This window comes from Nuphar pumila, chromosome 9 (genome assembly GCF_984573655.1).
Source record: "Nuphar pumila chromosome 9, dmNupPumi1.hap1.1, whole genome shotgun sequence".
Taxonomy (NCBI): domain Eukaryota; kingdom Viridiplantae; phylum Streptophyta; class Magnoliopsida; order Nymphaeales; family Nymphaeaceae; genus Nuphar; species Nuphar pumila.
The window spans coordinates 11,989,454-12,061,542 of NC_143257.1; the positions used below are offsets into that span (position 1 = coordinate 11,989,454).

General features: G+C 36.8%; 1 protein-coding gene across 1 annotated transcript; it reads left to right on the forward strand.

The window, feature by feature from the left end:
• Nucleotides 1-26,844: 26,844 nt before the first annotated feature.
• Nucleotides 26,845-58,646, forward strand: LOC149828420 (AT-hook motif nuclear-localized protein 1-like). Its single transcript, XM_090016840.1, has 5 exons — nt 26,845-27,466; nt 42,350-42,417; nt 55,928-56,059; nt 57,185-57,346; nt 58,034-58,646. The coding sequence occupies exons 1-5, from the start codon at nt 27,124-27,126 to the stop codon at nt 58,334-58,336; spliced, it is 1,008 nt and encodes a 335-aa protein (XP_089872966.1). The 5' UTR covers nt 26,845-27,123; the 3' UTR covers nt 58,337-58,646.
• Nucleotides 58,647-72,089: the final 13,443 nt, after the last annotated feature.

Below are 72,089 nucleotides of genomic sequence, written 5' to 3' on the forward strand. Positions count from 1 at the left end.
ACTGCCTTTAGACTCACCCAATACCTCCTTAGCCACCTTTCTCATGCCACCCGCTATCTTATTCCACATAGATTCTGAATCCTCCTCGAGACACCAATCAACTTCCTTAACTACCCGCTCTACAAACATTCCTTGTTTAGCTTCTTTCAGTGCCCACCACTTAATTCTAGGATCTATCATATGTCTATCCCTTTTGCGGTATTGTCTAATTCTAAGATCTAAAATTAAGACTCTATGTTGTGTAACTACACTTTCTCCCAGTATAACCTTACAATCGATGCAACAACCCCTATCTCTCTTTCTAAGTAGGAAAAAATCTATCTGACTCATATTAACCCCACTTTTAAATGTTACTAGGTGAGACTCCCTCTTCCTAAACCAAGTGTTTTCTAAGATCATATCATAGGACAAACCAAAATCTAAAATCCTTTCTCCACTTTTGTTTCTTTCTCCTATACCATAGCCTCCATGGATACTCTCAAATCCATCCCTACTAATGCCTACATGCCCATTAAGGTCACCGCCGATGAAAAGCCTTTCTCCATAAGATATCCCTTGTACTACTCCATCTAAATCTTCCCAAAATTGACGCTTAATGGAATCATCTAAACCTACTTGAGGTGCATAAACACTAATAATATTAATAATATTCATACCTAATACTAATTTAATAAGTAAAATCCTATCACCCTTCCTACGGACCTCAACTACATTATCTATAAACTCACGACTCATAACAATCCCTACTCCATTCCTATTCCTATTTATTCCTGTATACCAAATCTTATATCCCCAAGGTTCTATCACTTTTGCTTTCTCACCTACCCATTTGGTCTCTTGTAGACATAAAATATCAATCTTTCTCCTACACATAACATCTACAAACTCTACCAACTTACCAGTTAAAGATCCTATGTTCCAAGTGGCTAACCTAATTTTATGGTCTTGGACTAACTTCTTTACCCCCACCCATCCAACAAAGTGAGGGAACCCTTGCCTATTTGACACCACACCTGAGCGCCGGTGTGACGCGTTGCTTCCGGGCGACGACCTAGCAACCCTTGCCCATTTATCACTGCCTCTGAGCCTATAGAGTACAATGTGTCGCTCAGTAGGGAACGCTCCAACGAAATTATCATATTGGTTCATATTCATAGGGTATGACTAAGTTTTTATGTTGGCTGTCACAGGCCTACCGCAACCCTCCTCCTTTATCCGGGCTTGGGACCGGCAGTGTATAACTAAACAGTTATACACAGGCGGAGTTTAAGAAAAATCACATATAATAAAAATTTTGTAAATATTTAAGTAGCATATTTGCAATTTTGTTGGTTTCCTTTAAGTGAAGTTTCGCACATAAATTTATGCAATTTCAAAATATATGCAAAATAATATGATATTTGCAAGAGGTGTTCCACGAATATATTTATGCAAAAAAATTTATTATATGCGAAATAGTAAGATATTTGCGATTTTGGTGGTTTCAGTTTCACCTAAATTTTGCAAATGAATTTATGTGAGTTTGTGAGGACTAAATTCACATAAAAAGACATGCGATTCTGGATTTGAGTGGGTGTTGAACATAACCAACGAGTGGTACAATTTTATTGCAAAAATGCCTAAATTCGCAGTTGCGAAGGGTAAAAAGGGTCCTAACGATAATGGATATTTGCGATTTTGGACATCGAAAGAATATCGAAAATTATAGAGTTTTAAGATAATCAAATCAAATTACCCATACAGTACCATCATTTTCTGTTTATTTAATCATACACCTTTTTCTTTTCAATGATCGCAAGTCCATATAGAAAATTCTGATGGTTCTAGCTTTAGCCAAACAATAATCTACAATATGCTCTAAAGAAAAACGTCCCTTTCTCTCATTTTTTGGACAGGCCAGTCTGATTAAGCTACAAATTTGGCTACATTGGAAGAAAATTGAAAAAAAACTAAAATAGTGCAAGGTGGTAAAGTGGGCTTGTCCCCTATCATAGTTTTAGGGACGTTTGAATCCATTAGATCTGATATCCTTAAGATATAAAGTAGCTTCGGTCGTGTAGAAATAATGTGGGCCTCACATCAAGATCTAGCATTTGATCTTATGTTAGGATTTAAGATCACTGATATAAAGTGGGTGAGGGAGAGATTTGAGGATGTCGGATGGGAGATCCTTGGATCTCAAATTCTTGGATTTTTTTATTCAAATGAAGCCTTTTAGGGGGTGAAGACAATGTCAAATGAAATGACTTGATTGCATATATGGACATTTTACAGGGGCAATTTTCATTTCTCTTAAAACAAAAGGCCATATGGTGCATAAAATCTTTGGATAAGCCTATGGCCTAGCTCATGGGCCTCCAACGTTTTGTTGAACAATATTCATGAACTTCTGCAGGGCCCTTGGGTTCATTATAAAGTTGGGCTCGTGAGCAACAATATTTCCATCTGAGTTGGATGTAGGATCTTATGGGCTGCACTTAACCATACCATATTATATTTAATTTGGTTTGTTTTATACTTATAATAGATATAACCACCCTTTGTTTTAAAAAATAAATCCAAATGTTTTGTATTAAGATTTATGTCTTATTTGGAGTATTTATAATTTGAGAACAAACATGGGGTCCTTACAGAATAGTTTAATATTTGGTGTTATTGAAGCCACAAAATTATTGAGCTAGAAATCGTAGGTTCAAGCTTTGTTCGGAATCTGACCACATAGATATATTTTGTTTGCTAAGGATCACACCTTAGATCATGATGTTCCAATATAAAAATATGATTTTTTTGAGTCGTGAGGTTTTAATGCCTGGTAATTGTTGATTTTCGAAGCTCTTAAAAAACCTGCTTACATTTCACAATCACATCATTCAAAACTCATTTTCTACAGAGACCTTGTAGATTACATCATAAGGTCTGATCTAAAAAAAATCTAAAAAATATGAAAAGATGGTGATTTATACTCAGTAGTTCATGCCTTCAATAGCACTAAATATTAACCTTTACAGAATTCAGCTAAACATTATGGGTGATCATATAGATTTCACCTAAAGCATTTGTATAAACAAAAAAGAAATTTTGAACTGTCTTGTTTATTTGACAATTTGAACTTCTGTGTGTGTGTGTGTGTGTGTGTGTGTGTGTGTGCGCGCATGCTTGTGGTGAGGTTTCTATAGCCCTAACGAGACAAGGGGAAGAAGAACAAGAAACCATGCACACCCACCTTCTACTGACACTCGCAAACATTTATTATCATTATCTATGTTTTTCTTTTGTTCTTAAAGGATCCAGAGTTCCTGGTGAAATAAGAAAGGAATAAGTAACTTTAAGAATTTAACGTGGTTTGGCTATGAGCTTACATCCGCACAAGTGTTTTTCTCTTATTCATCTTCAAGTAGGGTGAACATCTATTTATACAAGAATTGCAACACTTAGGTAGGTGGCTTCAATACAATTGATCAAGAAAGACAGCTACAAGGTAGGTTACATGTCCTACTAGAATAGAGACATTAGGTAGCTTTTTTCATTCTTTGTAACCCATGGCAGGTGTGCCTGGGTATGCCTTTTTTTAGAAAGGTGGCTGATTGTGTGCATAGAGTGGCATATTAATTGCTTGAACTACCATTTCAATTCACTAGTGTTGCAGCAACCTTAACATTTCTCCCCCACAAGTTGGTACACCAATATCAACAACACCCAACTTGTCGAGAATGGATGACAACTTTATATTTCCAACAACCTTGGTAAAGATGTCTGCAAGTTTTTTTTTTTAAGATGTCTTGCAAATTGGTCTTCACTTTATACAAATGGAGTAGTAACGGTCTTTACCTTGACAAAGTTGCAATCAACATCAATATGTTTGATGTGTTCATGAAAGTCAGGATTTACAACAATATATATGGTGGTTTGATTGTCACACTTCATCTCACTACAAGGATGCAGATCAATAGCGGTAAGATATCTCGCCACTATTGCTTTATTTTTTGCCGATAAATCGTCAAAAAAATGGCCTGTGTTGAGTAATAACGGCAACATTTATAGCTCGCAGTTAAAGGGTGAACCAACACCAATGAAGAATCTCGCCGAAACTGAGAACACCAAAAATGGCGAGATAAGATATAATGGCGATGTCCCTGGCTTGCAGTTATAGGCTATTTATAAGTTATAACAGATTATTCATGTTGTTATTGGCTATCATGGGAAGAATTAAATCAACATTGTAGGCTATAACGGTGAGTCAGAGTGTAACGCTCCAAAATTTTCATCTTTAAAAATATAGAATTTTAAACATTTTTTTTTAAATAGCATAGTGGATATAATTGGGTTTTAAAAAGTCGGACAATCCCAGCAGGTTACAGAAATGAAATGATTGCTTGAAATATAGATTCATCATCAACTCACAATTTGAAAGAAATGATTTTCATTCCATGTGTCTCACAGAGTTTGAAGTATTAAATTATAAATCTCCAAATATCATCAAACATCTCATTTATAATGAGACACCCAAAAGCTTGTCCAAGATCGTCAGGATTGTTAGGAAATGATGGTTCATGGCCTCGCCGCATACATCATATTTGCTCTGCATCATCATTCATCACATGCACCCCATGAAACGGGGTCAGAACTCTTGCGAGCTGATAAATAAATTCACATAATATGTATTATGATATTTAATCAAACATTTGTCATGGATATCATAGCATGCTTCATGAGTCATATAATTTTAGATAATCCATCATGTAAATCATAACATCATTAACATCATATTATCATAACATGGAATCATAAATAAATAAACATCATTGATAATCATAAGGAAGCAGTAACTATGTTAATCTGTTAGCAATGTTAGTAACTTTAGTTTCGATAGGCTTACACACCTCTGGGTACGCACAAGTAATTATTATCATGTCAGCTAGAGTATACTACGGTGTTCATTATGCAAATTGTATATTTGTCATAGTACCTACTAACTGGATAAACATACCCAGCCTACAGTCCATAACCGAGAGATTTTTGGCACAAGGGCAAACCAGATTGTAATTCCCTACTACTGTATCAGCTGAGGTATACCATTTTTGGACAACCTCGACCTCCCTAACTCTGAGTGACTGAAAATCCAAGAATGCCTTTGCTTCTTATTTCAAGTCGGTATGACGTGTAGCTCAAACCTACATGAGACATCGTCACTTAGGGAAGTACCGTTCCACCATCTCTAAGGTGGTCCATGGTGTGAAAAGGTTACATAGGTGGTTTCATCTTTATTAGGGTAGTTAGTATTTCATGCCCTCACTTCATGAGGCAAACACGCTCAATAGCCTCCATGCTTTCCTCAAGGTAGTATACATGTCATGACATGGTTTTGCTCAACCCAATTCATATGCTTTGGCGCCTTTAGCTCATATAAGCACCTCGTCGGTGAAGGCGACAACAAAAATCTTTAATGTGTTGATGTTTGCATGCGAAGTGAGACTTTTTTCACAATGTGGGGTCACAACTCACCCAAACTCATAATAGAGCATTAATCCAACAATGCATTTCAACAGTTAGTTCATTTTACAAACAATATCTACACTCAAGTCCAATAATGTTCTTACATGCCTCAATGTGTCATGTCATAGTATAATAAAGCATAATATTAAAATGCAAATATATGTATCTCTATAATATGCTATGTATATCATTTATGTGCAGGCTTCATAGCCAATTTGAGAGGCAATAATTTATGTTAAAAACATGAACATCATTATTGCATGCTTCTATGCATCATATGCTACTTATACAAGCCTATACAAGTTCTTTGAATTAAGTATAACCTTCATGTCATATGCATCTTTCACTTTTTGTATTTTTCACATAGCCTTAGAATTTCATAGGCAATTTGCATTTAGCATAACATGAACAATTGTTATCATATGGCACTCGGCCCGAGCATAGACATTCCCTATGCATTTTATGATATTTCGTGTCAAGCATAAGCATAAGCCTAGTTATTCCATGTACATACAAGTCACGAGCCAACGCAGGATGCAGGGTCTTCTCAATCTGACACAAGAAGACTCATTCAAATAGTGTATATCGATAATCGATCGTAAGTATTTCATTTTCACTTATTACTTATCTTATAAATATTGTATATTGATAGTTAATGTGTACCAATTCATGTGCAGTGCGCACTTCGAGCTACAACAAGTAATACGAGATATTAGGAATTCACTACTTCAACATCTATCAGGAGCAGTCGCTCAATGGAAAGAGTACCTGAAGGAAGTGTTGGACAGATTGTGGTCCTCATTCATGGTATGCAATCGTTTCTTATAGTTAATGTGTTTCATATTTAATTTTTTGTTATAGTCATGTCTACTAACTTTGTGAAAATATTTGTAGGCTTCGAATTGCTTCGCGACTACGATGGAGGAGCAGGATGCAAGAAAAGTGTTAGAAGGTGGTTGTCAATCGATTTGCAAACATGCTACATAATATGAAGACTGCAGCAAGAAAAATATCTGGCGAGATAAATGATCCACTGCAATGGAAGGGCCATGAACCTCCTACTATCAGGTCAGATGTTTGGGATGCAATGTGCAACAAGTGGGCAGGGCATGAATTTCGAAACCGCTCAGCGAAGGTTACACAAAACCGAGCAAAAATGCCTGATGCCCATCTATATACAGGTGGATCTAGGACTTTTAGAAGCCATCTGAAGAAAATGGTAACTCATCAATATATATATATATATTGTCAATTTTATAAGTATTGTTGCAAACCTGTTAAATAATTCTTTTATCATTTAACTTCGTAGGAAGCAGAAAAAGGAGGCATTGTGCCATACAATGATGTATTTGTTGAAACACATAAACGTAAGACCACGAGAGAGTTCGTATCAGAGAAGGTGAGAACAACAACGATATGTATTTATTATATTAATAATCATTGTAATATACAAGTTATCATAAACATTATAATTCTTAATTATTATGTCATACTGTAATCATTACTTTGTAGGAGTCATATGAGGAACATATGGTAGAGCGATATGGAGATGACTCCACTCAGCCTCCACCTTTTGATCATGTAGCATGGGTGACTCAACAGGTGAACCCAAAAAGGGTTGTGTGTTCGGGTTAAAGAGTAATATGAACACCTCACCAGTCGTTGATTTCTCCAGTAATGGCTCACAGAGTTCTTCCGTTAACATCAGTTCCAAGCATCCGACTGACCCGCCTAATTCTTGGGATGGTGTACGCCAGCTCGTTAAGGACAAAATGTGTGACTACTTACATGAAGCAATTTTCGGCGTTGTTCGTAATGAGTTGAGCAGTTTTTTTCAGAACAGGGGAACTTCGTCTGCAGGTGAATCTCAGGTATGAAAGTTTCATGTTATGTATTGTATGTCGTTAGATTTCATGTCACTTTGATTGCCTTAACTTAGGTGCATTGCATATAATTTACTTCAGTATATTTTTTTTATCAATACTAACCTTTCCTTTCTTGTGTAGGTTGTTGGCGCTAATCAGCGTAGTGGAGCTGAAGGTGCAGATCGAGACAATGAAGAAGAGGATGCACAGAATCTTGGTGATGATTAGATTCATGTGTTGCATTTGGTGTACCTTCTTTTTGTTTAAAAAATTTAAATGTTCAATTATAAATAATTATAACTTGCGAATTTTGTAGTGGATCGATTAATTGTTTTAGTTTCCTTTTATATATGTTTTTATAGGAAATATAAATTGTACAGGAAATGCAAATTGTATTATGAGAAATTTTTTCTCGATATTTATGTTTTAAACATTTTTTTATTTTTTTTCCCTTTTTTGCGACGGATTAGGGACGGATTTTAATTTGTCGCTATTTACTAGCTGGTCATTGTTTTTTCAAGGGATCTTAATTCGTCGTTGGGTTCATCGCTATATTAGCGACGGATATTAATCCATCGCAAAACCAAAATCTTTGTATAGTAACGACGGCTTTGCGACGGAACTTGTCGTTCGCTAATTCATCGCAAATTAGCGATGGAACTGGCGACATATAGTTTTTGTCGCTAATTAGCGACTATAATTTTATGATGAAAGCCATTTGTCATTACTCTGACGCTAATCCGTCACTAGACACATTAGCGACGGATTGGTGACGGAGTAGGGTCGTCGCTAATTCACTGATTTCTTGTAGTGATAATCATGTGAAGACTTTCACCAATTTGTAAACCCACAAAAATGCTATAGTTTATCACTATATCAAGACTGCCATGTCCATTGTCTGGAATTGTGGCCTTCAACGCAGTGATATCTGACCATTGGATCTCAATTTTGCTCTTAAGACCACCATCAAGAACTAAGAATTTTTAACAGCTACCAATGATGATATATGAGCAAACTAGGAAAGAACAACAAGAAACCAAGATATTTACGAGGGATTTAAGATCACAAACAGCTTGTCATGATTTTCTTCAATTGAAAGGGTTCACATTTACATTCAAACTTGTAGCTTCATCGTGGTTATCTAAAAAAGAGACCAGAAAATTGTTTCAAAGCCTCATTTAAAAGGAAAAACAATTTAAACAAATGCAACCACTTTTATTTGGCATCAGATGAATGATTGACACTAGTAGATATCAACAAAGCCAGATGATGTTATAGTTCAACACTTTCTACATATTCCTACAATGCACAATTACCTAAACTTTTTGAAAGAAAGCAAATAATAGGCTTTGGTGAAAAACACTTAAGGCTAGATTTCAGATATTTTCACCTTCAAGCATAAGAAAACCTGTTATGCCATGCAGCATGCTCATGTCATTCTGAAAAAAATGTGCTAGATTAATTTGAAAGTATCCATCTTGATTTACAGTAACAAGAGTGGCAAATTCAACAAGACTAGATGAACTACCTTTACACAAACAACTCATGGTTTAGTTCTAACAAATTTGAAAAAAAACAAAGAGGAAGACATGCTGCTTAAATAACAAAAGTATAAAGAAATTTATCATAATACATGTCATATGCAATAAGTACAAAGACAAACAGAAGAAAACCACCATAAATTTCAACTGCATTGAAAAAAATATTCAGTTCTCCATCATCTTACTAAACCAAATAGCAAAGCCATTTTTTTTACATTTTCTCATGGTGTATTCTTCTGAAAAGTACTGGACAATGAACAAAACCCAACATAAAAATCCTGCTTAGGACATTTATGCAGAGTTAATGGAGTCCAAAAAAAGAAACAAACTATGACTTTAAAAAACCATCTATACTTTTCCATTTTTTTTCACAAATATTTAGCTGCAGCTACTCCACAACTGAGAAGACACACGATTTGTCCATAGTAGCTATCATAAGGATTTTAACAGCACATTTCTACTTAAAAAGAAACATGAAATGAGAAAGACAAATAGACAAAAAGAAATGAAGTGCTAAGTTACAAACCTCGCTAACCCACACACAAATTTTGAACCTTAAAGAGAAGAACCAATCCCACTTCACATATATAATCCATTAACAAATAACAGCAACTTGAAACCCTGAACCACCAGTGTCACAATCATTGCACTTAAATAACATCAAACTGGAGTAAGGTGGACCTTTCTCTATGGTCACCAATGTGATTTGATTACCTCAAGAGCATTAAATTGAAAATTAAGAATATTAAAATGGTAGGCTGGTTTGTTCGTAAGAGGAAATGAACAAAATCTATTTTGCCTCTTGATATTGCATAAGGATGATTTGTTGTCATGACGATGACAATGACAATGAGGCAAATTGTAGTATTAAGGTTCTAAAACACTCACCTGATTCAAGATTGGCTGCATCTGTCAATTTATCTTATATTGTACATAACCGATTAATGAAAAAAATTCTTTCAGGGCATCCAAAAATGATTAATAGAGGGTACCAAATATGGAAAGGCATATGTTTGTCAAATCCATCATCTATTGCAAGAATAAGAGAGCAGTGTATCTAGCCGAGCAGTGCAAGAATAAGAATAAATCATACGCTCTTGCTGCCTTCTCTTCCTTATTCGTAAGAGGCAATCAACAATTTTGCTTACCAAGATAAACTGCAGATATTTGAATGATACCTGTGTTGCAAAATATGCAAAAGAGAGAGAAAACATGATCAAGAACAAAAGCAGAAGTCACAAAGCCAATGAAAAGCCATAGACATGAGCCCAAAAATACAGAAGTATTAAGAACACAACTCAATGCATCTTTATGATGACCAAAAAAATAGGGAAACACTACAAGAAATATGCATATTAGCGACAGACGATATTTGTCACTATGCCGTCGCTAATCCATTGCTAAATATGTTAGTGACGGCCTTTGCGATGAATTAGCGACGGATAGCGTCTGTCGCATAACCCTAGTCGCCAAACTACGGCAGAATTTATCTGTCGCCAATCTGTCACTAAGTAGCATCAGATTGAAGGAGGATCATGCCCATCGTTAATCCGTCGCTAAATAGAGACTGAATTTGGTTATGCAATGGAATTTAATCCATCGCTAATCAGTCGCTACTATTTAACGAGAGATATGTATCCGCCGCTAATGGTCGTCGCCAAATTGGCGACGGCCATTAGCGACGGCTTAAATTCCATCGCAAACCGATGACTGCCTCAAATTGGCGACGGATAATATCCATCGCCAATCCATCATTAATTTAAAAAAAAAAATTCTGAAACTCGAGAAAAAATTCTCGTTATACAATTCATATAACTTGCTTATAAAAAAGAAAACACACATAAAAAATACATATACAGGTGGAATAAATTTAACACAAGTTCTAAATTAGGCAAACTTTAACAATCAAATACAGTTCTTGCCAAGTTATAATTAGTTACAAGTATGTCAAAGAAATTAAACAAATGAATCTAATCCTTGTCAAGATTTTGGGCATCATTCTCTTTATTTTGTCGATCTGCGCCTCCCTTCATGCCTCCATCAGTTCCTCTACTGTGATCATCTCCAGCATCCTACAAGAGAAAAAATTTGTTAGTATTTATAAACAAAATTTAATAAAATAAATTATATGCAATGCACCTAATCTAATGCAACAAAGTAAATGGCTGAATGACACAGAGAATAGCAATAAACTGAAGGATATTAACAAAATTTAAATATGTGTTCTAAGACTGAAAAAAAAAATGTATAGTGACTCAATCATGCAGATATGTATTTTAAGTTTGTCAAAGAATTTCACAGTGATTCACGCATGCATATATAGTATATAAGGTTGTCGAATAAATGTGTTATGTATCACAATCATGCATATATGTATTGCAAGACAGTAAAAAAACTTCTATAGTGATGAAATCATGCTTATATGTGTTCCAAGGCAGTCAAAAAACTTTATATGTGATTCAATTGTGCCTATCATGTTCTAAAGCAGATAAAAAAAATTATAGTTATTCAATCATGCATATATGTGTCATAAGGCATTAAAAAACTTTCATATATGTTAATATCAGGCTCATATGTGTTATAAGGCATTAAAAAACTTTCATATATGCTAATATCAGGCTCATATATGTTTTAAGGCAATAAAAAACTTTCATATATGCTAATATCAGGCTCATATGTGTTCTAAGGTTGTCATAGTGATGAAAGCATGCTTGTATGTATTCTAAGGTTTTTCAAAAACTTTTATAGTGATTAAATCATGCATATATGTGTTATAAGGTTGTAAAAAAACTTTCATAGTGATTCAATCATGCGTATATGTATTATAAGGGTGTCAAAAAAAATTATAGTGAATCAATCATGCATATATGTGTTATAAGATGTCAAAAAAAATCATAGTGAGGCAATCATGCATATATGTATTCAATCATGCATATACTAGCTTGAAATCTAACGACATAAAACAAATGACATGAATTTTTATACCTGACGGGCACCGAAGCTCATGTTGAATGCAGATGAAGTTCTCTTGTCCTGAAAAAAGTTGCACAACTCATTACGGACAATGTTGGGAATGATTTCATTTAAAAAGTTTTGCATCTTTTTCATAAGACACTGACATACACCATCCCAAGACATAGCAGGGTCATTCGGATGTTGGGAGTTGATGCTGGCAGGAGAACTCTGAGAGTCGTAACTGCAGAAGACAACGACTGGTATGGTGTTCCTGTTACTCCCAAACCCGAACACACGACCATTTTTGGGTTCACCAGTTGTAGTCACCCATATTGCAGGATCAAAAGATGGATGCTGAGTGGAGTCATCGCCATATCGTTGTACCATTTGCTGCTTGTATGACTCCTACAAAGTAATAATTAGAATATGAATTAATAATTTAAAATTATAATGTTTATGATAACGTAATTCAAAGTAACTTTTATATTACAATATTTATTAATACAATAAATACATACTGATGTCGCTCTCACCTTCTCTGATATTAAATCTTTCGTGCTCTTACGTTTATGTGTTTCAACAAACACATCCTTGTAAGGCACAATGTCTTCTTTTTCTGCTTCCTGCAGTGTTAAATGATAAAAAAATTGATTAATAAGTATGTTGAAATATTTACAAACTTGACAATATATATTCATGAGTTACCATTCTCTTGTGGTGGATCTCAAAAGTCCTAGATTCACCTGTGTGTAGATGGGCATCGGGCATCTTCGCTCGATTTTATGTAGCATTTGCTGAGCGATTTCGAAATTCATTGCCTGCCCACTTGTCGCACATGCTCTCCCAATAATCTCTCTTGATAGTAGAAGGCACATGGCCCTTCCACTGCAGTGGATCATTTATCCCACCAGCTGCTTTTTTTTGCTGCAATCTTCATATTGTGCAGCATGTCAGCAAATCGATTGGCAGCCACCTTCTGCCACACTACCCTCACGTATTTCTCCTTGTTTGCAGCCGCGAAGTGATGAAAAGCCTACAAATACTTTCAGAAAGTTAGCACACATAAATATGAAACACTTTTTGTTATGATAAATGATTGCATACCATGAATGAGGATATTAAATTGTCCAACACCTCTCTCGGGTACTCATTCCATTGCGCTACCGGTCCTGGAAGATGATGTAGTAATGACTTCGTAATTTCTCGTATTACACTATAAGAAATCTGTGGATTAGCGACGACCTAAATCCAATGCTAATCCATCGCTAAACGGTTTAGAGATGGATTAGCGTCAGATTAGCGATGAATAACTTTCATCACAAATTTTTCGATGCTAAGTAGTGACATAACTTATCCGTCGCTACTTTCGTCGCTAATTTGCGACGGATTAGCGACGAACATGATCCATCGCAAGTCCTTCGCTATTTTAAATTAGCGATGGATAATATCCATCGCTAATCCGTCGTTAAATTTTTAAAAAAAAATTGCTCTCTACTGGCGCGTTCTCCGGCAGAGAGCAAATTTTTTTGCACAGAACTGACGCGTTACGGCGTCAGGACGCTCTTCCGCAACGAGCCAATCACGGTGGGAGAAGGGACGCGGGCAGCTGCAGGCGACTGATCGGGTGGTGGAGACCGGCGAGGGGCACCACCGGGAGGAGGAGGACGGCGCGTGGGAGAGGTAGCGGGAGGAGGAGGACAGTCCGGGGGCCGACGCCAATCACGCTCTGAGGGCCTTAGGTGAGGGAGAGGCAGGACGGGCGGTGGAGACCGACGAGGGGCACCGTCGGGAGGAGGAGGATGGCACGGGGGAGAGGTAGCGAGAGGAGGAGGAGACCGGCGAGGGGCACCATCGGGAGGAGAAAGACGGTGCGGGGGAGAGGTAGCGGGAGGAGGAGGACGGTCTGAGGGCCGACGCCAGTCACGCTCGAAAGGCCTCAGGCGAGGGAGAGGCAAGACGGGTGGTGAAGACCAGCGAAGGGCACCGCCGAGAGGAGGAGGAGGACGGCACGGGGGAGAGGTAGCGGGAGGAGGAGGACGCTCGGAGGACCGATGCCAGTGTCACGGCTCGGGGGGCCGTTGCGCGTCGTCAGAGGAAGGGCGATTTAAATCAAACGGGGGGTGGAAAAAACAAAGGGAGGGAAAATTTTGTGCCTCAAGTGTGATGGTTTAAATAAAAAATTAGCGACGGAATTAACGAGAGAATTTTTCCGTCGCTATTTAGCGACGGATTAGCGATGAAAAAATTTCTTCGCTAATTCTGTCGCTAATTAGTATTTTTTGTAGGGTTTTGGGGACAGAAAAAAATTGTCGCTAATCTATCACTAAGTAGCGATGGATTTAGCGAGGGAAATATTTTCGTCGCTACTTTTGCAAATATTTCGAATGTTAGCGACAAATAGTTTTCTCTCGCTAATCCGTCGCAACTTTGCGACGGAAAAAATCTGTCGCAAATATCCGTCGCTAATTAGCATTTTTCTTGTAGTGTTACTTCTTGTTGTGCAAACCTCACACTGCATATGAATTGATACACATTAACAATCGACTGTCGATATACACTTTTTACAAGTTAAGTATTGGACAAGTGACAATGAAATATTTACGGTCGACTATCGATATATACTATTTGAATTACTCATCGTGTGTCACACTGAGAAGACCCTACATCCGGCATAGGTAGGTCATGTGTAGGCGAAATAGCACCTACAAAAAAATGAGTTAGAAGTTCACACAATGCACATTTAAACTAATCAAGTATATAATTATTTAAATGATATACCTGTCGAAGCAGCTCGTGAAGATGAAGGCTCAGACTGGCTACCACTGGGTGCTCGACGACTGTGACCTCCATGAATCGTATTCTAACAAATAAAAAATGTCATGAAATACATTCAAATATTTCAATATATTTTGATACATTAGATCAATTACACAACTTTATATCTTCATGAATACATAATCAAATTGAAAAAAACTTCATGCAAGACATTCAAATATCTGTTATTTCATTCAAATCATTCTAACACGTTACAATACCTTCAATTCATAATTCTATACCTATCGAAGAGTTATAATATATTCAAAACATTGCAATACCTTCAAAACATTCAAATCATTACAATACATTTTAATACATTCAAATCAATCTAATCATTCAGATCAAATACAGGTATGTATTACAAGATGTATTTCACTAGCTCGAGAATGATTCCTCATCACTTGTTCGACTTTCATACTCTTCTTCATTCTCCTCATCTTCGTCAACATCATCTTCTTCTTCATTTAGCACCCATCCACTTGGTATATCATTTGGATCACATTCTTTCATGCACGTGCCATCGAACAATGGTGATATGGCATGCATACGATGTGAGACATCGTGACCATAAGAGAAGTCATACATATCATCTAATTGATAGTAATCACCTTCTTTAACAATCTTGTCTTCCTGTAACTGAGCATACTCGCTGTATAGTTTAGATTTCGCTGCCCACCATTCATTTATATCTGACTTTCTTGTAGTCAGATATGACGTATAGTAAATTTGTTAAGCTTGCGAGGCTAATATGAAAGGTTCATATGTTCCAAACCTTGATTTATGATTCACCTCCACAATGCCTGAGGCTTTGTCGACTCTTGTTGTTGTGGGATCAAACGAATGACACTTGAATAAAGTTAATCTATTATTTGTGTCTAAGTAAGTCAACTCCATTATTTCTTATATAACACCATAGTAGTCATGTTCATTTTCACCGTAGATGCTACCCTTGACGTACACACTACTATTCATCATTGACTTGTTGACACCGTTGTCTTTTGTATGAAATCGATAATCATTTGCAAGGAAGTCACTGATTGTCCATAGAACAACAACCTTCATATTAAAGTTTTATTTTTTATGGGCATCGTACGTGAGAACACCGTCATCCCACAGTATTTTCAGTTCATCAATCAATGGCCTTAAATATAAATCAAGATTTTGGCTCGAAGACGTCGGACCAGGGATCAATAGAGACAAGAAAAGATTTTGACGCTTCATACACAAGCTTGGAGGAAGGTTGTATAGGGTGACAAATACCGGCCAACAAGAGTATGGGGTTGATCTACCCCCAAATGGATTAAATTCATCTGTACATAAACCTAGTCTAACATTTCTCACTTCCAAAGCGAAGTTCTGATGAGTATGATCAAAGTGCCTCCAAGCTTCTACGTCTACAGGATGTGTGATCTTGTCTTCATCATGTCGAACTTTATTTGCATGCCATATCATTTGTTTAGTTGTCTTTAAAGACATATAAAGTTGTTGCAATCTAGGGGTGAGAGGAAACTAGCGGAGTAACTTAAATGACACTTATTTTGACCTTGTGCTATTATTTTCCTTTGTCTTTCACTTGAATCGAGGATGTCCACATGATGGACATGATCTGCTATTTTCTTGATCTTTGAAATACACATGCAGTGATTGAGACATACATCTATCTTTTGATACCACATACCTAGAGCATTGATCATAACCTTCGCACGATAGAGATTTTGTGACAATTTCTCATCTTTGGGCAACATACTCTTCACAATAGAGCCCAGACGATCAAAATATGATTGGCTCAAATTATACTCTGACTTCAAATTCAGTAGTTGAAGAACTGCAGACAAGATAGTGTGACTCTCGCAACCATTCCACAGTGGCTCATCAACATCTCTAAGTAAGTCATAAAATATACTAGCTGCATCATTTGTAGCTTCTTCCTCTACCCCGGTTGGTGCATCACTATGTCCTATAACAGAACCCATTTCTAGTCTTACAACATCAAATATCAAATTCACATATGGATTATCGTGCACCACATTTACCCATGCGTCAAAATTATTCCAAAATTCTTCACTATGGGGCATCCAATTCTGATAATCACTAACAAAACCCTTCCTATATAGGCGATGTCTAACGCCATGAGGTTCTACAAATTGATTGTTCTTACACATCGTGCAAAGGCATTTGATTCAACCGGTGGGATCCACTGTACTGACACTTGCCGTTGCGAATTCAATAAAATTGTCAACACCATCTATATATTCATGCGACACCTCATTATCAACTATCCTACGGTACATTCATTCACAGTTTGCAGTCATTTTGTCCTATAATATTACAGATATTATCATCACCAGTTAAAAGAGAATCTTAATAATGCTATGATGAAACAAATATTTAACTTATCTATTAATTCTTATTTGGTGATTGTTTGTGAGCAATTTTTTGTTTAAAGTAATACATAGATTTTCATGTGTAACACCATCATATCATATTTATACACATCACGAGGATATTTAAAAATTTAAAATCACATTACATAAAACGATACATTCATTTGAACAAAAAATTCATGATACAATTTCACATAGAATACATAATCAAATGGAAAATAAGTTTATGCAAGCATGGAAACAAACACATCAAACATTCCAATATATTCAAATCATTCATATTAAAACAATATCATACATGTACCTGTAGCAAACACACTTCAATATCCCACTAACTACTATCATGCCTAGCATGAAATCCGTACTCTAAAAAATAAGAACACTTTTATTCTCATACATTAAAATCATGCCCAGCATGATCTCCAAACTCCATCAAAGCAGTCCTAGATATCCACAACTAAGTGAGTGTGTGAACAGAAAAGTGTTGCATCTAATAAATTAAATAACATGTGATGTGCTTGCATCACTTACTCACCACGGGTATTTACCCGATTTGAATTGCTTTTGCCTTTGCAATTTTTTTATTTCTTTTTGCATTGCATTTTTAGTCACATGTGATGCTTAGCACTAAGCATCGTGCAATTAGCTCAGCAATGTACCTGCGAAACACATATATACAAAACAAAACAGGGAGGGGGCTCAAACCCTCCCTGGCGAAAAAAAAAGAGAGGGGGCTCGGCCCCTCCCTCTCATCCCGTAAGACAGGGGGTGAAAAAAAAAACAAAGAGGGGGCTCGACCACTCTCTGGCGAAAAAAAGGCAAAAAAAAAAGGGGGAGGGGGCCTAGCCACTCCCGGGCATCCCATAAGACAGGGAGGGGGTTCGGCTTCTCCCTGGCGAAAAAAAAAGGGAGGGGGCCGAGGCCCTCCCGCGACTCCCGTAAGACAGGGAGGGGGCTCGGCCCCTCCCTGATAAAAAAAACTCTATGAAACTCTGTCACCAATTTACGACAGATTTTGTTCGTCACAAATGTCCATTGCTAATTAACATTTTTCTTGTAGTGAAATATGGATCTATCAGATGCCAAGCCCATGTGGATGGGCAAGGCTTTGATGATGATGATGATGATATGGATTTGTAGTAAGTATGACACTGAAATGTAAACCTTATAACCTCTATGAAACATCAAATCATAGAGGCACCTAAAACCAAATCATAGAGGGAAAACAAGATTAGATGCATGGGTGTCTTCGATAAAGAAGGTGTCCTCGATAGGGAGTTCAAAAGGGTTTTGGCACCCTTAATGCAGAAAGAGATTCCAGTGAATAGAAACCCTAGCAAGAAAAAAGAGAAAGAAAAGACAAGAAGAGGAAGAAGAGGCATGCATCAGCTAAGACAACCATAGTCTGACAAGAAATCTGGTGAGCAAACAAAATCTTCATCGTGAGGGATTCTGTAGGTGTTGTGGGAAGGTGGGGCAGAAGGAGGAGGGCATCCAATCCGGAGTAGGCCCTTTTTATAGACGTCACTCTATTAGAGTGACATAATTATTATCGTTATAAAGTAAACCTCTATAACAACGAGAGCCATATCTCATCATTATTAATCTATAATAATGAGATCTTATGGTTGTTAATGAGTGATACTAAAGTATTTTAACAGTAATATCTAACGGCCAGAAAATCTCATCATTTTATATATGTCTTTAACGGTGAGATGTGTGCAAGGACAAGGCATTCTTGAGGATATCCAACTCGCCGTTATTAATAAAACTAATAGCGGCAAGATTCATGGCCATAGTAGAGTAATAATGGTGACATTTTTCACTGTAATTAGTTATTACTTAGCAGAGATAAAAATTTCACTGCTATTGATAAATTATTGCTTTATCAAAAGCGGCGAGATTTTTTTTGCTAAAAAAGAGTCACCGCTATTGACCCTTATCCTTGTAGTGTCTTCATGGTTGCAATGACATGCATCCATATGTCAGTTAATAGGGTTTTCAACCAAATAGGTTGACAAGTGATAGAGGCCATAACACAATATTCAACTTCCTTACTAAAGCGAGCTAAAATATTTTGTTTTTTGTTTTTTCAAGTTACAAGGTTTCCTCCAACTAAAGTACAATACCTAGTGGTAGATCTTTTATCTAGTGGGTCCCCAACCTAGTCTGCATCTATGTATCCATCAATTTTTATAACTTGATAAATAAGAAGAATGTCTTCACATTTGAAATCTTGAGAAGAAAGCATTATAACTTTATTTCACACAATGGATTCTTTGAGGTAGCCTTGTAATTTTTCTTTCTCCTTTTGAAAAGGGTTTTTTAAGTAACTCGGTGTGTTCTTTTTTCATTCACTTTTGTTATGCTTTATTATTTGTATTGCAATGAATGTTTATGTTGGTGTTGGTGGTTGCATAAGATTTAGTGTAGTTCGGGGTTTATGCGTGTATGCCTACCAAGCATTCATTGAATTTTCTAAGAGATTCACATAGAGGAAAAGTGCTTTCACTATGCTTGGCTTATCCCCAACACATATCATGTTTTCTAGGCAATAAATGTCAGAAATCTTACTTATGCACAGATCAATCACAATCTTCACTCTTACTGCTTTGTGAACCGAAACCTCCCAAAGGGACCAAAAGACAAATCAACCCTAATTCTATGGAAGAAAAATGAAGTAATGAACTGCACCACCATCATAGACCTCCCTCGTCATCTGCACCAATCGTCATTCCATGACAATGAATCAATACACAGAAAATAGGAGAAAATATGTCATTTAAGAAAAAATGCTAGTATTAATTAATTTTTAGACTAGATGACACTATGAGCTTTTTGCAACAATATTTAATGCATCTACTGCTAAATACTTAAAAAATAATGTATAACTTTTTGTAGTGGAGTCGTCGAGCTTGAAATGTCCTAGCTTGGCTCATTCTTATAGCGAGTAGAGCCAAGATTGAGCTTATAATAAGAACTAGCCAACTTGTTTACAAAAAAAATGCATTGTTATAAAATTTCAAGTAATAAAATTATATAATAAATATTTTAGAGCTACAAGCAATGTAACACCTGAGATTTTTTTCCTACTTTTTTGAGAAATAAAGATGAAATTTGTGTTTTAAACTTTGTTGAATTTTAGTTTGACTTTGGATATTTCAATTCAAATATTTGGATCTTAAATTGGATACTTTTAGTGATAGTATCTGGATTTAGAAATAGACCCTGGTTATGAAATTAAGACCCATGAGGTGAGACACCCCTTTTGATATGGATCCTCTTGGAATGAGAGCCTAAGATATGAAATCAATCATGGTCCAAACAAGGTAGGACTACCTTACCTACTTTCCTATTTTTTCCTATTTATCCTAATTAGCATAGTCAAATCATTTAATTGTTTTCTTAATTAAGTAGGGAACCTAATTAGCAAAGAATTCTAGATGGTTTCTTAATTGGTTGAAATCCTAGTTAGCTAAGTTGTATGGAGTTTTCTTTTTCAATTAGGGAACTCATGGGGGAAACTATTTAAAGAATCGCCTCTTTCTCTCTACCACGCATTTTTTGCTATTCTCTTATTTCTCTATCCCACGCCCCTCCCAAATTCTTTCACTTTTCTTATCTCTCTTCTCCCTCTATCATGCCCTTCTTGGAAGACAACATCCATTGACATTTTTGGTGTGGCTGATCTCTCTTGGTGGTGCAGTTGTGGGGAAGAAGCTGATCTTCGTAGAATCTAGCATTGTTTAGGCAAGTGTTTTTCTCTGTGGTTTTTTGGTGATCGATCGTATTATCCTATCGTATTCACTTTTTGTTTGTTTTTGTGTGTTGGGGTTGATACAAGGTTTGTACCGTGGCCATGGACAACAATCATGTGTGTTGAGAAAGGGATTTATGATCTTTTTCGTGTTTCAAAGGTGTTTTGAAATAGCTGTGTTGTGATTTAAACTTCATTTTCATGTGCAGTGTTTTATTAGAGCCAAAACCACATTAAGGTATATGATTTTTACATTTTCCAACATGTATGAGGATTAACATAGGTCGATCAAGCATTGAACCTTGTTTTTATGGATTGTGTACATAGGATCTAGGTTGGATTAATTTTAAAACTCAAAAATTTACTTTCATAATAAAATATTTTGATTTTTTTATCATAGTATAGAGAAAAACATGTTCTCCTTGAAAAACATGTGATTTGGGATGTTAGATTTATGTAAGTGTTATATTTCTGTATTTACAACATGATTTTATAGTTGTATTAATAAATCTATGTATTTTTTATGGATTTAAATTCGTTGGATGATTTTCTTTATTATTCTTGTTGAAAATCATGAAGTTCTTCGTAGATTCTTGAAAACTATATTATATTCTGTATATTTTAATCTGACCAGTCTGAAAAATAAATTCAGTTCTCCTAAACCGTGAACCCATAAATTCTAAAAAATTATGAAGATGTTTTTAGACATATGTAAGTAATCTCAGTTTAAAATCCAAATTCAGATGAGTCATGGATTAGGAGATATGCTCTTTGCAAGTCGACACATGAATCCTATTCTGCCAATGAGCCTGTGGAGACAACATATTTTTGTAAAAATTATATCTCTCAGAATACTCAGGATCTGTGGATGATATTTTAAGGTATGTTAGTCTAAATATGAAAGAACACAGTTAAAATCTTGGAGGATGATTCTTCATGGTTTGGAAATGAAAATACATGAAAGTCAGTCTATATTCTATAAAATTCAGAAATATGTTTTATCAAATAACAGAAACAATAGATATTATGGGATTTTTAGTTTTTGATGAAAATGAATTTAATTATAGGTTTTTATGGCCTTAAATCAGACATGTTAAGATACACACAATAAAAAATTTAGCATCTAATTTGTTTTATATGATTTATAATTGATTTTTCATTAAAAAGACAGAATTGGACAAGATTGTTTTCTGAACTTAAAATAGTCTGTGTTATAGGAATTTTAATTTTTGATCTATAATGAGTTAAGGTCTGAGTTTTTTAATGTATGCATTTAACATATGTAAGAATCTTCTATTAAAATTCAAGAGCCTAAATCATTGTGTATGATTTATGACAAAAATTTACAATAACAGGTAAATTTTATGTTATTAGTCTCGAATTGGGAAAATTGTTTTGTTGAATGATGTGATGTTTTCAAAAGTGAACCCGATGAACTTTATGGCATGTTGTTGAGTAACATGTGGGTCTATTGAAGCTATGTGCTAGTACAATATTTTGTGAAAATTTATATTAAATGCAAAGTTTGAATTCTATTATGATGCATATGATGAATGACACATATTTGGACATATTGACACATGATTGGTATATTGTTGTGTTTGAACTAGAAAATAGCTCAATCAGATGTTGCATGAGATGATATGCATGTTTTAGTTGAATATAGAGATTATGTGGCATGAGTGCATGCTATAGATATTGGGGATCCAAAACTGTTCTATGTAAAAAGAACGTATAAAAATTTAACATGTAAAATGATACACAAAAAGTATGCTAATAAGTTTCTCCTTGATTGCCCTCCAAGAAGGTGAGATCCTTGGATGGCTGTCCCATAGGACAGGGTAGTACTAAATTCTATGGTGTGATTTTCTTCGAGAGCCCGATATTGAGGCTCGTGTCCTCAGTTATGGTAGTAGAGGATCTTTTCTATCATTGAAACCCAAGAATGGTGTAGTTGTGCTTCAATTGTTAGCGTTATTGGTATACCAAGTAATGGCCACGGTAAGGATGCTCGATGACACCATGTAATGGCCTTCTAAGGTAAAAAGATTCTCGATATCGCCTAGAGAAATATGTGCATACCAGGTTAATTAAATACAATTGTGTGTGTGAAAAGTATACCGTGATACTACATTGAACTTCGATTTTTGCCTATGAACAATACCCACAGATAGGTCAGGATAAATCTTAAACTAATCGCAAGTAACATGTTCATGCATTCAAAAGTAAGTGGCCATAAGAGAGATAAAAGCTACCTTATGCATTATGCATAGGTTTATGCATTGCAAGTGTTGGCAAGCATATCTGAATTGTATATATCTGAATTATTTTATGTGCTTTAACATTTTTTAAGATTGATATTGTTTGATTTATGATTTATGTTATATTGTTGTATTATGTAATAATTTCATATGAGAACTGTGGTTCTCACCCATTATTTCGCAACTCTCAAGTAGTGGAACTCAAACTTAGTTGAGTGGCATGATGGCAAGACTAGTGCTGTAGAGAACGATTTCTATGGATTGTGATTTTTTTTTTCAGTATTTGGGTAGAATGAAAGAATTGTGGGCTTGATTTGAAATTATTATATTTTTATTAATGGTTTATACCATTTATTTTTATTAATGATTTGAAATGAATGGTTGGTTTTATGGTGAAATGTGGTTTCAAATCTATGATGTGCCTCAGATTCTTGGGATGCATTTTTATTCTTACATGATTTTTTATTTTTTGTAAGAAGGGTTATTGTCCTTGGTTGGCTCATTCTCGAATTTAGTTATAATGGGTTAATATATGCTTGTGTTTGCATATAGTGCTTAGTATGGTTGGAGCATTATCATTGATAAGGCCTTACATCATTCTCTTCAAAAACAAACTTTAAAAAAATTTGAGATGGTTTTTGAGGTTGTTACAAGCAACATGATTTTATCTCCAAACCTTTTGCTTGAAACCCAAATACTTCAATCATTTTGCTCTATAGTATATTACTCTATATGCTATGATGTAAAATATATTTCATTACTTTTTAACGAGCTTATTCAAGTTGAACTGAACTGGGCCAAGCCGAACACCTGCTGTTTATATTTAGCTTGCCGTGCTATTTTACAATTTCTAATGAATTTTGTAAGATCTAAACAAGAGCTAAGCCACCAAGCTTAGCAACAGAGGCTGACCATGCCTATCTACTTCTAAGAATAATCATCATCTTTTAGGAGTGTTTTTTTTCCTAAATGTAGATTTTGTTGTGGTAATAAGCGAATAAATTTGTTCTTTCCCTTTCCTTGTGAGTTTAAGAAGTCTAGCCCAAATAACTTTTGCATGATTGATGTTCTCTTTTTCTTTAATTTTTAGGGTTTCTTTGTTGTGATTGATATGTATATTGGTTGAATGTTACTGTAGCTGACTCTATTTGGCTTAGATTTGGACTAATTTTAGGGCTTTAATATAGTTTTTTTTATGTTTTTTGTTGTTGTGATTGATATGTTTATTGGACGGTGGTCATTTCAAAAAGTTTTGTTGTGGGCATTTGTAGGTATTTCAAGGTGACCGCCACCTTCATAAGTGAAAACGCATCACTTTTCAAAAAAAAAAAGAAATTATTTATGATTAACCAATACAGTTACTTTTTGTTTTCTACTAAAAAGCTGGGGTTAGGCAGACTAGGGTTTCAACGGGCCTGGTTTACCAGGACCAAACCCTATATGGTTAGGGTATGGTGACAAATAAGAAAACCCCATTAATACCCGACTTAATATAGTTTGTGAAATTTCATACCAGACCCAGGCCCTACCCGAGTTTCGATTAAGACACAATTTTTCAATGTAAAAATGATTAAAAAATATTATTTTATCGGGTTTGGTTTATGTAGTTCTTATTAAGTCCGGGTATGGTTTGACGTATAATAAACCCGATTAAACCCTCGTTTAGACCCGATATCATATCCGAAAATCTGATCCAAGTCGGGTTTCACCTGAGTCCAAACCAAACCCAACCAATTGACACCCCTAAGGCAGACCCCCGCTAGTTATACCATCATACCACTTGGGTTCGAACGTGGGTGCACTAACTGCTCCTACCAAACAAGCGGAGCCCCCGTTGGTAACCAGTCCAGTTACTTCTTCAAAGCCCACTAGGACTAGGGATGGCAATGGACCGGGGCGGGGGACAGGGTCTCCACCCCCACCCAGTCTCAAGATTAGAACCTCCGTCACGGTGATGGATTTTAACCTCCACCCCCGCCTTCATCCCCGTTTCATGTCCTCCATTCCAGGTTCAAACGGGGATGAGGTGGGCAGGCCCCCGTTTCCCTGTAGTCTATTGCCATCCTTTAGAAGGACTGAGGATGGGGCGGGGCGGGGCGGGGCTAGGCAGGGAAAAGTGTAAGTCCATCCCTGCCTCAATCCCCGGGGATGGATTTTAACCTTCTTCACCGCCTCCATCCCAGTTTCATATCTTTCATCCCCGGTCCAAACGGGGCGAGGCAGGGCGGGGGCCCGCTTTCCCCCGGTCCACTGCCATCCCTAACTAGGACGAGGTCGGATCATCAAAACACAATTTTTTTTGTCGTGAAATCATCACCGTCTTATAATTTTTTATCACTTTACAATAAGTAAAAAACAGTATAAAAGCCGATGTCATTATTATAAAAGATAAAGCTTACTGTTACAATTCCAAAAACACAAATTTTTTTTGTGTTTTGACATATCACATGATCTCATCAGCAAAGCACTTTCCCTCTCAGACGGGATGTGAATCGGTCAGGTTTGGTTGGGATCCAGGCGGAACTAGACTTAGACTCAATTTTTGGGTATGGTGAGTTCAGACTTGGGTTTAATGGGGTTGGCTATAAGAAAAACCATACACAGACCTGATAAGAACTACATGAACCAGACTCGAACCATACCCGATAAAATAATATTTTTTATCATTTTTACATTGAAAAATTGTGAGTCTTAACTCAGGTCCAGCCCTGATTTAGTATAAAATTTCACAAACTATTTTCAGATCCATGTATTAATCAGAGTTTCGACCCGGGTCTTAATCAGGTCTTCTTATTTATCACCATACCTAAACCCGGTTTGGTCCAAGTCGGGTTCAGGAATACCCCTAGAAACAATCATAACCCTTGCCGATGATATTGAGGGCTTGTTTGGAATCTGGTAGCTGAGATGGGCGTTTATGCATTTGGTGTTCCGGAGGTAAAATCTTGGTCAAACTACCTTTGTAGTCCCGTTTGGAATTTGGTAGCTGTTTCCGTCCCAGCTACCAGATTGCAAACATGGCCTGAAGCTAGTTTGTATTCTGAAGTCCACGAAATAGTGTGAATGCCCATCCGTGCGCATGGATAGAACAGCGTAGCTTGTTCTGTACTGTTCATGTACAGAACAGGACTTCCTGTCCTGCCCTGTTCAAGTGCCCTAAAAAACAAATCTAACGTTCAGGTTTGTCCCGTCCTCAGCAACAGTGGTGGACAGCTATTTGGCATCAGCGCGTCTTGCATTTGCGGTGGCGTCAGGACACGCGTGGGGCCCACACACTGAGAGCTTGTTGGGGGGACGTCGGTGATGTTCATCCCACGCCGCGAGAAGATCAGAAATAACGAGGGGCGGGCTGAAAATTACAGAATTAAAACCTTTAAAAAATGGGGAAATTCCGAGGGACAAAAATTAAACAAAGAAAAAATAGCGAACAGTAAAAAAAAAAGGAAAAAAGAATTGCCTAGCCCGAGGCTCCGAGGCTTCAACGTTAGCCTGTCAGCTTTAGCCTGAAAAAAAAAAAAAAAAGGTCAGCTTTAGCCTGAAAAAAAAAAAAAGGTCTCCTTCTTCCCTCTTTTTCTTTTTTCATTTATTTATTATTTTCTTTTTTTAATCTCTATCTTTAGTTCAATTTGATCTCGTTAATTTTTAATTTAATTTATGTGTCGGGCATGAAATTTTTTATTTCAGAAACGTATTTTTGGGGTTTTGGTGCTCTCCCGATTAAAATAATCCCTAATTTCACGATATTTTCCTCCCTCAGGCGGTATCCAGGCGTCTGAAAACTCGGTCGCAGACACCACGACCCTCCCCGGCTTTCCTGTTCTCTCTCTCCGTACCGAGAACGCCACGCCTCTGCTAATAATGGCTGTTTCTCCGAGAGACTTCCACTTCGTGCCGGTGGAGATCGTATTGGTCTAGAAGGGTTTCAATCTGAGAGCGATCCGGCTTCTCTGACACATCTAATATCCCTCATCTTCCTCTTCTTGATTCTTTCTCCTACGCCCATTCTCTTCGCTTTGCTCTCTCTCTCTGTGTGTGGGAGAATTTCTATTCATGGAAGGGAGAGAAGGGATGAGCCCTGGTACGCCGGATCCCACCGGGAGCCATGGGGCGGCGGCACCGGTCGTGAATGGAAGCGGAGGGGTTTATAGCGCATCTGCAGCGGCGGCGAAGAGCGAGAACTCCACCGGCGATGGTGCTGGCACTGGGATGATGAACTTTGCAACGACGACCTTCGGCAAGCAGCGTGGGAGGCCCAGGAAGTACGATCGGGACGGGGGCATGGCACTGGCGTTGACTCCCATCTCGGCCTCGTCGCCGCCAGCACCCTTCTCACCTAAACGGGGTAGAGGGCGGCCACGTGGCTCAGGCAACAAACAGCGCCTGGCAGCTTTGGGTAACACATCTCTCTCTTAGTTTTTTCTTGCGAAACCCTATCGAGGAATTCTCTCTCTCTCTAGATTCTATAGGTTTTCTTGCGAAACCCTATCGAGGAATTCTCTTTCCCTTGACTAAAGGGAGTTTGGCGTAGTGGGATTGGGGCCTAGACTGTTAAACGGGCAGTCTAAGTTCAAATCTCATGGGCGTCAGTCTACGTAGAATTGACAGACTCAGCATCAGGGATGGCAGTGGACCGGGGGAAAGCGGGGCTCCGCCCCGCCTTGCCCCGTTTGGACCGGGGATGAAGGGTATGAAATGGGGATGGAGGCGGGGAGGAAGGTTAAAATCCATCCCCGTCAGGGGGTGGAGGCGGGGATGGACGTGCACTTTTTCCCGCCCCGACCACTTTTCCCCGCAATATCCCCGCCCCACCTCATCCCCGTTTGAACCGGGGATGGAGGACATGAAACAGAGATGAAGGCGGAGATGGAGGATAAAATCCATTCCCGGCCGGGGATGGAGGATAAAATTTTGAGGCGGGGCGGGGCGGGGCGGGGCTGGAGACCTTGTCCCCCGCCCCACCCCACTGCCATCCCTACTCAGCAGATGGGGCTTGTCAGAGTTGCATCGTTTTGTAAGGCGACCAGGATCTCTTGCAGTACGGTTTAGTTACTTTTGTGTTAAGGTTCAGATCTGAGGGCGACAGGGCCAAGAGAAAGTAGGAAGTTGTCCCGATGTTGGCCTCTTGTCTTGCCTACTCTTGGTCTTTGGAAAAGAGCCAAGAGTGGGTGTACACTTACCAAACACTCGTAGGGATGGCAGTGGACGGGGACGGGGGCAGAGGACAAGGTCTACACCCTTGCCCCGTTTTAAAATCCGAACTTTTATTTTTGCACGGGGATGAATTTTAACCTCTACCCCTCATCCATCTCCGATTCGTGTCCTCCATCCTCGGTCCAAACGGGGGCGAGGTAGGGTGGGGCCTGTTTTTTTTCGGTCTATTGTCATCCCTGGGAAGGATTGGGGTTGGGGATGGGATGGGGCGGGGCAAAGCAGGAATCGGGGCGGGGCAGGAGAAAGTGTAAGTCTATTCTCGCTTTCATTCCTGCACGGGGATGGATTTTAACCTTTATCCCCGGTCCAAACAGGACAACGTGGGGGCGGGGCCCATTTTCCCCTGGTCCACTTCTCGATACTTTCTGTCTTTACAGATGAGAGAGGAGAGGAACTAAGCCAAGTCATAATAAATGATGACATTCAAATTTACAACATTGGCAATTTCAGTAAGTGTAGTGAAGAAGGTTATCTGCCTCTTTTTAGGTTTTGATTATTATGTTTTCCTGTTTGGTGTGGATTCAAGCGTAGGCTAGCTGTTGTAATATTGTAGACCCAATACTGAAGTTGTTGGGCGGTGTGACCGTAGAGCAGCAGTGATGCCTGCAACTTGAAAGGATGGCACAATACGATCAATGAAAGGATGCACATCACTGTATCGTGTGGCCAACGATTCAAGTGAATCGGTCAATACCGATACTCTTTTTGATGAGAAGAGGAAAATCCCATGTAGGGCCCCACGACGACCCTGCAAAGATACGGACATACCCTTGTGCCATTAGAGTTTGATCTGGTGCCTTCATCTCAGCACCTTCACAACCACCCCCAACCATCGCGGTGGTGTTGATACCAATACTCGAGTGAATAATTTTGAATCGGCCAAAAAATAATTATGTTTTGGTCAAAATAATATTAAATTAATATTAAAAGTTTTAGTCTTTTTATATTTATTAAAAGTAGACTAACATCATATATATATATATATATAGAGAGAGAGAGAGAGAGAGAGAGTAATGGGTACGTGCTATATGAGTTTTTCAAGTGTTTTTTGTTTTATTTTTAAATTCTGACCAAAACAGATGTAATCTATGTAGTTGATTTTACAGGGATCAACTTTTGAAGTGTTGATTCCTATACATGGGTGAGTTTTCATAACGTTCAAAATTCAAAAAATCAACTAGGCTCCAAATATTATTTTTTTCATAAAAAACACATGATCCGGGTATGGATTTTTCTTAAATCAACCATGCCCAACACATTTATGGAATCGACACCGTTAAAAAAAACCCACCAAAAGAGCAGAAAAACCCATTTAGCATGTTTCATTTAACATATTTCATATATGATAGTGAAATGGGTTGGTACCTAACAGTATGGATGCGTGCTTAGTGTCCATCGCCCACAATGCTTAGTGTGCGTTCACATTAAAAAAATGACCTTTAGCCACATTGCTAAAGACTATTTTTTTGCCCAGACCTTAAGCGCCACTAAAGGTCTTTTAGCACAAGTGCAAATCACTTTTTTAACGATGCTTTTGAAGCACTGCTAAAAGTGTATTTTTTGCCCAGACTTTTAGCAGCATTTAAAAAACGTAGCTAAAAGGTTTTTTTTTAACTTGAACTATATATACGTATCATTAAACTAATTGTATTTAGCATTAGATGGATTCAACTGATATGACTTAAATACTTTAAAATAATGATACTTTTGAAAATACAATGTTATTTTTTAGGTAAAAAATGTAACTTTGATAGCTTTGTAAAGTTACTCTTTTGGATCTTAAGTTCAAAAGGCCTATAATGCCTAGAAAAATAATCATGCATTTTAAAAATATCATTGTTTTAAGGGTATTTTATTTATTTTAATAAAAATGAATTCATCTAATGTTAAATACAAAGTAGTTTAATAGTAGTTTAATATATAAGATAATGAAAACACTCTGTTTAAGGTGGTTTGGTCAAAAGACTTGCGAATAGTTCACCTACATTCAGAAAATCGTGTATAGGTATTTCCCTTAAGGTGTATTTATATTGTACATGAGGAAAGTAGAGACCCATTCAACAATTTAATTGATGGGTCTCTTGTTACTTTAGGAAACATATTACAATTTGGAGAGTCTTGATTCTTGATACACTGGACTCTTCCAAATCTTGGATTCTCTTACTCTTTGGATGCCTTGATACTTTTGGACACTTCAACCGTATGTGCCTCCTTATCACTCTTGAACTCTCCAACCATGCTTCCACGTCACCCAATGTGGGTTGGACCTGTAGATCAAGAACATATTTTCTAACAATATATATATATAGAGAGAGAGAAGGGTAAATGTAAAACACCCTTCTCGTTCAAGCAAAACTTGAACACACGTGTGATCAATAGTGGCATGTGAAAAAAAAGGTCCTATAGCGGCGATCTAAAGCCCTCTTTTTGTGCAACATCAATGTGTGATGCATGTTCAAAGTCATTTGACAAATTTTGATTTGGATGCTAAGCTCTATATATACATATATATGGGTAAATATTAGCTACTAATGAATGTAGGAAACTAATGATCTAGAAATCATAAGTACAAGTTGAATCGACTTAATCTAACCACATAGATGTGTTCATCGTTTGTTTGCTAAAGATCAAGCCTTTGATCATGCTTTTCTAATATAAAAAAGTGATATTTTAAGTTATGCAATTTTAGTACATTGTGTGCCATTGATTTTTGAACCCCTTTAAAACCTAATTACTTGTCATAATCACATGATTCAAAATAATTTTTTTACTAAACAAACCATGTAGATCACATATGTAACATTTGATCTACCAAAAATTAGAATTTTTTGAAGAAAATCATGATTTCTACTCATTTGTTCCTTACCTTCATTAGTAGCCAATTGTATATATATATATATATATATATATATATATATATATATATATATTGCATATCATTGGATGACACTATTAATGAGATTTTGAGCTTTAGCTATACTTACAAAAAAGGACATTTTCATCGTTGATCTTGCGCAATCACCAACCAAAATTCGTTTGAAAATCAACAAACCTATTTTATGTGTTTGATGATACACCCTATATATATATATATATATATATATATATATATAGAGAGAGAGAGAGAGAGAGAGAGAGAGAGAGAAGAAAATGGTCCAACCTCTATCCTCTCCTTCAAATTGGTGTGTTAGGTATGTTTTTTGGCAAATTTGGTCATATAAATATCATCTCCATGATTGAAAGCATATGATTATACTCTTGAATCAAATTTTTTTTATGTGTAGGTAAGATTTTATAACATAGAAAATTTTAAAATTTTCAGAATCACCAATTTTTGGATTCTCCTATTTACACATCAAAAAGTTTGATCAAAGATTTCATTCATATGTTTTCAACCATAGAGATCACATCGATATTGTTAGATTTGTCAAAAAGCATATCTAACATACAATTTTGAATAAGACATTGGGTAGACCATTTAGTGGGTGGACCATTCACTTCTCTCATATATATATATATATATATATATATATATATATATATATATATATATTATAATTGATTATAAATACAATCAACTTAACAAAGTGAGACGCGCAGAAAATGTTCGATTCTCATGGGCATCACCCCTCTACGCAAGCCAATGTGTAGCATATGCCCTAGGGGTAAGGGTCCTAGCCTCAAAATTTTACGTCGTTGACATGACTATCGTAGGTATGGCAGGTTGAACCAGATCGACCAGGTTTTCGTGTCAGGTGTGGTTTTTTCAAGCTACAAATTCAAAAGAACTTAGCAAAGTCACATAACTTAGCAAATCGAGTATGCACAACATATCTATGAGGTTAGATTGTATAAAAACAACTCACATCATGAGATTCCAACTTGATTATAGGTACAATCGATTGTAGCAAATGTACATTCACATTTATATTTAGGTTGGAAGGGGGTCCATCCAACCAAAGGTACAAACCGTCCAAACCACTTTTAAGGTTTTTTTATCATGGAGATCGCATCCATATGGTTATACTTGCCAAAACTGCTTTTAAAATCAAGTTTCGAAAGTGGTTCAGACGCTTCCTACCTTTCTTTGGTTGGATGGTCCTTCCTTATATATATATATATATATATATATATATATATATATATATATATATATATATAGAGAGAGAGAGAGAGAGAGAGAGAGAGAGAGATGTTTTTTGGCAAATTTAATCTTTATGGATGAAAACATGTGATTAGACTCATGGATCAAAGTTTTTTTTTTATGTGCAGGTAAGATTTTATAACAGAATTTCACAAGTTTCAAAACTGTTAATATTTGGATGCTTGTAAAACCCTATCTACACGTCAAACAAGTTTGTTTCAATAGCCTATTCATATATTTTCAACCATAGAAATCACGTTCATATGGTTCGATTTGCTAAAGGGAAGGATGGGGGGTGCACCATTTATTGTCCGAACACATATGCTGGGTGAGATTTGCATAAACAACCTAAAAACACGTGTTCACTTGTAGCAGGCTGGCAGTAACGTAGAAATATTGTAGGCAGCTACCACTTATACTTATATATATATATATATATATATATATATATATTGGAAAACTGAAATATGTAAACTAACAAAATATGTAAACTGATATGAATTGAGATTTTCATAGGTTTTTTTGTAAATTTAACCCTGCCGATACATTCGGCGTGGTCCATTTGCTTGGAATCGACTATTGGGTCATCATAATTGAATCAAGAAATATGGTTTTTCATACTTATATATTTATGAAAATTTTGAGCCATTGATTTTCAGGCCTTAAAAGAATACATAGTATTTCTATAAAACCATGCATCTAAATCGCATCTGTACAGTAAAATTAAAAATAAAAAATAAAAAAACCTATGAAAAATTTGGTTCATATCAGTTTACCTATTTGTTTGGTTTACATATTTTAGTTACCATATATATATATATATATATATATAATTTGAAAGTATTTTTTAGCAAATATGACCTTATGGATGTGATCTCGGCCAAGAACCTACGAACCAGCTCTTGTAGCAAATTTTATCAATGCGTACGTAGGATTTTATAATGCGCTTAAAATCATCCGTTCAAAATCTTTAAAGTTTTCTAGATCTATGTATAACAAGTGTTCACAATAAGAGTTAGTTCTTAGGTTTTTTATCATGAAGATCTCATCAGATTTGCCAAAAAATGCTTTTCAATATGATTTTTAAATGCACTTTGGGCGGTATGCACCTTCCTTTGGTTGGATGATCACACACATATAGGGGTGGGCAATGGGTCAGGCAGCCCGGTGGGACAAACCGACCCGCCCCCCCAATGGGCCGGATTTGGGTCAAGAATTTAGGCCCTGCCGATCTGAAACCCGGCCTATTATATACGTGGGCCAGGCCCTAGTTAACCCATGGGCTACCTGGCCGACCCGATAGGCCTGAGCTACTTAAATAAATTTTTTAATAGCTGGTTGCACAGTAATTTGGTAACTATTATTATTTACCTAATTAATTATATTCATTATATAAAACATAGAAAGATAATTAGATGGGTGCATTAATCTTTCATTTAATTCATTGTTTTTTGGTATTATAAGAATTAATTTAAGAACTTCATTCCAAAATACCTACAAATGAGTCTGGGTCTGGCTGGACCGACCTGCTGAACATTGGCCAATTGGTCCAATGGGCCGGGTCATAGGCTGCTCTTCAAACCTAAGCCCGTTAAGAACCGTTCCAAAACCCAACCCATTAATAAATGGGTCGGGCCATCTCCGAACTAGGCGACACTTAAAACCCTATGGGTCAAGCTATAAATGGGTCTGGGACAGGCCGTTTGGCCCGGCCCGATGCCCAGCCCTACACATACATAGGGGTGTCGATAGGTCGGGTTTACCCGGACATGACCCGTATCAAACCCTATAGGGTTTGTGGTGATAAATAAAAAGACCTGATTAAGACTCGAATCCGAACCCGAATGGAGTCGGATATAGTTTGTGAAATTTTATACCAGACCCGTGCTAGACCTAAGTTTCAATTAAGACCTGCAATTTTTCAATGTAAAATGATAAAAAATATAATTTTATCAGGTATGGCAGGGTCTGGTTCATGTAGTTCTTATCGGGTCTAGGTATGGTTTTTCTTATGGTGGATCCAATTAGACCCAAGTCCAGATCCGATACCATACCTGAAAATTGGAGCCAGGCCTGGTTCCACCTGAGTTTGAACCAAACCTGACCCATTGACACCACTATACACATATATATAGAGAAATCGATAGCTGCTCACACGTTAGGTGCTAAATGATACGTGTTAAATGGGTTTTTCTGCAGTATTTTTTTAGCAGTTCTGACCCCATAATTGTGTTGGGCATGGAGGAATCCACACCTGAATCATGTGTTTTTGATGAAAAAAATGATATTCAGTGCCTAAAAAATTTACAAAGATTTTAGACCGTTGATTTTTTGAACATTATAAAAACCCACCCATGTGTCAGAATTCAACAGTTTAGAGCTGATCCCTATAAAATCAAGTACATAGATCACATCTGTATCGTCAGATTTTATAAATAAAATAAAAAAGGACTGAAAACCCCATTTAGCACCTAAATGTGTAAGCAGCAGCTACCAATCACTCTATATATATACTCATATTTTTTGAAATTGCCATCCATAACGGTAGGTGAACCTGTTGCTGCACCCATAACTATGTGGCATAGAATAAAAGTAAATTCAGTAAGAAGCTTGGAACATGAAGAGTAATGTTCACGGTAAATGAAGAGGTTTTTGTACTCCCCCTATCAAGCATGTGAGTTCTTGGGCCATCAGCTAGTTTGATTGGATCATTGATATGGGAAGATACTTATTTTGTGACTACATCTTAATTTCCTCTCTACCATATAATATACGGCTCTTAATTATCCAACTTTGGATGAAACATTAGATGAGACATGGTTACCTTGGTTAGAGTGAGAGGCATGCGCAAGAGTGGACATTGAAAAATGTGGGCCAAGGCTTCTCTCAAATTTTCATTTCGAGCTCTTCTATCTTCTTCTTTACCTAGCTATTGAAGACATCCACCTCAATCTCATTGCCTTTTGGTGGTGGATCTTTGAGCTTGAGGTGTGAAATGCTCTCTTTTTCAAGTGGGTTTTCCAATTATATATATCTTAGCATTGCAAGTTACTTTAGTTTGCCTTTATCATCACTCTCTTTTTCAAGTGGGTTTTCCAATTATATCTTAGCATTGCAAGTTACTTTAGTTTGCCTTTATCATCACTCTCTTTTTCAAGTAGGTTTTCCAATTATATCTTAGCATTGCAAGTACTTTAGTTTGCCTTTATCATCACTTATTGTAGGGCCATGCCCACATGTACATGAGCCTCTACCTTTTTCTCACTCAAAAAGTACCCTACGTTCACTTTATCCACCAATGAGACCAAACTTTCAATACTTACTCTCTTTTCAAGTATCTTCATATCTTTCTCTCTAAACAGAAGTATATAGGTGCACTACAAGAAAACATGTCATTACCCATCGATATGGTAAATTATCATCGTCAATAATAAATTAATCATGATGATATACAATGTCGTAGTAAAATTATCTATAGTCGAGGATATAATAACATCGCTCTTATCATGTCGGTAATATGAATAGGAAGACGTGAAAGATGGTTTGTGATTATGTTTATTCTATTTCCTTGTCTTTAATAGGTGGGCGAATCTAAAATTCATATTTGAGCTCCAAACTAGTGAGCTCATATATATATATATATATACATATAATTTAGCCAATGTCATTGATATATATCATTGGTTTTTTTAATATAACCAACAATATTTATCTTTGGCTATTTGAACATATATGATTTTTCAATATATAATCGACGATAATTTTCGTCGACTTTAATATATAATCAATGATATTTATCATCGGCTTAAAAATAATATCGCCAATGATACTTATCGTCGGTTTAAACTAACATAGCCGATGATATTTATCGTCGGCTATTTGAACATATATGATTTTTCAATATATAACCAACAAAAATTATCGTTGTTGATGTTAAATAGAGTCGACGATAATTATCATTGAATTTAATTACTATAACCAACATATTTATCGTTGCTTTAATGGTAATATTATCAACGACATCCTAGAGCTGGCCATTTAATACCTACTATATCCATCGTTGAATTTATTTTCTATAAAAATGCTGATATATAATTATCGTTGAAAATAATAATATAAACAACGGTAAAAGGCTGATGCATTTGGCGACGATATTTATCGTCATTTATATTATTGTTGACTATAAATCATATATAATCAACAATAAATATCATAAGTAATGACGTGTTTTTCTTATAGTGGTGGTTCAAGAGAAGGTAAATCCTCTCAACCAAGTACAATGACCTTTATGACCATATACTCTTAGGCAACACCCTGCAGAAGATCAAATACATTTTCTTTTCAGTCTCTTCGTTCATTTTCTAGTTGAAATACCACAATTCATCCCACAAACCATGTAATTTTCGTAGTTATCACTATAAATCTACTTCCTTGGATGCACTTTCTAATCATATCAAGGATTTGATATTCCTTTGCTGTTTTTTTTTTTTTTTTAATTGTCCTTGACACTGGTCTCCCAAACTTCTTTGGCAATTTAGTTATACATATTATAGATAACATTCTTCAAAACTCCGAAGCATGAACTGAAAAAGCCATGGGGTAACTTTTTTTTTCTCCATTAAAGTAACCTAAATCTTTTTATTCAATCTCTTCACGTCACTTGTGAGTTACATCCACTTTCCTCTAGCAAGTATAACCAACTCAACTGAAAGGATCTGTTAAATGTAGTTTTTTCCATTAAACTTTACATTGGTAATTTGTGAAATCCATCCATACTAACAATAGTAGAATGGTTTCCTATAGGAGAGAGTCTTCCTTCTCCCTGACCCTGGTGGTGTTTTTACTTATTTCACGTGATATATTATGTAAACTATCCTTTTCTCAGACCTAGGTCACTGCACACTTACTCTAGGGTGCTCCCTCACCTTTTCAATTAGCAATCAGCATCTCCTTAAAGATTAAGACTGCCACAAGCAGACTATCCTATAAAACTTTACAACCTACAAAATAGCTAACAGAAACCACTCCCATGTGATTTATTCACCTCTTAACTTGTATCCTAGACCATTCTCAGTTCACAAATTCTACCAGATGGGCTACACAATATTGAAGCATGTAGAAAACCAAATGAAACTCCACAACTAAGGTCTTCAAAAAAAGAAAGTATACAACAAAGAAAATAGGAAGAAAAAAACCCAGGTACCTCATGGCTTCAACAAAAATGCCGAGAAGTACTTCTAAAATCCTCTAAACTAGTGCTCTACCAGATGCAAACTGACCCATGTTGAATCCTACCTTTATATTCCGAGGCATTGAAATCAACTAGGAGATCATCGATACTTCTTAATCCTCACTTTGGAGCATTACTCTTGCTCTGATGCTATCTTAATGTAGTAGGAACTACATTTTTAGGATGCTGGTATTCTAATCCAAGAAAAACAATAAAATGAGAAATGCGAAAGGGAAAGTAGAACAAGTTTACCAGGTAGTAGAGAAGAGAGAGAGAGAGAGAGAGAGAGAGAGAGAGAGAGAGAGAGAGAGAGAGAGAGAGAGAGAGATATTAGGGCAAAACCCAGTTCCCTCGCCTCTCATTATCAAGGTATATTACCAAAGAATAACATTCCCTTAATAAAAAAATGCCCTTGAAAAGTGTAAAAGTAGCAAGCATGTAATGCCCTTGACAGGGAAAGGTGAGAATAATAATATCCTATACACTCTCCAACATTCTTCATGTATGCTTTAAGCATATTCGTAGCTAAACTAATACACTAATAATGTGAGACTTAATAATATACCCACTGTTGTCTATCGGACACACTTTGTACATTGTACGATTATAGTATTTGGCAAATAATGATGTATTTCAATAGATGTTATATATTTAAGTGACTTGTCTCTCATTCCACAAAAATGAGGCCTAAAAAGTGTTCGATAAGCATAAAATTTTACTTGAGTGTGCTTACAAAAGTTTCAGCAATCTTGGATAATATAAAATAATACTGAATTATTGGATACACCATAGATATCCTACATAATTGCTCGTCTCTTATAACTTGATAATAGGGTGGTGCAAATGGTTCTCAAGCGACAGAGATTTCATTACCAGTAAATAGATGGTAAGTTTATCCTAAACATCACACCCAACAGGATAGGCAAAGCACCAGCCTGTTCGTGACATATCAGAAATGTCGCTTGATTCATTATGGAAAAACTTGAGTGTTTTGTAACATATTGCATTGTCAAGGACATTATACACTTGCCTAAGTCTATGGTTGCACAAAGATAGATTTGTGCGTGATGAAAATGCTATCCTTTGTTTGTTAGATGCTAAGTTCTCGCACTAAGGGTATGTTTGTGTGTCAAGGAAAATGTCCTTATATAGGTACCAGCCAATCTTTTGTTTGTCAGACATATCAGTCTAAAGTATAATTATGTAAATAGTTTAGTCAAATAAAGAGTAATCTCAATTGAATATGTGAAATTTTGTCAAAATTTAGTGGATCCGTTGATATAGAGACTTTCTCGAGATATTGTATTTAAGACATCAAAGAAAACAGGGTTAAACCATGGTTGCCAGTTGAGGAAGCGGGAGCGGGAAGCGATACGGGAAGCGGGAGCGGGAAGCGAGGCACTTTCAAAATTTTAGGAAGCGGGGAAGCGTGGGACTACTTAGGACCGATTCGGGAAGCGTCTCGGAAGCGACCTAGGAAGCGTCTCGGAAGCGACCTAGGAAGCGTCTCGGAAGCGAGGGGGAAGCGAAAAAAATAAAAATAAAAAATAAAAAATACAAAAAATTGAAAAAACAGGGGAAGCGTGGGGGAAGCGTGGGGGAAGCGAGGGGGAAGCGTGATGGGAAGCGCGCTTCCCATTAAAGGGAAGCGCGTCCCCCATTAAAGGGAAACGCGTCCCCCATTAAAGGGAAGCGCGCTTCCCAAAAAAGGGGGACGCTTCCCCCCACGCTTCGGAAGCACGACGTTTCGCGCTTCCGAAGCGCGCTTCGGGGAAGCGCGCTTCCCCTTTTAGCTAGGCGCTTCCGGTAACTCTGGGTTAAACTCTATAAAAGCAATCACCATTGATGAAAACTCAACCACATGATAAGAGTCAAACCATGTCGAATAGTTCAATGAGAAAAACAAGTCTCTAAGTGATTGCATTGTGCACTTAATGATTTTTTCATTCTTGATATTAAGTGCTCAAAATTTGTATAAGGAGGTTGAATTTGAATTGAACTCTTAATAAGATCTATAGGCCTTATGACTGAGGTATTTTAAACAGATTTACAATCCTGATGAACTTATGTAAATGTGAAAGTGGGGTAGCCTTCTATGGGACTTAGACTTTGTCTCTAGAGCACTCATGAAACTAAAATATAACACTGGACTTTTAATGTACGGTTTCTATATATTGGTAGATACATTATTACTACCTAAAGTAAAAGTCTGTGTTACGATGTCGAGAAAGTCAATTAGGATTCTCAATTCAAAGATAACACTATTGAGGTCCTAAACTAACTAAGATTAACACTAACGTGGTGGTTCAAACCCAAAAGGCACCTTCGTCAATGCACTAACTATTCGTGAACAATCTCTTGAGTCATCTTCTTATAGTTTTGATTCATATGAGGGATTCTTGGGATTATATCTCAAAACTACTTAAGTTTTCTACAATAATTCTTTTATTTGCCTAAGTTATGAGTTTTTGAGTTTCTTATAAAAAGTTTAGTCTCATATTGAAAGTTTTAGGAACTTTCATTGTCCTTATATAGAGCGGTGGTGCTTTAGAGGGCATGGCTCTTAAGAGCATTAGATTTTAGGCTTGAACAAACCTTGGATCTTGGATTATAAACAATATATATATATATATATATTATTTATTTATTTAAACTTATATTTAGATTTGGGTTTAGGTTTGCAGATTACAGACTCGGACCTGACCCGACTTGATTCGATCTGGTCCCGTCTGATTCAGTTTGGTTCGGTTTGATCTTTGACTTCTTTTAGTACTTGAGAAGGTTTTAATCTTCAAGTATTTTTTTGACCTTTAACCAACCATTAAATGGACTTTGACTTTGCATTAAAATCTTTTTGAATCTTTTTGGATCTTATCTAAATTCATTTGGACTAAGTTCAATGGTTTTGCATGAGCATTTATGGTCTAAAATAGTCCAATTGTTGGCCCTTATCCTTGACTTGTTGACTGTTGACCTTTTGACTCAGTTCAGGTCGGTTCTGACCCTTCTAAAATTATTTTGGACCCTATTTGAGTGCTCTCCATAGCTAACCATTTGGGCTTTTATGGCTGGTTACTTTGTCCAGTCATAACCCATTTATAGTTGGCTATTTTAACCTATTAAAGGCCTTTTATGGCTTTTATGAGTGACCTTGAACTAAAGCTTATATAAACCCCAGTCCTCTCACATTTCTGTCATCTCTCACTGCTCTTTCCTTTCTAGGTCAAGCTCTACTCTCCTCTCTTTCTCGAATTGAGAATTTTTCTTTTTCTCTCTAATTTTGGTGCTTCTCTCTCTTCTAGATTAGACCCAATTCAATTAGAGATTCAGATCTGGTTTAACCCAGATCTAGTTCTGATTCAGATCCAATTATGCTCCAAATCCAGATTCAATCCTAAGATCCAAATTCGTTATAGTTTGAATCTTTATCTCGGATCTAAATCGGGTTATAGTTTAGATCCCTATTTAGGATTCATATTTGGTTGTTGATCAAACCCATATACAGTTGTAGTTTAGATTTTGACCCAATTATTGTTAGAAATCATAACCAAACCCATACCCAATTCAACCCTAGTCAAGTGGTTGCTTAAGGTGGTTCATATCGAGGTTGTTAGGCTCACCTAGTGCAGGGCATGGTTCAATCACTCGTGAGAAGGTGAAAGCTTGATTGTATCTTGAAGGCTTAATTGCACAAATACTTATTACACCGAAGACTTTATCTTAAGTGAGGCAACAATTGCTTGAAAAACAGCACGTTTAGGCGTACCTCAGAGTTCTATCTCAATTGTCTAAGCCACTAAGGTATAATTTTCAACAAAACTCATCGACCGGCGTGTGTTTCTGTGGAGCCCACTGACGAATCAAACAGCAAAAATTATTGTTTTCCAAGAAAATCCTTGGGGGTTGTGCCAAAATACACACTGTCTCTAGACTTTCTGCGAAAATGGTTCCCGTGGGGGGCGATTCGGTTTCCGTGGCAGGCATTTCCACGGAAGGGGGTGCCGCGGCACCCCCCCTTCTGTGACATGCAAACGCCGCCTAAGAACCCAACCAGTAATAGTAATATAGGTGTATTCACATAAGCATAACTACAAGGGATCAATATAAGCATTCAATACAGAAGAAAAGTTCATGATGAAGAGCTTGTGTAGTTTAGATTGAACAAAAAAAATGTATTTTGTGATGATCGTATCCATAGAGTATGAAAAACCATCCAATGAATCCAAATTTTCTTCTCTTTCCACTTCAAACTGTGATGAATAATATTTTGGCATTCATCAAAATTAGCATATTTAGATATTATAGCCTCTTTATTTCTTTGTGAAGTATCATCTTTTTTTCTCCCACATTTTGGGTGGCTTTAAGAGAGCAATGCCTGGAATGCATCCTCTTGTTTTGTACCATGTTTTACTATCCTTCATGTTTTTTAATTAGTTTTTATACAAGCAGATTCTTTTGTTGTCCATAGCACAAATGCTTGCTTGCACGAAAATACAAAAAATCACATGAACATGCACAAATTAAAGCAGTTTGAATTTGCATCTAAAGAAAAAAAAATTGTGGCAGTTGCCATGCCTAAAATCCTTGCTTCACCTTCTTATGTTCGAATTACAAAATGTAAAAGAGAAACCATGAAAGCAGGTGATGCTCGTTCTTTGCTTCATTTATTTTTCTTTTTATTCCTTTTGTAGGAGAATGGATTACAAATTCAGCTGGGGGTGGCTTCACTCCCCATGTGATCACTATTGCTGCAGGAGAGGTAACTTCCTTTTTATTATCCGTTGTATTTCTCATGCTTTAGCTTCCAAACTGTGTGATGTACTGCCATTCTTTTGTCATCTTTTTAATTTATCTGTTTAGGAATTTTGTTCTTAACATTGAGCACTCTCCATAGTACACGGGCTTAACCCCATGGTTTATTGAATGATCATTTTTATCAATGGATAGTTTAGTCTGTGATTTTCTCTGTGTTGATTACTGAAAGTTAAGATTTTGGTGTAGGAGATCTAGGGAATTAGGTTTTTGACCTCGACTATACTTTCTATGCTCAATTAGTCTGTCAAGCTTTATCTGTTGTGTCATTTTATGCTAGAGATTTTAGGTTGCTGAAGTTCCTTTTTCAAGTATATATAATTCAGCGGATGAGAGAATCGATGATCTCTCATCCGACCCCTTCCCATTTATATAAGGGATTTTAAATCCCTGATATGAAGTCTGAAGTTTGAATAACTTCAGACATTGGTGTGGTGCCCATGCCACATCAGCATACCCCATGCCAGCTCAGATCTGAGGTCTGAGGTATTCAATCACACCCATAGGATTAGTGAATAATATTTAAACAACTAATGATTTGTCTTGTTTCTCTTTTAGCTGTCAACAAATGATTTTATATGTTATTTGGCTCATCAGTTGATTTTGTCTCTTGTCTTTTAAGCTGTGAATTCGGATATTGAAAGATGGTGCGCATCATGACTTGCTTATTGAAGCAAAAAAGAAAAAGAAAGAAAAACCAGAAGAACTTGGTTTATTAGATATGCATATTTGCTGTATTTGGTTCATTTGCTGCTTGGAATCTTCACAGTTGCTGATTTGACATCATTTTCTTTTTAGCTGTTTTTTCTTGCCTTTTAATAAACTATCTTGTTTTCTGGGTGTATCTTGGTATGGATGTTAACAAGACAAAGTAAAAATTTATCTTGTCAAATCTTCAATTTGGGCTGCTTCGAAATGCTTGGACATAGATCTGTTCCACTGAATTTGTCTGACAGTGAACATCTTGCTTTTTTATTTCAGTCCTTCGGTCTACATGATGAAAATGAACACATGATTTTTAGGGATATATGAAAAATTTTCTTAAGGTTGTTTATCACCATTATGTGACTATTGTCTGTTGATTTATTTAAATGCCTTGGCATTTTTAGTATCATCATGTATGATTTACTTTGGTAGCTGGCCATCTATTTTGCTGATATTGCTGATAGACTGACAGACATCATATTATTTGATGGTAGCTCTCTTTTGATTGAATTATACCATTTATCGGTTCTCCATGTGCTGTTGATGGTACCATTCTCAAAGGTACCAGAATTGCTAGTGTAAAACTTCATTCTAAACACTTCAGCATATTTCTGCTATAGTGTTCATCTTTTTAGTTTTCTTGCTACGAACCTCGTGTCTTAGTTTATTCATTTGAATTGCAAATTTCTATTTGTGGGTGGTGGTGACTGTGGTGCAATATTTCCAATTGCTTTCATGCCTGAAGGCCTGCGCCAGTTGCTTCACGACATGATTTTCTATATAGGGAGATATATGTTGATGATTGGTGCCGGCACACAACAAGGTTTTACAGAGTTTGCAAATGAATCCACAGTGTTCATTGCACCTCATGACATCTCAATATCCTTCTTCGAGTGGCAGGAGATACCAAAAGCATGTGCTTTTCTCATTATTGCTTTTTTCAAGAGTGATGATCTACAATTTGTGTCACTAATCCATTACAAATCTAAAGTATAAGGCCATGGGTTAAACAATTTAAGAGATTCCGTGATGTAGTTGTTGTTAAAATATATGTAATTCATATATATGTATATATTTATATACATATATATTTGTATAATCTAAAATACCCGATAGGGGTATTTTAGTCATTTCACAAGTACCCGATAGGGGTACTTGTTTCTTTTCTTTCTTTTTGTATATTTCCTTTTTTATTTTTTATCTTTTATTTTTTGGTTTTTTGTCCACCTAATAGGGCCCCCACCATGGAGTCGATGGGGCCCCCAACGGTCACATTTGTGACCGTTGGGGGCTCCCAACGACTCCATGGGAGCCCCTAGGTGGCTCTTCTTTTAAGGCCATATGGCCACTCCTCCCCTCCTCCTTTTGTGTATAAATAGGGGTGAACCCCTCTTGTATTTTTTACTCTTGAGAGTTCTCTCTCTTTCAATAAGAGGCATTTATATTTTTATGTTGTGTTGTCTCCTTTGGGTTTGGGTATTAGCCCTTGTTGTTTGTTCATTAGTGGATGTTGTAAGTGCTTAGAGCACTCTTTACTTTTCCGCATATTTCATTACATGGTATCAGAGCCTTGTGTATGCTCTTCTTCTTAATATAGCTAGTTGTGTAGCTATATTTGTTTCTTGTTGTTTCTCTCTTCTTTTATCCTTTTAAGTGTGATTATTATGGAAGGAGAACAAAAGATTGATCTTTCCTTCAAGCTCAATGGATCCAACTACATGATGTGGGCCGCCGCCATGGAAAACAACCTCAAAGGGAAAAAGCTTTGGGGATACGTTATGGGTACCATTCCGGAACCACAACTCCAACTAACTAAGATGGAAGGCGATCAAGAAAAAGCTCTTGAAGGAGATGCCCGCATGAAGGCCATTGAAGATCACCAATCTAAAATAGAAGATTGGGAAAGTAAGCATGCCAAGATTCTTGCTTGGTTCATGAACAATGTGGAGCTTAAGATTTTGCCAACATTGCCAAATTTCGGATGGCAAATGAAGCATGGTTCTTCATGAAAGGTATGTTTACCCAAAAAGACCTTGCTCGTCAATTCTTTCTTCAAGAAAAAATCCGGACTATCAAACAAGGAGAAATGAGTGTTAGGGACTACTTTAGCACTCTTGGCCCTCTATGGGATGAGTTATCCTTGCTAGAACCAAAATGGGTTTCTAGTATAGATGTGGAATTAAGGAGAGAACAAATGGAAAAAGAACACTTTTTCCAATTTTTACATGGGCTTAGGCCCGAGTATGAACAAGTTAGATCCTCCCTCCTACATAGATCAAAGCCTCTTCCTTTGGAAGATGCCATTGCCGAAATATGCCAAGAAGAAACCCGTCTTGGCATGATTAAAGGAGGAAATGATGTCTTGGCCGTATCTAAACCCGGCAACCATATGAAAACCTACAAACCTCCACATTTTGGAAGGCAAAATAACTATAATGACAACTATAGAAAAGCCATTTGCCATCATTGTCAAGAACCGGGTCATATAAGACCTAATTGCCCTAAATTGAATGAAGCACCAAAAAATAAAGTTGCTTCCGTTGAAGAAGCTTCTCAAAAGAAAGAGGAAGCAATCAAAGGAACGGACTCTTTTTCTCTTGCTCAACTATCGGAGGCACTACAAACTCTACTCAAGATTCCATCAACTTCGGGTGCCGCCGTAGCTTCCTCCTCTCCTCCAGGTATGTCGTCTTGGATCCTTGACTCTGGAGCTTCCTTTCATATGACCCCCCTTGAAAATGAGCTTTCTGATTTATGTAATAACTTTAAAAACTCCTATGTTTCAACTGCCGATGGTACATCTTTACAAGTTAAAAGTCTTGGAACCTTAAACTTTTCAAAAGACTTCTTTGTGCCAAACGTAAGAGTTGTACCTCAACTTAATTTAAATCTCCTCTCTGTTGCTCAAATATGCGATCATGGATGTAAAATCTCCTTCTCAACTAAGGATTGCTCTATACAGGATCTCCGGTCCGGGAAGCTGATTGGGCAAGGCCATAGAAGGGGAGATCTCTATTACATGAGCAACTTGAAACTCCCCATTAACTCTTTTTGTAACCATGTCCAAGATAAAAATATTGATATTTGGCATCAAAGACTTGGACATCCAAGTTTCTCAAAAATGTACTCCTTTCCATTTGGAAAGAAATTTTGTAATGAGAAACATTTTGTTTGCAAGAATTATATTTTTGGCAAAATGAAATCTACTCCTTTTCCAAACCGAACTTTTGTGTCCAAAAGACCTTTTGAGTTAGTCCATTCGGATGTTTGGGGTCCTTCCCCCTGTAATGAAATATGCGGAAAAGCAAAGAGTGCACTAAGCACTTACAACATCTACTAATGAACAAACAAAGAGGGGCTAATACCCAAACCCACAAGAGACAACACAACATAAAAATATAAATGCCTCTTATCGAAAGAGAGAGAGCTCTCAAGAGTAAGAAATACAAGAGGGGAGCACCCCTATTTATACACAAGAGAAGGAGAGGGAGAGGGCCAAGAGGCCTTAAAAGGAGAGCCACCTAGGGGGCTCCCCATGTAGTCGTTGGGAGCCCCCAACGGTCACTAATGTGACCGTTGGAGGCCCCATCGACTACATGGTGGGGCCCCTTTTTAGTGAGCAAAAAACAAAAAATAAAAAATACATTTTACAAAAAAATAAAGAGAAAAAATAAACTAAGAAAAACAAGTACCCCTATCGGGTACTTGTGAAATGATAGAAATACCCCTATCGGGTATTATATATATATATATATATATAAATATATATATATATATATATATATATATGAATTACATATATTTTAACACCCTCCCTCAAGCTTTACGGGGATATAACCGAAAGCTTGTTAAGGAGAAACAAAAACCGAGGAGCCGCAAGAGCCTTAGTGAAGAAGTCCGCCAACTGGTACTCTGATGTGACGTAAGGTAGTGCTATAGTTCCTCTTAGGTATTCATCTCGAACGTAATGGCAGTCCATCTCAATATGTTTAGTACGCTCATGGAAGGTGTGATTGCTTGCAATATAGATTGCGCTTTTGTTGTCACAACACATCTTCGAAGGAGTAGAGATGACAATGCCCATATCACTGAGGAGGCTTCTTAGCCACACAAGTTTCATGGTTGTAGTGACCATAGCACGATATTCTGCTTCCGTCGAGGACAATGATACTTTGTGTTGCTTCTTGCATCTCCACGAAATCATAGAGTCACCTAAGAAAACACAAAAACCGGTAGTTGAGACACGGTCATTGGGATTTCCTCCCCAATCTGCATCAGTATAAGCAATTAAATCAAGTGACGAGGCAGAAGAAAGAAAAACTCCCTTAGTTATGGTATTTTTGATATATCTGACAATCCTTAAGACTGCACTCATGTGCACGGTTGTAGGTGCATGTTGAAACTGACTGACAGAGTGGACGGCATGAGCAATATCTGGCCGTGTGATGGATAGGTAGGTTAGAGACCCAACAAGTTGCCGGTAGGGAGTAGGATCCTCGAGAGGTGTTCCATCTTCCAACCTTAATTTTGCATTGATGACTTCTGGGGTTTCTGTCTTCTTGTCATCGGAGATACCCGATTTGGAACAGATGTCAGCAGCAAGTTTCATCTGAGAGAGAATGTACCCTCGAGGAGAGTACGCCACTTCAATTCCTAAAAAATATCTTAAGAAACCAAGGTCAGACATATCAAAATTTTCTTTCAAAACCTTTTTAATATCATTAATGCCTCTCTCATCACTTCCTGTGATGATCATATCATCAACATAAAGTAGTAAAATAACTACAGAAGACCCTGCACTTTTCACAAACAAAGCAGTGTCAGTATAACATGAACGAAAATTTAAACTTGTCATTACATTACTAAATCTATCATGCCAAGCCTTTGGAGCTTGTTTTAAACCATATAATGCCTTTTTAAGTTTAAGAATTTTATTTTTACCAATACATACTCCTGGTGGGGGATCCATGTAAACTTCTTCATTTAATTCGCCATTTAGAAATGCATTCTTAACATCAAGTTGATAGATAGGCCATTTCTTTACAGACGCAATAGCAATAAGAGTCCTAACACTAGTCATTCTAGCAACAGGTGCGAAGGTTTCTTCATAATCTATACCATATTCTTGAGCATATCCTTTAGCTACTAATCGTGCTTTATAACGTTCTAATGAACCATCACTCTTGGTTTTAATTTTGAAGACCCATCTACATCCTATTGATTTCTTTCCAGTGGGTAACGAAGTTATTTCCCAAGTTTTTGCTTTTTCAAGGGCACTAAGCTCTAAGTTCATGGCTTCAACCCATTGGGGAATATTTTTGGCCTCATTATAGTGTGAAGGTTCATGAAATGAATGTAATGCAATTAGACATGCTCTATATCTAGGAGTTAGGGACTCATAGGAAACAAACCTATTTGGAGGATTGGAGATCCGACTGGATCTCCTTAAAGATGTTTCTTCAATGTCGGATCCTTGAGAGTATTTTTCTAAGGCACTTATCTGAGTTTGTTGACCACGCCTAACATATGTTTGGATTGGTCTATTATTCTCATCTACAGCATTATCAAGAGGGATTTCCTCTAGGTCATTCAAAGACTCATTAGAGATTTCCTCTTCTTGAGGAGTCTCATCTTCTTGAGATAGAAGATCAAATAAAAAAGTATATTCACTTTCGTCAATATCTTTAGTTTTCACAAAACCATTTTCATTTTCCAAAAATGTTACATCTTTGGATACATAGAGTTTGTTATTTTTCAAGTCAAAACATCTAAAACCTTTTTTATTTTCTCCATAACCCAAGAAGACACATTCAATAGCTTTAAGAGATAATTTGTCCCGTTTATGAGTAAGGACAAAACATTTACATCCAAACACTCTTAATCTATTGAAGTCAGGTGTTCTTTCAAATAGTTTTTCGTATGGAGATGTATTTTGTAAGGATGAAGATATCATTTTATTTATTAAATAAGTTGAGGTTAAGGCCGCTTCGGCCCAAAAATTCTTTGGAATTTTTTTGGAAATAAGGAGTGTCCTAGTGGTTTCCATGATATGTCTATGCTTTCTTTCGGCCAAGCCGTTTTGTTGAGGAGTCCTAGGACACGATCTTTGATGACAAATCCCATTTACTTCTAAATAGTTTTGAAATTCATTTGATAAATATTCTCCACCCGAATCGGATCTAAGAGTAGAGATATTACTTGAAAATTGATTTTTAACTATCATATGAAATTTTTTAAAAAACTCAAAGACTTCGGATTTTAAATTGAGAAAGTAGATCCATACATACCTAGTATAGTCATCGATGAAAGTGACATAATAGGAGTACCCTCCTTTAGACATGACGGGGGAAGGGCCCCAAACGTCCGAATGGACTAACTCAAAAGGTCTTTTGGATACAAAAGTCCGGTTTGGAAAAGGAGTAGATTTCATTTTGCCAAAAATACAATTCTTGCAAACAAAATGTTTCTCATTACAAAATTTCTTTCCAAATGGAAAGGAGTACATTTTTGAGAAACTTGGATGTCCAAGTCTTTGATGCCAAATATCAATATTTTTATCTTGGACATGGTTACAAAAAGAGTTAATGGGGAGTTTCAAGTTGCTCATGTAATAGAGATCTCCCCTTCTATGGCCTTGCCCAATCAGCTTCCCGGACCGGAGATCCTGTATAGAGCAATCCTTAGTTGAGAAGGAGATTTTACATCCATGATCGCATATTTGAGCAACAGAGAGGAGATTTAAATTAAGTTGAGGTACAACTCTTACGTTTGGCACAAAGAAGTCTTTTGAAAAGTTTAAGGTTCCAAGACTTTTAACTTGTAAAGATGTACCATCGGCAGTTGAAACATAGGAGTTTTTAAAGTTATTACATAAATCGGAAAGCTCATTTTCAAGGGGGGTCATATGAAAGGAAGCTCCAGAGTCAAGGATCCAAGACGACATACCTGGAGGAGAGGAGGAAGCTACGGCGGCACCCGAAGTTGATGGAATCTTGAGTAGAGTTTGTAGTGCCTCCGATAGTTGAGCAAGAGAAAAAGAGTCCGTTCCTTTGATTGCTTCCTCTTTCTTTTGTGAAGCTTCTTCAACGGAAGCAACTTTATTTTTTGGTGCTTCATTCAATTTAGGGCAATTAGGTCTTATATGACCTGGTTCTTGACAATGATGGCAAATGGCTTTTCTATAGTTGCCATTATAGTTATTTTGCCTTCCAAAATGTGGAGGTTTGTAGGTTTTCATATGGTTGCCGGGTTTAGATACGGCCAAGACATCATTTCCTCCTTTAATCATGCCAAGACGGGTTTCTTCTTGGCATATTTCGGCAATGGCATCTTCCAAAGGAAGAGGCTTTGATCTATGTAGGAGGGAGGATCTAACTTGTTCATACTCGGGCCTAAGCCCATGTAAAAATTGGAAAAAGTGTTCTTTTTCCATTTGTTCTCTCCTTAATTCCACATCTATACTAGAAACCCATTTTGGTTCTAGCAAGGATAACTCATCCCATAGAGGGCCAAGAGTGCTAAAGTAGTCCCTAACACTCATTTCTCCTTGTTTGATAGTCCGGATTTTTTCTTGAAGAAAGAATTGACGAGCAAGGTCTTTTTGGGTAAACATACCTTTCATGAAGAACCATGCTTCATTTGCCATCCGAAATTTGGCAATGTTGGCGAAATCTTAAGCTCCACATTGTTCATGAACCAAGCAAGAATCTTGGCATGCTTACTCTCCCAATCTTCTATTTTAGATTGGTGATCTTCAATGGCCTTTATGCGGGCATCTCCTTCAAGAGCTTTTTCTTGATCGCCTTCCATCTTAGTTAGTTGGAGTTGTGGTTCCGGAATGGTGCCCATAACGTATCCCCAAAGCTTTTTCCCTTTGAGGTTGTTTTCCATGGCGGCGGCCCACATCATGTAGTTGGAACCATTGAGCTTGAATGAGAGATCAATCTTTTGTTCTCCTTCCATAACAACCACTTACAAGAGAATATCAAGGAGAGAGAAACAAAAAAACAAATATAGCTACACCACTAGCTATATTAAAAAGAAGAGCATAAACCTTGCTCTAATACCATGTAATGAAATATGCGGAAAAGCAAAGAGTGCACTAAGCACTTACAACATCTACTAATGAACAAACAAAGAGGGGTTAATACCCAAACCCACAAGAGACAACACAACATAAAAATATAAATGCCTCTTATCGAAAGAGAGAGAGCTCTCAAGAGTAAGAAATACAAGAGGGGAGCACCCCTATTTATACACAAGAGAAGGAGAGGGAGAGGGCCAAGAGGCCTTAAAAGGAGAGCCACCTAGGGGGCTCCCCATGTAGTCATTGGGAGCCCCCAACGGTCACTAATGTGACCGTTGGAGGCCCCATCGACTACATGGTGGGGCCCCTTTTTAGTAAGCAAAAAACAAAAAATAAAAAATACATTTTACAAAAAAATAAAGAGAAAAAATAAACTAAGAAAAACAAGTACCCCTATCGGGTACTTGTGAAATGACAGAAATACCCCTATCGGGTATTATATATATATATATATATATATATATATATGAATTACATATATTTTAACACCCCCGTCATGTCTAAAGGAGGATACTCCTATTATGTCACTTTCATCGATGACTACACTAGGTATGTATGGATCTACTTTCTTAATTTAAAATCCGAAGTCTTTGAGTTTTTCAAAAAATTTCATATGATAGTTAAAAATCAATTTTCAAGTAATATCTCTACTCTTAGATCCGATTCGGGTGGAGAATATTTATCAAATGAATTTCAAAACTATTTAGAAGTAAATGGAATTTGTCATCAAAGATCGTGTCCTAGGACTCCCCAACAAAACGGCTTGGCCGAAAGAAAGCATAGACATATCATGGAAACCACTAGGACACTCCTTATTTCCAAAGAAATTCCAAAGAATTTTTGGGCCGAAGCGGCCTTAACCTCAACTTACTTAATAAATAGAATGATATCTTCATCCTTACAGAATACATCTCCATACGAAAAACTATTTGAAAGAACACCAGACTTCAATAGATTAAGAGTTTTTGGATGCAAATGTTTTGTCCTTACTCATAAACGGGACAAATTATCTCCTAAAGCTATTGAATGTGTTTTCTTGGGTTATGGAGAAAATCAAAAGGGTTTTAGATGTTTTGACTTGAAAAATAACAAACTCTATGTATCCAAAGATGTAACATTTTTGGAAAATGAAAATGGTTTTGTGAAAACTAAAGATATTGACGAAAGTGAATATACTTTTTTATTTGATCTTCTATCTCAAGAAGATGAGACTCCTCAAGAAGAGGAAATCTCTAATGAGTCTTTGAATGACCTAGAGGAAATTCCTCTTGATAATGCTATAGATGAGAATAATAGACCAATCCAAACATATGTTAGGCGTGGTCAACAAACTCAAATAAGTGCCTTAGAAAAATACTCTCAAGGATCCAACATTGAAGAAACATCTTTAAGGAGATCCAGTCGGATCTCCAACCCTCCTAATAGGTTTGTTTCCTATGAGTCCCTAACTCCTAGATATAGAGCATGTCTAATTGCGTTGCATTCATTTCATGAACCTTCACACTATAATGAGGCCAAAAATATTCCCCAATGGGTTGAAGCCATGAACTTAGAGCTTAGTGCCCTTGAAAAAGCAAAAACTTGGGAAATAACTTCGTTACCCACTGGAAAGAAATCAATAGGATGTAGATGGGTCTTCAAAATTAAAACCAAGAGTGATGGTTCATTAGAACGTTATAAAGCACGGTTAGTAGCTAAAGGATATGCTCAGAAATATGGTATAGATTATGAAGAAACCTTCGCACCTGTTGCTAGAATGACTAGTGTTAGGACTCTTATTGCTATTGCGTCAGTGAAAAAATGGCCTATCTATCAACTCGATGTTAAGAATGCATTTCTAAATGGCGAATTGAATGAAGAAGTTTACATGGATCCCCCACCAGGAGTATGTATTGGTAAAAATAAAATTCTTAAACTTAAAAAGGCATTATATGGTTTAAAACAAGCCCCAAAGGCTTGGCATGATAGATTCAGTAATGTAATGACAAGTTTGAATTTTCGTTCATGTTATACTGACACTGCTTTGTTTGTGAAAAGTGCAGGGTCTTATGTAGTTATTTTACTACTTTATGTTGATGATATGATCATCACAGGAAGTGATGAGAGAGGCATTAATGATATTAAAAAGGTTTTGAAAGAAAATTTTGATATGTCTGACCTTGGATTCTTAAGATATTTTTTAGGAATTGAAGTGGCGTACTCTCCTCGAGGGTACATTCTCTCTCAGATGAAACTTGCTGCTGACATCTGTTCCAAATCTGGTATTTCCGACGATAAGAAGACAGAAACCCCAGAAGTCATCAATGCAAAATTAAGGTTGGAAGATGGAACACCTCTCGAGGATCCTACTCCCTACCGGCAACTTGTTGGGTCTCTAACCTACTTATCCATCACACGGCCAGACATTGCTCATGCCGTTCACTCTGTCAGTCAATTTCAACATGCACCTACAACTGTGCACATGAGTGCAGTCTTAAGGATCGTCAGATATATCAAAAATACCATAACTAAGGGAGTTTTTCTTTCCTCTGCCTCGTCCCTTGATTTAATTGCTTATACTGATGCAAATTGGGGAGGAAATCCCAATGACCGAGTCTCAACTACCGGATTTTGTGTTTTCTTAGGTGACTATGATTTCTTGGAGATGCAAGAAGCAACACAAAGTATCCTTGTCCTCGACGGAAGCAGAATATCGTGCTATGGCCACTACAACCATGGAACTTGTGTGGCTAAGAAGCCTCCTCAGTGATATGGGCATTGTCATCTCTACTCCTTCGAAGCTGTGTTGCGACAACAAAAGCACAATCTATATTGCAAGCAATCACACCTTCCATGAGCGTACTAAGCATATTGAGATGGACTGCCACTACGTTCATGATGAATACCTAAGAGGAACCATAGCACTACCTTACGTCACATCAGAGTACCAGTTGGCGGACTTCTTCACTAAGGCTCTTGCAGCTCCTCGGTTTTTGTTTCTCCTTAACAAGCTTTCGGTTATATCCCCGTAAAGCTTGAGGGAGGGTGTTAAAATATATGTAATTCATATATATGTATATATTTATATACATATATATTTGTATAATCTAAAATACCCAATAGGGGTATTTTAGTCATTTCACAAGTACCCGATAGGGGTACTTGTTTCTTTTCTTTCTTTTTGTATATTTCCTTTTTTATTTTTTATCTTTTATTTTTTGGTTTTTTGTCCACCTAATAGGGGCCCCACCATGGAGTCGATGGAGCCCCCAACGGTCACATTTGTGACCGTTGGGGGCTCCCAACGACTCCATGGGAGCCCCTAGGTGGCTCTTCTTTTAAGGCTATATGGCCACTCCTCCCCTCCTCCTTTTGTGTATAAATAGGGGTGAACCCCTCTTGTATTTTTTACTCTTGAGAGTTCTCTCTCTTTCAATAAGAGGCATTTATATTTTTATGTTGTGTTGTCTCCTTTGGGTTTGGGTATTAGCCCTTGTTGTTTGTTCATTAGTGGATGTTGTAAGTGCTTAGAGCACTCTTTACTTTTCCGCATATTTCATTACAGTTGGTTTACTGTAGGGCCTACTTTGGTTGTGATAATAAAGCATGCCAAATATGGAATTTTATGAGAGGAAATATATTAACATTGACTGGCATTATATTTTCTGAATGTTAGCTGGCACCATTCGACTGACTTGTGATTGTTTAGTGGTGTGTGTTATGGATTTCTTCATCAAATTTCATCCCATCACTTACACTACTTTTCGTTCCTCAAAACTCCCAGTGCTGCCTTTAGGAAAATATGGAACCATAATGTGTATTGTGCCAGTTATTTATGTTTTTCATTTGTCAGGCAATTATAATGCAATACTTTCTTTGTCTTCCTATTTTTTATCTCCTTTTATATTTTTGTGTTTTTATGTTATCAAAGGTACTTTAGGTAATTTATTTTTTAGGCTTGCACATAGTTACATGAGGTGTGCTCTTGTACTTATTCATCTGTGCTTGAGAATACAGTTTTACTGCAAAATTGTTTTATAATTTCCATGGTGCAGTCACATATATCTTTGTTACGCATTACACAAAATGAATTTGGTGTTCCTTTAAAAGAAATCTATATTTATTTATTACCACTACTGTACTGTACAATAAATGATTATTTTTTTGATATACTTATTTATTATTTATTTCTCAGGCATTGTCAGACATGATGGGGAAGGTTATGGCCTTGGTGCCTGACTCTGCCTTAAATTTGTGACCGAAGTTAATGTTATTTAAAATTCCTGATGAAAGTGAAGACAAATATTTGTGGTTTTGTGTTTTAAATACTAGTGGGATCTGTGATATGCTCTTTCTATGTGTTAATTGATGGTTGAACCTGCCCTTTTCTGCTGGCAACTTTGTCTGCTTTCAAGTGTCATTTGTTTTTGTCCATGTTCAGTGCTTGAATTAATGTCTTTATTTCAGTTAGATGCTGATCTTAGGATGTATGTGGCCCTGCTATTAATTGGATTTTATAACATATGCTAATACATCATTGTAATATACATTTACTTATCTTGGTATCAGTATAGAAATATATAATTCCGCAGGAAAATGTCTGAATAAGTTCCGATTCATACCCCTGCACCTGCTGATATGTTTCTGATTCATAGTTTCTTGGTGCTAACATCTTATATCATCATAGGATATAACAATGAGGATAATGTCTTTCTCACAAAAAGGACCCCGGGCTATATGTGTTCTTTCTGCCAATGGTGCCATTTCCAATGTCACTCTTCGCCAGCCTGATTCCTCTGGTGGCACCTTGACTTATGAGGTATAGTCACGCCATGTTTCAATAGAGCTTGATTATGAGATAGCGTTTAGTCTTGCTGAAACCTGGTGAATTCTGTCACATTGTGAATGATACAATTCTGCAATCATGGAGATTTATTAGTGCATTTTGTATTCCATTTTTAAACATAGGTCAAATATAGAATATCTTGTGTCCTGTGTCACATAGGTGCCGGTGCGGGTACGGGTGTGGGTGCGGCGATGCTGCACTTTAAAAAAACTTGGGTGCGGGAGGGTATATATATTATATATATAATTTTTAACAGATATACACTCGTATCACCACTTTTCGTATTTTTTTTTATTGTGGGTCCAAAATGGACAGTTATGACCCTGGGTGCATTGACCGCACCGGTTGCTGCACCCGCACCCAAGTTGAGTCGTGTTGATGTGGGCGTGGCACCCTGTTGGCCGAATCCCTGTTACATAGCTTGTGTCTATTAACTTGAAAAATTCATTGTAAGAATCCACTTCAATTTTGCTTTCCAGACCTATCAAAGTTAATAGAGGTTGGAAATGATCTAATGTCTTTCGTTTTCTGAATTGGAATTTTCACTCTTTCATTTTATTTGTTATTTACTTTTCAGATTGATACATGTTGAGGTACCTGCACAAGCATCAATCTAGACATGGTCTTCAAAATGTTCTCTTACCTCATCCATCTTATGAATGATAAGAAAACATTAGATGAATCCAATGGTCACAGAATTCTTAAAGATGCAGATTTTCATGATTACGACTTGCAAAAACAATTCAATATCCAAATTAGAGCAACAAAATTACGAGATGAACTTGGTTTGTTTTCTCATAATAAATATTACCGCCAAGCTTTTGTTTTTGACTTACTGCAGTTAGTATTTCCACACTTCTATATTAGTATATTTAACTGCTGAAATATTTTACTAGTTACTAGAGTTATAAATTCTACAAGTAAGCATGAGAATACATGCGTCCATTGTCAAGTGTCATGCCTCCATAAAAATTAGACATATTATTTTTTTTTCATGCTTCAAAAAAGGGTTTGATGTTCTCCTGGAGTCCCTCATTCTTTCTGAATTTCATCCTTGTTGCTTCATCTTGTGCTACTTATCTGCATATTTTTTGGCAGGGACGCTTTGAAATACTTTCCTTGTCTGGGTCATTCATGCTGACAGAGAATGGGGGAACTCGGAGCCGAACTGGTGGATTGAGCGTTTCCTTGGCAAGTCCAGATGGGCGTGTTGTAGGAGGAGGAGTTGCAGGTTTACTAACAGCTGCCAGTCCAGTGCAGGTATTGACTTACCCATTAAATCATGGCATGTTGAAAAAAATGTACTGATGTGCAAAACTGGAAGCACATGATAAGATATCACCATTTAGTGTCTATAAACAAGATGAACTCTCCAATGTCGTAGGAAGGAAATGATGTGATACAGAGTATACCATGGGTTCCCTCTTCATGTGGCAAGGAAGGGAAGAATTAGATGATCTCAATGAGTTTGACTGTTGACCTTACCTTCTGGATAGAAGTTCAGTAGTAGGAATTTTTGCCTTGTGGCTTGTGGAAATTAGGAAAATCGTCTCAGTTCATTTGTCGTATAGTATCCATCTGATAGATGGTTATGTATTATATTATTATAAGAGCATTTCTATTCGGTTATCTACCTTCTTGATTACCTTCATCCAATTTGTTTTCCTAGATCTCTATTGGTGAATGCTGTTGTTGGCGGAATGTTGTATTTATCAATTATTCTTCACTAGTAATTGCTATTAATGGAATAGACCTTAAAGTTTTCTTGCCTTTGGACAAACATAAAATTTCTTTGGACTATGTGGTTGTATTTGTTATGCAGGCCAGCCAATTCTTGCTGGATTTTTAGGTTTTCCAAGCTTTTCAAAACAGCAGTTTCAGTCTCTTTCTACTAGCAGAAAGAACTGAGGCGAACAGCTATTAATGTTTGGTATTATTTTGTGTCAGATTGTGGTAGGGAGTTTTATGCCACACTATCAGAAGGAGCAGCTTGTGAAGAAGCCAAAGTTTGAAACCACAGGAGGCCTTCCACAGATGGTCACATCATTTGCGCCAACAGCTGCAATTCCTATTTATAACTCAGCCATGGATGAGCCCTACTATGAACAAGGTCGCCCAGTTTCTGCTAATCAATCACAGAAGCCCATGACCTCCTATCATGACACGGACGGATGGAATGCTGCTCTACACCCATTGCCCAAATCAAGAGATTCAGCAGATACTAATGCCTCCTTGCTGCACAAAGGGTAGTCAGTCAGTTAATGTAGAAGCTGTCAAACTACCTGGAGTCTTTGGAATTAATTAAAAGAATACCTATTGAAACATGGTTGGCTGGCTGGTTTATGAACAGCCAATGGAACTCCCATGCTGGAGTAGTGACTTACCTGTTACTGATGCCATTTGGTTCTCTCAAGAGTTGATCAGAATTTGACTGACTACCTTTTCTGCCCAGGGTCATGGCTTTTTCAGGTATTCATCTCATCTCTCTAGGCTAATTAGGATAGGATGCTCTTGGATGATGAAAGTCTGATTTGAATCTTTTGCTCACATGTAACTCGAGACTTTTGTGGTACTGGATCATGTATACTTTGTGTTTCTTTATTTGTGCTCAATGCCAATGCTTATCTTTCTGTTGCGTTAATTTCTTCTATCCCGTGGTCATCCTTCGCTTATAAACTTCTAATAGTTTCTAAGAACCGTCTTCCCATGTGACTTGGTCACATTCCTGGTTTTCTTTCTTCTGATAACCATGTCTTGTCCATTCTTTCTCTTGGACAAATCGGTATGTTTCCTTTCTGTTGTAATTACTTTCTCTTATTAGGAAGTTCCAATCATCATAGCAATCGCTGATATGATACTGGTAAAATGTAAATGTGTGTGACCTTGACGATTGGTTAATTTCAGATGATCCAATAGTCAATGCAAGTCCTTATTTGAAATGCTCAATCCTTTTTCATACTCGACTACTGGAAATAAATAAGAATAATCTTTGTGGTGGTGAAGCTTGTGTTATGCAAGCCACAACCTAAACGAAGAAAACTACAAGATAAAAGAGAAAAGAATAGAAGTAGACGCAAGATTTATGTGGTTCGGCACTCAGGCCTATGTTCACGGGCGAAAAAGGAGAAAAAAATCTACTAGCAAATGCGATAAAATACAGAGGCAAGACAAAGAGCTTTCAAACTCTAATCCTCAATGCACCTGAAACTCTCATAATCCAACGCTCAATAGAGACGACTACAAATATCATGAAGGACATAAAACTGTAGCCGGTATAAAAGGAAAAATTACAAAACTAATGGCCTGGTCCCTCCGCACCACCACAAACCCCATTGAAAATCCACATTTTATGGTCACCAAAATATTTAAGGCTGGGTCATGGATCAGAGCGGGTTCAAAATTCAAGATAACCACAACAGCTTGAAAACTCTACAGCGTTTTTAAGAGGGAAACAGAATGTAACTGCCTCCTGTCAAGACACATGAACCTGCTCCAGAATCCCACGATTAACTCAAGCAAGTCCAAGAAGAACTCTCCAGACATGAACAAAGGAAGCAGATCCAACAAGGACACGTCTAATGAGAGTAAGTCCAAAGAAAGAAACCAACCTCCTGTGATATCTTTGGATAATAGAGATAAAGTCAGAAGAGATTCCCTATGTAATCTTGTTATTAGAAGTCCTTGTCATGAAGGAAACAGGTTGATAACCTGTGTGTACTCTGTTATCTATAAGTAGAGAACCTCTATCTCACGTTAAGGGTGAGAGAGATAGAGGTATCGTGGACGTAGGTCATTTAAGACTGAACCACATTAAAATTTGGTTTTTTTTGTTTGCATGTGTGCAAGCTTCCTCTTCACGTTAGAATCAACTATTGGATTTTGAATCCACCAGAAAAACTAAAAGGACTGTCAATCTTGTCCACGCTAAATCATTGAAAACAAAATAGAAATCAAATCTTAATACGGAAGCATACCTGAATCCATTGGTGTTCCGATATATCTTTGACGGGTATGATCTTCCAGAACCTGTATACGTAGCCCTTGTTTTTCTCTAAACCTAATGAAAGAGGGATTGATTTCTCTTGTTGATAATGATGAGCCTAAAGAGAAGGCCACTATGTAAGGTTTGGGGCCCATAACCTAATTGTAACCACTTGGGAGTCTATTTTCAATTAAGCTCATCATAGAATTGAAAAGTGACAGAAAAGGGCATAAGAGGTCTCTTCACATAATAACACCACACCACATGAGATACCACATGGCCCAACCGAATTAGATAACATAAAGAGGGCCTAAACCATTAGACAACCTATAACATGTGATTGTACATATGTAAGCCTACACGATTTTTCCTAACAATCTCCCACTTGGACTACATATGTTACCTTATAATCATGCATTATATCCTTATGAGCTCAAAACCACTATCTTATCAATTGATATTTCTATCAATCTGGTCCATTGATCATGTCAATATAGAACCAAAGCGGTCTTCATTACAAATAACGTAATTGGAACCATCAATGATCATGTATATTGACATAACCAAATAACATAGATCATGTATGGATGTGAAGCATGAAAATTACATGTAATGTAATTCAAACATGCATATTTTCAACTGGACATTAACTTTAGTGAGATCACAACATATGAGTACATAATGAAACCAAAACTTTAGCTTTATTCTGAAGTGGTAAAAAAACTTTATTATATCATAAAATATCCAAATATAAACTCTCACTAAACCTGTATATCATAAAATGATAAAACACCCATTCGAATAGTATGCTCGTGAAAGACCTTGGGTGGAAAACCTTTAGTAAGCAGATCCGCAATCATAGAGTTTGTGCCAATATATTCTATTGATATCTGATCATTCTGCACTCTCTTTAACAACAACAAACTTAATGTCAATATGCTTTGACTTCGATGAGCTCTTGTTGTTATTGAAATATATCATTATTGAATTATTGTTACAAAATAACTTAAGTGGTCTCTCAACATTATCCAAAATCCGCAGCCCTGTGATAAAATTACATAACCATATTTCATAATTGAATGCCTCATAACAGGCTACGAATTCTGCTGCCATGGTGGAAGAAACAATAAGTGTCTGCTTGGCACACCTCCAGGAAATAGCTCCACCAGCCAACAGAAAAAACATAACCTGACGTGGATCTGTGACTGTCTTGGCATCTAGCAAAGTTAGAATCAGAATAGTTAATAATCTCTTACTGATCTAACTTCCTGTATGTGAGCATGTAACCTTTTGTTCTCTGCAAATATTGCATAACCCGTTTGGTTGCTTTCCAATGTTCCATATCTGGGTTACTAAGATATCTCTCTAACATTCCAGCAATGTACGCTAAATTCGGATGCGTACACACTTGAGCATGCATAAGACTCCCCTCAGTAGATGCATAGGGAATTAGTTCTATATTCTTAATTTCAGATTGGTGTTTGGGATACTAAGCGAGACTAAATTTGTCTCCCTTAGCAACATGAGTATCACCTGGTTTACAATCCTTCATGCCAAATCTATCTAGAACCCTTTCAATATAGTTCTTTTGCGATAATCCAAGAATACCCCAAGAATGGCTTCGATGTATCTGAATTCCTAATATAAAAGCGGCATCACCAAGATCATTCATTTCAAATTTCTTTGTCAGAAATCTCTTGGTTTCGTGCAATATAACTATATCATTACTAATATATAAAACCAGGAAAATATATCTACTCCCACTGAACTTATGGTATATACATTTATCAACCATATTCATCTCGAAACCAAATGAGAGGACAACTTGATGAAATTTATGATACCACTGACGGGAAGCTTGCTTAAGTCTTTAGATGGATTTCTTTAATTTGCAAACCATTTTCTTAACATCACCTGAGACAAAATATTCGGGTTGAACCATATATATTGTCTCATCAATGCCACCATTAAGGAATGTAGTTTTTGTATCCATCTGATGCAACTGCAAATCATAATGAGTCATAAGTGCCATCATAATTCTAAAAGAGTCTTTCGTAGAAATCGGAGAGAAAGTCTCGGTATAGTCAATGTCTTCCCTTTAAGTAGACCCTTTTACAACAAGACAGGTCTTATATCTTTTCACATTACCCTTTGAATCTCTTTTGGTTTTAAATATTCATTTGCAACCAATGAGTTTCACACCTTCAGGTAATGGGCCAAGATCCCACATGTCATTGTCCTTAATGGATTTAATTTCCTCATGCATTGCATCAATCCACTTTTGAGAGTTATAACTTTGTGTGGCTTGATGGAAGTTGATTGGATCATCTTGCCTTAGGCCAGTATCACCCTCATGTTCTTGTAGAAAGACAATATAATCATTTGAAATTATCATTCTCCTCTCTCTAGTGGATTTTCTTAGTGACACTTGTTCTTGAGTTACTTAAAGTATTTCTTAAGTTTGTACTCTAGGAGTAAAAACTTGATTTTGGATGAGAAGATCTAAAGCATTGCCTTGATCTGGATATGTGGAAACAATGTAAGGAATAAAAAATTGATCATTGTCAACTATAATTATAGGAAGATAAAGAAACTCTTCTTCAAAAGCAATATTTTTTACTTTATCACTCTCCCCAAACTCGGCATCCTCAAAGAAACAAGCGTTTTCCATTTCAAAAAAAGACTTATTCACAGGGTCATAAGACTTATAGCCCCTGGATCTTTTAAAATACTCAAGAAAATAACAGCTAAGCATTCTGGAATCCAGATTCTTTTCTTGTGGCCTATAAGGCCTAGCCTCAACTGGGAATCCTCAAATATGAAAATGCTTCATACTAGGTCTTTTGTCTATCCATAATTCATATGGGGTCTTGGTTACTGATTTAGATGATACCCTATTCAATATATAAGTTGCAGTCTTTAATGCCCCTCCCTATAGGGACTTTGGTAAGGTACAATGAGAAACAATGAAAAATCATACTTCTTACCATATCCTTAAGGGTCATGTTTTATCTTTCAGCAACATCATTCATGCTAAAAGTGTTTGACATGGTATACTGAGGAACGATCCCACATTCCTCTACGAATTTAGCAAACAGCCCTGGACGTTGTTGACCTGATCTATCATATCTACCATAGTACTCACCACCACGGTCAGATATGACAGCCTTAATTCTTTTGCCAAGTTGGTTTTCAACTTCAACCTTAAAAGATTTGAACACATCCAAGGATTGAGACTTTTTATGAATTAAATATAGATACCCATAATGAGAATAGTCATCTATAAATGTAACAAAATATTGTTGACCATTCCAAGAAGCCATAGGGAATGATTCACAAATATTTATATGAATTAGTTCTAAGATGTATGTTCTCCTTTCGGCACCTAATTTTCTTATGTTTGTTCATTTTTCTTTTATACACTCAACACAAACCTGAAAGTCAGTGAAATCAAGATAATCAAGAATTTCACTCATCATAAGTCTTTTAATTCTTTGTTTAGAAATATGACCTAAGCACTTGTGCAATAATAAAGCAAAATTCTCATTTGTTAATTTTCGTTTTGTACCACAAAAACTTAAATGCAATGTTTCATTATATGAGGCAACGGTATTAAGCAAATAAAGGTTATCAACTGTAGATAAAGAACTGGTCTCAATAAAATTTAAATCAAGAAACAAATTAAATTCATTATTTTCAAATAAATAAGAATAATCATATTTGTCTAAAGTGAAAATAGAAACCAAATTTTGCCTAAAAGATGATACAGTAAGTGTTTCTTTCAAATCTAAATAATTCTTAGTCTTTAAAAGTAACATAAATGTTGTTACTGCCTCAACTTTAACTAATTTGTCATGGCCCACATAGATGAATCTTTCAGCATCAATTGGTGGTAAGCAACTTAGGCAACCCTGCATAGGCACACTTATGTGAATGGTAGGACCAAAATTCATCCGCCAAGTGTGTTTGGGTATAAAAGTTAAATTAAACTTATAACAAACTAAAGCAAGGAGCGTACCTTTTTTTTCACGCTAAGCATGATATTTGGTACAGTCCTTCTTAATGTGACTCTCCCATTTACAAAAGAAACAACTAGACTTTGGGTCCTGATTTTTTTTTCTTCTGCGATTGAGGGTCTCTTGCAGCTTCCTTATTTCTTTTTTTTTTCTTAAACTTGTCCTTAAAGGCTACTGCCAAATGAGCACTTTCTGTCTTTTCTTGTTTCATCCTATCCTCTTCTTATACATAGTATGAAATGAGCTCATTAAGAGATCATTTATCCTTCTGACAATTATAACTGACCTTAAACTGACTGTATTGTGTAGGAAGGGATATCAAAATCAAGTGCACGAGTAAGTCCTCAGACAACTCTAACTTCAGTGCATTTAATTTCAAAGCAAGATGGGACATTTTCATAATGTACTTCCTAATGTTCCATTTTCCTTTATACCTCATAAAAACAAGACTCGAAATGAGAGTGCTTGTCTCAGCCTTTTCGTTTTTAGCAAAACGCTTTTCAATTTCTTCAAGAAACCCTTTGGCATTAACCTCTTCGGACATAGTTCCCCTGAAAGATTCAGGAATTGCATGTTTCATGATCATGAGACTAATGTGATTAGATCGATCCCACCGCTCAAAGTTCCTTTTATCCTCAATGAAACTTCTATCCATAAGAGCAGGTGGTTGATCCTCTCATAGTGTAAGATCCAAATCCATGCATCCAAGAAAAATCATAACGTTCACTTTTCAGTTTTTGAAATTAGAACCACTCAAAACCGGTATAAAATTAATGTTTTCTGATACCGAAGAAGCAAAAATATTAACTAAATAAAGAGCAAAACAAGCTCATGATTAACATATATTTTTACATGCATTAACATAAACTAACATATTTAAACTGTGGCGAACCCCATCACAAGATACCCAGCATAACATTGACATTTAGTCTTTGGACATAAATGTCAACTTGTAAGTGGTACTCTCAATACATTAGTCAAACATGGAAAATTAATTCTGTCAAACAATAAGTCTTTCTTCGAACCGACTCGTTATTAACATGGAAAATTATACAATTGTCCCACATTTATTACTGAAAAATTATATATTAGGGTTCATCCAAATAGTAATCTTCCTTTGGGTCGATCACTATTCGTATGAACCACAAATATATAAACATCACAATATTCCAAAATGAGCTAATCTACACAATAGAGGTTACTTTGGCAATATATTATTTCAATCAATTCAATTTAGAATATCAGACCCTAAATCAAAAGAATACCAAGGTTCAAATACGTTAATCTATGCATGTGAACATAAAGAAAATACAATTATAATATATATTGGGGCCAAATAACCGAAAATAGTCCATCAAAATGACCCATGAAGCATACCAAATAGCCTTTGAAAATAACAAAATCCTTATAATTTTTCTTTTATTACTTCAAGGCTTATGCATGGGTCTGGCCAATCGGATCTGGTTGGACCCACCTGCGAGTCAAAGCTGGTCTAACCCAGATCGGGTCAGACCCAGCACACTACAACTGGGTGCAAGCTCGTGCAGTGGGTCGGGTCTAACCATGCCCGACCAATGCTAAGGCATGGACTGACTCGGTTCAGACCCCCCCCAAACCAAATGGGAATTGAACTGGTCACTAGTCCCACCTTTGAATGAGACCTAAGCTGGTCTAAGCTCGACTGGATCTCGAAACCCAGCTTGGGTCGTTGGTGAGACCAGTACCTAGCAGAAAACAAATCTGGTTGGGTCGGCTAAAGGTCGAATCGGTCTGGTTCGGTTTGCTAAAAAGCTGAACCGGCCCTGGCATATGGACAAACTGGCCTGACCGGCTGAATACCGAACCGACCCGGGTCGCCGAAAGCCTAATTCAGCCCTGTACTGCAATATACCCACCCGAAACTTAGTCAAACGGGATGTTGAATTGGCTCAAGGCCAAATCAGCCCTAACTCATACAGTTTTTGTGAAAGGCTGAGCCTGAATTGTATTTGGACTGCTGCCAGTCCAAGAGTGTTCAGCGGTCGATCTGAGCCCTGAGTGTCGTCGAAATAAATCTTGGCGATGATTCTGAATAAATCCATGAATATCACAGACTCGTCCTGTCTAAATGGGTGTCTGTCCTCCCATCATCCGGTAGTTTGAGCAGTGAGCACCCATTCGACATTCTGATCGGATAACACCCTATCTGGCATCCAGGAAAGGGAAAACCCTTCGACCGTCCGGAGTCCTAAAGAGGGTGAGCCCCTTGTCGACGATGATCTGAAGGAGACAAGAAGGGGATTGGACCCCCTTTGTTTGATGGTCCAAAAAAATGACCCCCCCCCACTCCTCGACTAGGGGCAAACTGAAAGGGGGAGGGCCGATCGGCCCTCCCCTTTGTCCGATAAACAAAAAATAGATGGGAGGGTCGAATCCCTCCTATCCGTCAATTTTGGCTGCCCAAAGGGGAGGGTCGAACGACCCTCCCTTCTTTTCTGTTTGGTGACATAAAAGGGAAAGGGCTGAACGACCTTTTCTCTAGTTCAGGTGCAACCAAACGGCATGAGGATGGCCGATAGGCCCTCTTCCACCCATGCCCCATCATCGGTCCAAAAAGAAAACCCAACAAAGGGGATCTAATCTTTTTCCTTTCCATGAGAAGTGTGCAGGCACCCGATAGTGTTCTCACCGAAAACTGACCACAAAAGAACGAGAAAACAATGGCAAACAAACCAAATATTTCAGTGATTTAACATGAACAAGCAGCTCTGATACCAATTGTTGGATTTTGAATCCATCGAAAAAACTAAACGGACTGTCAATCTTGTCCACGCTTAATCGTTGAAAACAAAACAAAAACCAAATCTTAATGAGGAAGTGTACCTGTATCCGTTGGTGCTCCGACAGATCTTTGATGGGTATGATCTTTCATAACATGTATATGTGGCCCTTGCCTTTCTTTAAACCTAATGAGCGAGGGATTGATTTCTCTTATTGATAATGGAGAGCCTGAAGAGAGGGCTACTATATAAGGTTTGGGGATGACAACCTAATTATAGCCACCTAGGAGTCTATTTCCAATTTAGCCCATTATAGAATTGAAAATTGACAGAAAAGGGCATAAGAGGTCTCTTCATATAATAACACCACACCACATGAGATACCACATGGCTCAACCGAATTAGATCACATAAAGAGGGCCTAAACCACTAGTGATTGTACATATATAGGCCCACACGATTTTTCCTCACATCAATGTCTTAGTTATGTCTTATTTGTACACACAATAGTCAATTTCTTTATGGTATGAGAGCACTCTCTTGGGCAATCATCTTAGCAAGGGTCATCTCTGTGAAGTCTGCTTGCATGATCTATGATGGATTCACCACCTTTTGAGATAAGTTCATTCATCTCATTATCGCTAGATTTACCTTTTCCAAGATCTCTTTAATATTTGCTCTCCACCAAATTAATTTTCAAAAATTACATGCTATGGGAGTCACAATTCAGTCATCTTCTTATATCACATGATCTGGAAGAATTCATAGATGGATCAAACCTCTCTACAAATCAGTATACTATTCAGGATGGTGTTCGTATGTTGAATCAAAATATGTCTCGTGGAAAAGACAAGTCCAAACCCTGTTAAGCTGGATTATCTCATCCCTTACTGAACCAGTGCACACACAGGTAATCAAGTTAAGGACTTCTTTTGATGTCTAGAAAGACCTGAGAGAGAGGTATACAGACCACTCTCGATAAAAATCATGCAATTAAAAGGCCAATTGCATACCATGCATAAAGGAGACAAATCTATCAAAGACTACATCCAAAGGACCAAGTCAATCAGTCATCAACTGGCCATGGTCGCCAAACCGGTTGGTGATGAAGATATGGTGATATACGTCCTCAAGGGTTTACTATATAAGTACACTTCATTTCACACATTGGTGACAACTCGCATTGCGCCCATCACCATGAGCAAACTGCACCACCTACTGCTTTCTGAGGAGGCTCAACTTCTCGACAATGAAGAAAAATTGGGCCCTATAGAGGCCGACTTTACTCAAAGAAACGACAACTGCAATAATAATTGTGGCAATAGAGACATTTTTTCAAATCACAACAACCGAGGAGGAAATTGAGGTCATTCTAGACAAGGACTTTTTCAACAAAATTCAGGTCGTGGTTACCAAAATAATGCGAGTCATGGAAATCAGTAGAATTCAGGTCAATGGTATGACCAACAACTCATGTGCAACAGTGACAAGGGAGATCACATTGCCAAAACGTGCAAGGTGTTTGCACAAAATCAGGTTGATAGCAATCTGTCTCATGTTTATTCAACCAATTTTGATCCAAGAAACAATAGTGATGCTTGGTATCCCAACTCCGGTGTGTCACACCATGTTGCTCCATATCTAAATTCCTTGAATCTTCATAATGAATATCATAGATATGACTATGAAAATAAAAAACGGTAAAGGTATAAGCATCCTTCATACTGCGAAAATTTCTCTCTTTGAATTCCTCTAAATTCCTGTTGAACGGACAATTTACTCGGTGCTAGGAGTGGTTGGTATTGTACGTAAGGTATAGGTTTGGTTGTATTCTAGAAGTGAGGTTGTATCCAACCCTGTTGCACTCTGCACTCTGGTTCAACCCTGATGGGGGAAACTGTCTCTTTTAAGAAAGCGTTATTGTTGTGTACCTTCAAGCTTTTGGTCCCACATATTAGAAAAATATTTCTTACACGTGCACGTCAGATTCTAGATTCTGACAATCTAAAAACAAATGTTCTATTAAACAGAGTATGTATCACATTGCAAGGTTAGATTTACCAAAAAACAAAAAAAATGTAAAAATGGGTTTGCTAAATCAGTTGTCGGTATAATCAACTATAGCAAATATTAACCCGATTGTAATATATGTTCTGACTTTCAGGACAGAGTTATTGAAACCACACTCAATGGATGGTAGGTAGGAATGGGAGTAATGTTTTTTAGTGTATTTTTGAAGGGCTTGAAGAAATGAATCTATAACCCACCACCACCAATGATTGAGATTGAATCCTTCAACAATGCCTTGAATTATCAAGGGAAGGATAATAGCCTTATTTGACAAGCAATTCTTCCTTCTGCACTGCTTCTTTTTCTTATATAAATCTACTTTGTCTAATCAATTTCTTGCATACGTCACTTGTGCTGGAGAGTCTTTGAATTGTTGGGATTTTTTATTCGAGAAATGACAGTACTGTATGGGTAATTTGACATGTTTCTCGAAATGTTCTATAATTTTTTATATTCTTCTCATATCCAAAATCACAAATATTTGAATTTAAAAAGACATTTTTAATCTTCATGCATGCGAACTTCCTCCCAAATATGTGATTGTTTTTTATAGAATAGTATTTGTTTACATAAATATATCTTTTTTATCTGACATCAAAAACTTTTGTGTTTATAGTCATTGGAAAGCTGAGACACAAGCCTATAACTTTCATGTTTTAAGCCAGAACTGAAAACCCCAATAGGCTTTCAATTTTTTAGTTTTAAAATCGAAATAGAAATATGCTATGTAGACTGGAACAACCAAATAATCTATCTTCCAGATAACATTTATGTAAAACCTATAATTTCTAAGATTGTATATAAATAAAGGAATCATCTTTATCCTTGGGGTAGAAATGGGTTTCTAGCCAATAATGGCATAATTGGCATTTTTATGATTATTTTAAATAATTTACTATTTAAAATTCTTAATTTATATTTAAAACTATTTATTTTAGTGAACTATGACTTATCAAGGTGCTTTTAAAGTGTTTTGAGCTTAACTAGATTTATTTTGGTGGTTTATAAAAGAAATTTGATTGAAGGGTATTTTGTCATAAATAAGTTATGTGAAATATTTTAATCAAATATAATTAATATTTTAGAAAGTACTAAAACAAGGGACTATTCTGAATTAGCATAGTTATTTCGTTTTAGCAAAATGTAAATTTTAGTTTTGAGAGAAGAAATAGATTTTAGAATAGATTTGAAGTCCATATGGGTTTAGACCCAAATGGGTAGACCTAAGGTAGGGTTTTTGGATTTTTAATAAATAAATAAAAAATTACATTTAACTATAAATTGAACTTTAAAACAACATTAGAATGAATATTTAGTTATTTTAGTTTTAGTTTTTGATTTCTAGAAATCGGTTTTTAGGGTTAGGCTTTTTGAACCCAAAACAGATCCAAATAGAATATGTTTGGTATAGATGCCTAAAGGGAGCTGGGTGGGGCCTACTAGGGCACCCCAACCCTTGTCTTATCTCTGTTCTCTCCCAAGAGGGGTTGATACCCTCTTTCTTCTATTCATCTCATGTTTAGTTTTGGAGAAAACTCATCTTCTCCCTCCTCTTCACCATAGTTGATTGCCTAGGGATTTATGCCCATCATTTTGCTTGGGATTGGTACCACCCACGGCTACAAACATGCATAGGTGAGTTATTTTCTTCCATTTCCTTCTTCTTCTATTTTCCCCCTTTCTTTTTGGGGATTTCTCTAGCCGATTTTCCCTAAAATGGATGTTTCTTGGATTTTGCATCATTTCAACCTTGGGAACCATATCCCAACTGATTTGAGCTGCCACCCAACCTCATTGAGGTATAGAGGATGTATTTCTCCTCTTTCATCATCTTCCCCATTGATTCCCCTTCCTTTTGAGCATCTTCCTCTTAGTTGAGCCCTCTAAAATAAATGTCTCGATTTTTGTGTTTGTTTCTCAGTCTTGGGGACCATGCCTTAAGGTTGACATCATCTCCATCAGCATTAACAACGTGAGTTTTATTCATTTCATCTTCATTTTTTATTTCTATCTCTTTCCAGATTGTTTTCCCAAGGAAATTGGAGTTCTAGTAGAATTTGGGTGCCTCGTGAACCATGCCTCTACATTAGGAACACATGAATTTGCACACAGAGTAGAGGAGATGCCCAACACAGTTGATCAACCCAATTTTCATTGTTTTTGGTATTGCTTGGATTGATTCTTGTGAAATCGACTTACCCGATTTGTGTATTGTGTTAGTTTTTGTGCGGAAAGACAATCTGACACCTTTTCATTGTTTATGTAGCATCGTGAGGCAATTTAGTACGGAGTTCGTAAAACCCCTCGCATTTTTGAGTTTTGCAATACTTATATTTTGGATCTACGAAGGTAGGATCCCTAAACTGAACTTGATAAATGCATAATTAAGTCGTTTGGTAGCAATCTAGTGTGTTTTAGCGTTACATTGTTTAGCAAATTAGGTTTTTGAGACACCTAATTAGTTTATTATGCTATGAATTAATTATTTAATGTAACAAATATATAATTAGCATGATTAAATTAAATAATTTAAATGTCTATGATTATGAAAATGTAGTTTATGCATTGAGAATTGTGTCACACGCTAAGTGTTCGGTAAAATGCTCAAGATAGCAAAATTTCCCAATTTAGAAGTGGTTTTGAATGGGATTTCAAATTAGTTTTCAAATATGGATCGTGTGTATTTTAAATTATGTTTTAAAGAGTTTTATTTTAGAATTTCATCATGGTTATGAATTTGTATGAAAGCATCATAAATATGCATGTGAGGGAACGCGTGTAGTTAACCATGTTAACATGCTCATTGTAAGTGTGGTTTTTGCACATGCTCATGCATTGTTTATGTTCGCATATTAAAAGTGCCTATAAGGATGTATAAATTCAGACTAAAATTTCATAAATGCTTAAATGTATGTACCATGCAAATATAAAAATTATTATACAAGTACCATAAATAAATGATACTTAATGCTAAGTATCGCACACGACTAAAAAGCCAAAGCGCATAAAAATGCAATGCAATATGCAAATCGGGTAAATACCCATGGCAAGTAAAATGAATGAAAAAGCATCGCACAAATAAAATTTGTAGTTTGGTGATCATCGCACAAATCAAAAGTGAATGTATCATGCATATGGATTTGAATTGAATGATTCATGCAAAGGGGCATGAATGG

Bases quoted from the DNA above. Each gene is read 5' to 3' on its own strand.
- LOC149828420 (XM_090016840.1), top strand. From the start codon at position 27,124: ATGGAAGGGAGAGAAGGGATGAGCCCTGGTACGCCGGATCCCACCGGG. The intron at 27,467-42,349 runs GTAACACATCTC...TTCCTTTTGTAG, and splicing joins ACAGCGCCTGGCAGCTTTGG to GAGAATGGATTACAAATTCA. The intron at 57,347-58,033 runs GTATTGACTTAC...ATTTTGTGTCAG, and splicing joins CAGCTGCCAGTCCAGTGCAG to ATTGTGGTAGGGAGTTTTAT.